Source organism: Nicotiana tabacum, chromosome 17 (genome assembly GCF_000715075.1).
Source record: "Nicotiana tabacum cultivar K326 chromosome 17, ASM71507v2, whole genome shotgun sequence".
In the NCBI taxonomy this organism is placed as follows: Eukaryota; Viridiplantae; Streptophyta; class Magnoliopsida; order Solanales; family Solanaceae; genus Nicotiana; species Nicotiana tabacum.
In genome coordinates this window covers 62,964,762-63,036,435 of record NC_134096.1, presented here as the reverse complement: position 1 = coordinate 63,036,435, position 71,674 = coordinate 62,964,762, and the positions used below count along the sequence as shown (strand labels likewise).

General features: G+C 36.2%; 6 protein-coding genes across 9 annotated transcripts; 2 read left to right on the top strand and 4 right to left on the bottom strand.

The window, feature by feature from the left end:
• The first annotated feature begins 11,186 nt into the window (after nt 1-11,186).
• LOC142171556 (uncharacterized) lies at nt 11,187-14,249 on the top strand. Of its 2 annotated transcripts, none has more exons than XM_075234385.1 (4): nt 11,187-11,339; nt 12,090-12,956; nt 13,050-13,196; nt 13,808-14,249. In XM_075234385.1, exons 1-4 carry the CDS (start codon nt 11,334-11,336, stop codon nt 14,117-14,119), a joined length of 1,332 nt encoding a protein of 443 aa, XP_075090486.1. In that variant the 5' UTR covers nt 11,187-11,333; the 3' UTR covers nt 14,120-14,249. The 2 variants fall into 2 exon arrangements, with proteins under 2 accessions (XP_075090486.1, XP_075090487.1); XM_075234386.1 differs by lacking the exon at nt 11,187-11,339 and adding an exon at nt 11,346-11,472.
• A 2,573-nt stretch (nt 14,250-16,822) lies between these two features.
• LOC107793529 (uncharacterized) lies at nt 16,823-19,191 on the top strand. Its single transcript, XM_075234387.1, has 2 exons — nt 16,823-16,990; nt 17,713-19,191. The coding sequence occupies exon 2, from the start codon at nt 17,740-17,742 to the stop codon at nt 18,838-18,840; it is 1,101 nt and encodes a 366-aa protein (XP_075090488.1). The 5' UTR covers nt 16,823-16,990; nt 17,713-17,739; the 3' UTR covers nt 18,841-19,191.
• A 1,177-nt stretch (nt 19,192-20,368) lies between these two features.
• On the bottom strand, nt 20,369-27,074 carry LOC107793533 (putative galacturonosyltransferase 13). Of its 2 annotated transcripts, none has more exons than XM_016615911.2 (7): nt 26,665-27,074; nt 26,332-26,578; nt 24,514-24,569; nt 24,197-24,352; nt 23,341-23,931; nt 22,002-22,304; nt 20,369-21,340 (listed from the first exon to the last, which is right to left on the bottom strand). In XM_016615911.2, the coding sequence occupies exons 2-7, from the start codon at nt 26,552-26,554 to the stop codon at nt 21,059-21,061; spliced, it is 1,611 nt and encodes a 536-aa protein (XP_016471397.2). In that variant the 5' UTR covers nt 26,555-26,578; nt 26,665-27,074; the 3' UTR covers nt 20,369-21,058. The 2 variants fall into 2 exon arrangements, with proteins under 2 accessions (XP_016471397.2, XP_016471396.2); XM_016615910.2 differs by having other exon boundaries at nt 24,197-24,355; nt 26,665-27,065.
• A 2,827-nt stretch (nt 27,075-29,901) lies between these two features.
• LOC107793534 (uncharacterized) lies at nt 29,902-33,345 on the bottom strand. Its single transcript, XM_016615912.2, has 2 exons — nt 32,891-33,345; nt 29,902-30,919 (listed from the first exon to the last, which is right to left on the bottom strand). Exons 1-2 carry the CDS (start codon nt 33,182-33,184, stop codon nt 30,065-30,067), a joined length of 1,149 nt encoding a protein of 382 aa, XP_016471398.2. The 5' UTR covers nt 33,185-33,345; the 3' UTR covers nt 29,902-30,064.
• A 4,240-nt stretch (nt 33,346-37,585) lies between these two features.
• LOC107793535 (UDP-glucose 6-dehydrogenase 3) lies at nt 37,586-40,645 on the bottom strand. 2 transcript variants are annotated; one of them, NM_001325565.1, is given in 4 exon segments: nt 37,591-37,677; nt 37,680-37,875; nt 37,877-39,323; nt 40,410-40,481. In NM_001325565.1, coding segments are annotated over 3 exon segments (1,635 nt in total). In that variant the 5' UTR covers nt 39,308-39,323; nt 40,410-40,481; the 3' UTR covers nt 37,591-37,669.
• Nucleotides 40,646-42,109: 1,464 nt separating this feature from the next.
• LOC142171895 (uncharacterized) lies at nt 42,110-44,579 on the bottom strand. The gene is made up of 5 exons (XM_075235612.1): nt 44,362-44,579; nt 43,398-44,125; nt 43,145-43,300; nt 42,314-42,969; nt 42,110-42,271 (listed from the first exon to the last, which is right to left on the bottom strand). The coding sequence occupies exons 1-5, from the start codon at nt 44,577-44,579 to the stop codon at nt 42,110-42,112; spliced, it is 1,920 nt and encodes a 639-aa protein (XP_075091713.1).
• Nucleotides 44,580-71,674: the final 27,095 nt, after the last annotated feature.

Genomic DNA, 71,674 nt, shown 5'->3' with positions numbered 1-71,674 from the left:
GAGTGCTGAACGTTTTTGCACCCCCTAGCTTCAGCGGGAGTGATTAAATAGGTGTAACATAATACATGTATGCATGGGTAAACTTGTAAATAGCACTGGAAGTAGTTAGTGGATAATTACACATTAGTTGTCAGTTGTACAACTAGAGTTAGTTAGGAGGTTAGATTATTGTTATTACAATTGTGTATAAATAGGAACCTTTATCATTGTAATAATGTACATTCATTCATAATCCAATAAAAGAATTCTCTCTCTAGAAGGTTCTCCCGTCTTCATCTCGTTTCTTCTTAGAGCAAACAGTTAGGGTTCTTCATTGTCAATTACCCCTAAAATCAACATGTATTAGCTTATCCTAAGTATAAAATATCTAACCGTACTATGGAAGGAATTATAATTATTACTTTACTCAAATAAAAGGATAATCCATATAAGTAAGGTAATTTTTTTTAATGGTTTTGAATTACCAAATGTTATGTTGGTCATATCCCAACGAGCATAGGACATTGATGAAGAATTTGTATATAGTACTAGTAGCAATGACATTAAGCTAGCGATTATTGTTGAAGCTAACATGCATCACTTATGCTTCTATATTCTTTGATTTTATTTTGTTCAATAAAATTAGCAGGGTTGCTAAATTAAACAAAAATAGAAAAAAGAATGAAACTATGTACTCTATAAAATACAACGTGACTCAATTTTGGACAAAAGTAATTCCCAGGTCCCAAATAATGAAAAATAAAAGATGTACTTATTGCTCTACGTATTTAATTTATGTACACGCCTAACACTTTAATGTAATTTATTTACGTACCTTATTTAGTCACCAATTTATTTTACAATAAATAATTACCTTAATTTGCCCAACGGCCTAATAAATAACCTTTTCTTTGTGGTCTTGCCACTGCTAGTAAAACGATTGGGGTCTCATCTCTCAGCATGGATGAAATATTAGTCTCAAAGACGATTAACTACAAAAGCTTTATGAAGGTAAAATAATACAGTAAATTTCTTTTTCGTCTGGGCTTACTTTTTTCTTTCTTTCTGAAGTCCGATTATGCTATTTTATTGGAGTGTTGTGAATAATTTCAAAAAATTATTTATCGAACTATTATGAATGATTTCAGGATATTCTTGATGTTCTATGAGTACCTATTCATTTATGTTGAAAATACATGTTCTTTGAGTTACTCATTTAATTGTAACACCATTCTCATTTTCGAATTTTCCTTTAATTTTTGTTGTTTTAGTTTCCCACTCCCCCTTTGAGGTCCAAAAAATCCGTATTCATGCCTGAAGTCCTCCTGTGAGGACGAAAACACTCCCTACCAAAGGATACCGTGGGGGTGGGGGTGGAGAATTCATTAAATTTAAATAATATTAGAATGACCTAATTAATGAGTATATGTAATATGGCCATTATTTTGTCAAATGGAGTCCATATCTCATAAGCATAAGCATATTTGCAAAGTGTAGACTTTGTTGGCAATATTCTTTGGGACCCAAAAATATTGCATTGTGTGTTGGACATCATTTGCACAAGTTGTATCTCTTCTTTTACACCTAAGAGGTCAAGATTTTTTTGCCTATAAAAGGGAAGGCCATTAGTTCATTTTAGACACACCAACAAGACTTGTCTTCAATTCTTGTTTCTTCATTTCCTCCTTTATTAAGAGTGTTTTGTATGAGAATTAAGTGTTGTGAAGCACTTGTGTGAACCCTTTCTTTGGAGTGATCTTGTGAGGTTATTCTATTAGAGTATTTGAGATTAATTAGAGTGTTTACTCTAATTTTGTACTCTCTTTTGTACTCTTATTGTTATAGTAAATTGCTCCTCTCCGCTTGTGGACGTAGGTCACTTTGACCGAACTACGTTAAATTTGTGTCTTCTTTATATTCTTTAATTGCCGTTATTATCAACTTCCATTGTCTTTGTTATTGTCATTATACCATTGTTTGGCTATATTCCGCACTACCCGGGTTCCCGATCCTAACAAATTGGTATCAGAGCCAGATCTAACCGGGTTAGTTTCAATAGCCAAAATGACTCTAACAAAGACCTATGTTGAGAAATTTGACCGAAGTGCAAACTTCAGAATATGGCAATTAAAGATGGAAGCTATCCTAATTCAGGATGACTTAGACTTGGCGTTACAAGGAAATGAGAAGAAGCCGGATAAAATGACGGACGAGGAGTTTGCCATCATAGATAAAAAGGCAAAAGCAGGTATCATTTTAAATCTCTCAAATGAGGTTTTACGTGAAGTTTCTGTAGAAACCACAACTAAAGGCATGTGGGAAAAATTGAAAACCTTATATATGAAGAGGGCGGTAGAAAATAGACTTTACCTGAAGCAGAAGCTTTATACAATTCGTATGGGTGAAGGTACCTCTATTCTCTCTCATCTTGACACCTTTGATTCCATTCTTATGGATTTGAGTAAAATAGATGCTGAAATTAAAGATGAGGATCACGCTGTGTTACTGTTTTGTTCTCTACCCCCATATTTTAAGCATATAAGAGATACTATGCTTTATGCAAAGGATAATATCTCTTATAAGGATATTAAATCTATCTTAAAATCAAAAGAACAGATAGATAGTGATATTACTAGGGAAGCTAGTGGAACTCAAGCGGAAGTTGACTTGTTTGTTATGGGCAAATCCGACTCCAATTCTAGATACAATAATTTAGAGTGTCTCTATTGTCATAAGAAATGTCACAATATCTCTGAATGCTATAAGCAGAAAAATAAAGAAATGCATAAGGAAAGAAAAACTTAGCACAAAAATACTGACACCGCCGAAGCTAGTGTAGCAACTGATGAGATTAAGGGAACTATATTTTTAGCAACTGAAACTAGTTTCAGATTAGACAATGAGTGGATTTTAGATTCTGGTTGTTCATATCATATGTGTCATAGCAGGGACTTGTTTACTACATATGATTCAGTTGTAGGTGGAGTTGTCCAATTGGGTAACAATGTTACTTGTAACGTTATTGGCAAATGTATAATTTGGGTTAGAATGCACGATGATGTGGTGAGAACTCTCACCGATGTTAGATATGTTCCCGAGTTGAAGAAAAATCTCATCTCTCTAGGAACTTTAGAATCCCTTGGGTGCAAATTCACTCGTGAATGTGGAGTTCTGAAACTTTTTCAAGGTGCTCGTTTGATCATGAAAGCACACAGATCTGGTTCGTTGTATACTTTATTGGGATCCACTATTATAGGTCCTACTACAGTTTTGGTATCAGACAATTTGTCTGATTTTGATGGCATTAAATTTTGACATATGCCCATTGGGGCTTTTGCGGAGAAGGTGGAGCAAATTTACTATATCATCCAAAATTAGGCCAAGGTGGAGATTTGCAATATGACCATTATTTTGTCAAACGGAGCCCATCTCACATAAGAATAAGCATATTTGCAAAGTGTAGACTTTGTTGGCAATATTCTTTGGGACCCAAAAATATTGCATTGTGTGTTGGACATCATTTGCACAAGTTGTATCCCTTCTTTTACACCTAAGAGGTCAAGACTTTTTTGCCTATAAAAGGGAAGGCCATTAGTTCATTTTAGACACACCAACAAGACTTGTCTTCAATTCTTGTTTCTTCATTTCTTCCTTTATTAAGAGTGTTTTGTATGAGAGTTAAGTGTTGGGAAGCACTTGTGTGAACCCTTTCTTTGGAGTGATCTTGTGAGGTTATTCTCTTAGGGTATTTGGGATTAATTAGAGTGTTTACTCTAATTTTGTACTCTTCTTGTTACAGTAAATTGCTCATCTCCGCTTGTGGACGTAGGTCACTTTAACCGAACCACGTTAAATTTGTGTCTTCTTTATATTCTATAATTGCTGTTGTTTACCCGAAAAATCGGATAAATTTAAATTTATGTATAGTTCTAAGGGCAAGTAGATTCCTCTGATATGAAAATAACAATGCACGTATTTGTAGTGCAAAATAGAAGATGATGAACAAAGATATTAGGTGAGCTTTAGAAAGATAAACATAATGAATTCTTAATCCCAGTGAAAAAGTGTCTTCTATTACAAACTCTCCTGGATTTTATAGCCAAGGATTGCTACTTTATCTATAGCAACATGATGGAATAAATATTACTAGTGGAGGACCCATGATGGTGTGTCTCCTCCTTAATTTCAGCAGAGATTCTCTCCTTTGGTGCGGTTGTAACAGCTTTTATCTGTGAACTCGATACCGACTCGAGCTCGGTACCGGATCGGAACCTTGGCCTTGATTTCAAGCTAGGTGATCACTTTTGGGCATCGATGTTCGGGACCTGTATCGACCGATGTATCCTCAGTCGATTCGAATGCCCGAGCTCGACGCTCCCATCTCGAAATTCGCTCGGGGTCTCCATGAAGGTACCCCTCGATTGAAATGCTATCCTCGATCGATCTTCACGACCGAGGATCAGTTTTAACCATATACAGATAGCCCCCTCATTTCTCAGAAAGGAGATGACGAGGAACGATATGATTTCCCAGGTTCGACCGAATCGATAATGACGTTTCTACCGGCTTTGACTATGACGTGCGTGATAGTTGTCCCATTGATTTGGTTTTATCGAGGCATTTAATGCGCGTCAGTCAGTGGTCGGCCACCGCTAGATGAATAGCCATGCCTTATAAATGATTTTCACATACAATGTTTTTCACTTTTGTGCTTCCTCTTTTCCCAAATTCTCTTTGATTAGTTTCTCTTATTTCGTCGTTTTAGTGCCGCTTGTACCAGAGTTTCGGTGCCGTCCCCTCTTTCACCTTTCTTTGTGACTTTTTCTTCTCGTATTAATGGCGAAAATTTCAAAAATCATACCTCACAAGGAGAAAGCTTCTTCCTCACGGCCGTGTGATGATAAGGCGCCAACCGAGCCGTCCGTTCAAGATTATATTCCCGGCCCGTGTATTTTAAAAGCTGATTTTAAAGTGGAGAATCCTTCATCCGTTTCGGGTCGGTGTGAGCACGTATCGATGTATATGTGCTCTATAGCGGAGGTTAACCTCGAGGCCGTCAGGAAAGATTGCGGCTGGGGTTCTGAGGTTGTGATACAAATCCCCTCCTCCGATGAGAGCGTCACTACGTATGTGGAGGGATTTCTGAGTGTTTACACCTACCTTTTTATGTTGGGAGCTGTCGATCCCGTGATTTTTGATTTCTGCAGAAGATATGAGGTCACCCTCGGCCAAATTCATCCTTCCTTATGGCGTATAGTCATCTTATTGCGTTTATTCTCTATCAAAGCCGGAGGGTTGGATTTTTCTCTGAGCCACCTTATACGATTATATCGACCTCAGATTTATCGTGGACTTATTAGGCTATATCGTCGGGCATCGAAGGCTTTGATGTCGAGCATCGATGAAGATAAGGATTGAGGCTGGATGGGTCGATATGTTCGGGTGAGGACCCGTGATCTTATCCCAGAGGAAAAGATGTCGTTTCCTGAAAAATGGAACTTCGACCGTAAGTGATCCGTGTTTGCTTTTCGTGTCTTTTTCCGTCTTTGCTAATATTATTTTCTTATGTTCAGCTGCACCTTGAATGCCATAAGCTATGCCCGATCTCGAGGATTGGGTTCGAAAGTTAGCCTTGACTTCATCCTATGCCGAGCGCGCTTGGCGTGATTTGGCTAAAGGTAGATGGGAGGCCAAGAATCATGGTGAGGTTCGGTTCCTGTTTCCCTCGAGGTATATTCTGCGTTCATTTCGTTATTGATTTTTCTCTTGTATATAGGTGTAACTAGGGATGCCGTTCTGCGGCCTTCGAGCGTTGATGAAGGCAATAAGCGCCCAGTCCTGGAACTGGGGAAAGAAAAGAAACGAAGGGTTTCCTCTCGGCCGGAGGACCCTAAGCCCAAAACTCGAACGGTGAGGAGAAAAATCATTTCCCTTTCGATCGACTCGGTCCATCGACTGAGGGAGGAAGAAGAAGAAGAAGATAGCTCCTCAGCTTTGGTAGTCCGACCTGCGGAGGCAGTCGAGGTTATTAGAGCTACTGAGCCGATGATGGTCGTGCCCATCGTGGTTGGTTCCAAAGACCTAGGTCTCGATCGAAGTACTCTGAGTGATTTTCTCGGGGCAATGGCAATGGGTCATTCACCTTCCCTTCCGTCTTTTTATGAGGAGGCGTTGAAGGAGGCTCGAGAGCTGAAGACTCCCGATATTGGTGTTGGCTCAGGTGCAGCGGATCCTTTTAAGGATTGTTTTACCGGTGTTGATGAAAGTTCCGATATCGGTGATGCCTCTTTTTTGTTAGAGGAAGCTCAGCGTTTTATTACTCGAGTAATGATTCTTTTCCATACTTGGCGGTTCCGATATTGGTGATCCCCTTTTTTTTTTTGCTTTGTTGGTGTTGATGACATTTCCTAACTGTGCAGGCCATCGGTAGGTTTCGAGTTGATCTTAGCCAGTGTGAGGCTGAACTCCGGAAGGTCTTAGGTGAGAGGGATGACCTTTGACTTCTTTGTAGCAAGAAGGAGGAGGCTATCAAGGATCTTCAAGCGGATTTGGCAAAGGTCCGTGAAGAAAGGGTCGAGCTCGATCAACAAGTGAGCCTTGTTCTGTTAAAGTATGGATTCAACTCGACTGTGGAAGTTAACCATCCGTTGTCTTAGTTGCAGCAAAAGATCGAGAAGATCGGGCTACTTCGAGAGGAGGACGATCAAATCCGAGCCGATTGCAACCAGTGGAAGGAGACTATTGACCGCTTGGCAGCGGAGAAAGAAACCATCTTAACAAAGTTACTATTAGCCGACGTTCAGCTTCGAAACTTCAAGCAAAAGGTGTTGGCCCAGACTAAGAAAATCGATGAGCTTGAGATACGACTTGCTGAGGCTATGGCGGAGGTTGAGTCGTCGAAAGTTTTGGCGGATAAGTCTATCGTTGTATATCGAGCTGATGCTGAGGCCGCTCAGGTGGAGGCCCGGGAAGCGGCGAAGATTGCCGATGCTCGAGCTCATTGGGTTGCCGAACTTGTTAAGTGTAGATCTCGGAGGGAGACCCTCGAGGAGATTCATGCTCGAGGTTTCGATCTTACCGAAGAGGTAAGAAAGGCAAAAGAGCTTGAAGCGGAAGTTAAAGCCTTGGCTTCTGATGATGACGATGATAACGATGATGGTAGCAAAAGCGGGTCCGAGGGTGGGGAATACCTCGACCCAGAAGCTTAGAGTCTAATTCTCATTACCTGTAAATTAATTACGTAAGCAATTTTGTATATATATGACAAGGTTGATTTTGCTTGTTGAGTTGATGATGATTCGAATATTAACGTAAACTCTGAGTAAACGTAGCTTTTTCAATGTTTCAAATTCAATTGGGTCCTTGTTCGAACTTGGCAGCCCGTAGGCTCAACGGTCGACTGAGTATTTCAAATATGATATAGGAGTATCTCGTAGGCTTAATGTTCGATTTTTTTTTGAACTCGAGATTATGTGGTAGCCCGTAGATTTAATATTCGAGTGATTATTTCGAACTCGAGATAATGTGGAAGCCCGTAGGCTTAATATTCGAGTGATTATTTCGAACTCGAGATAATGTGGAAGCCCGTAGGCTTAATATTCGAGTGATTATTTCGAACTCGATGTTGAAGTAACCCGTAGGCTCAATGGCCAGCCGAGTATATCAAACATGATATAGGAGTAGCCCGTAGGCTTAATGTTCGAGTGTTTTTTTTTTCGAACTCAAGATTATGTGGTAGCTCGTAGACTTAATATTCGAGTGATTATTTCAAACTCGAGATAATGTGGAAGCCCGTAGGCTTAAGATTCGAGTGATTGTTAATTCTAGTTACATAATAAATCTCAAGCCATTGTACATATGTTTTGGGGCAATCAAATATGAGCGTGGTTTATTTTGACCATTTTGGCTCTTATAATTTTTTCTCTATTGTTGTGAGAAGACTTTGTTGCATCTGAACTCGATGTATTTGAGGGCCTGGTGCCCCCCAGTATTCGAGGCCGTTCGGGCTAAGGGTCGAAAGCCTCGGATACTATTTTGTCAGCGCAGCACGATCGATGGTTGCCTCATTAAAAACCTTGCCGCAAAAAACCTATTTGGGAAAAGGCCGGTCTAAGGAAAAAGGAGTGCAACACGTGCTTTTGAGTAAAAGGATGCTTCTGTTCTTTGTTCGAACTTCTGTACGGGACAAATAAATAAGGTCGGACCTTAGCAGTAGTACCGTTTTAGATGTGATACATTCCAACTGCTTGATAACTGTTTGCTGTTTATGATGCCGAGCTTGTACGATCCTTTCCCAAAGTGCTCGAGCACCTCGTACTGTCCTTCCCAATTTGGTCCTAGTTTTCCTTCATTTGGATTCCGAGTATTGATAGTGACTTTCCTTAACACCAAGTCTCCTGGCTTGAAGTGGCGAAGTTTAGTTCTTCGATTGTAATACCTTTCGATTCGTTGCTTTTGTGCGGCCAACTGGATGAGGGCAGCTTCTCGTCCTTCGTCCAATAATTCAAGGCTGGTGTTCATTGCCTTGTTATTTGATTCTTCCGTCATGAATCGAAACCTGGGGCTAGGTTCTCCGACTTCGACTGGTATCAATGTTTCGGAGCCATATACTAAGGAGAATGGGGTCGCCCTTGTACTGGATTTCGATGTTGTTCGGTACACCCAAAGGACTACGGGCAGGATTTCTCTCCATTTTCCCTTAGCGTCGTTCAATCTCTTTTTCAGATTTTGAAGAATAGTTTTGTTTGTTGATTCGGCTTGTCCGTTTCCACTAGGGTGGTATGGGGTTGCTAGTATCCTTCTTATTTTGTGATCTTCGAAGAATTTTGTGATTTTGCTGCCAATGAATTGCTTCCCATTATCACATACTATTTCGGATGGTATTCCGAATCGGCATATGATATGATCCCACAGAAAGTCGATAACCTTTTTTTCTCTTACTTTCTCGAACGCCTGTGCTTCAACCCATTTAGAAAAATAGTCAGTCACAAACAAAATAAATCTAGCTTTACCTGGGGTCGATGGCAGGGGGCCGACGATGTCCATTCCCCATTTCATGAATGGCCATGGTGATAAGACCGAGTGAAGTTGTTCTCCGAGCTGATGGATCATCAGAGCAAACCTTTGACATTTATCGCATTTACGAACAAATTCTTTTGTGTCTTTGCCCATATCGATCCAATAATACCTTGCTCTGATCACTTTTCGAACTAACATGTCGGCACCGGAGTGATTGCCACAAGTGCCCTCGTGTACTTCCCGGAGGATGTAATTGGTATCTCCCGGACCTATGCATACTGCCATCGGTCCATCGAATGTTCTTCTATATAACGTTCCGTCCGCAGTCAAGGTGAATCGAGCAGCTTTAGTTCTAAGGGTCCTGGACTCTTTGTGGTCTGAAGGGAGCTTTCCGTCTTTTAAGTATTCAATATACTTGTTTCTCCAATCCCAGGTTAAGCTAGTAGAATTTATTTCAGCGTGCCCTTCCTCGATTATAGATCTTGAAAGTTGAACGGCAGTTTTCCGAGTTCAAATCATTCACCTCGACCGATGATCCCAAATTAGCAAGTGCATCGACCTCGTTATTATGTTCTCGTGGAACATGTCGTAGACTCCATTGTTTGAAATGGTTCAAAGTGACGAGCAGTTTGTCCAAATACCTTTGCATTCTGCCTTCTCGGACTTCGAAGGTTTTGTTTACTTGACTCACCACTAGCAAAGAGTCGCAATTGGCCTCAACGACCTCCGCTCCCAGATTCCTAGCTAGCTCGAGACCTGCAATTATGGCTTCATACTCGGCCTCGTTGTTAGTTAACCTGATAGTTTTAATAGCTTGCCTAATAATGTTACCCCTGGGAGATTTTAAAACTATGCCTAGCCCGGATCCCTTTACGTTCGAAGCTCCATCCGTAAAGAGGATCCATGACCTCGTTGATAAATTTGATTTTAACAGTAGTTCTTTTTTGACTTCGGGTACAAGAGTCGGCGTGAAATCGGTCACGAAGTCTGCTAAAATTTGAGACTTGATGGTTGTTCGAGGTCGATATTCGATATCGTACCCGCTGAGTTCGATGGCCCATTTGGCCAATCGGCCCGATAGTTCGGGCCTATGCAAAATATTACGAAGTGGGCAGGTGGTTAATACGCTTATGGGGTGGCATTGAAAGTATGGTCGTAATTTCCTAGAGGCGCTAACCAGCGCAAGCGCTAATTTTTCCAAGTGCGGGTATCTAGTTTTCGCTTCCCCTAAAGTCCGACTTACATAGTACATCAAAACCAACAAAATTCACAAAAAAATCAAGATAATTAAAACAAACTTTCAAGGCTAAACCGACATAACATAAAATTTAAGGAAGAAATTTGGGACTTGAAAGGAAAAAAAAACTAAATAACAGAAAAGAGCATACCGTCTACTTCAAAAGAAACAAAAGAACATAGAGGACTTGACCATGTCCCTTTTTAATTCCACTAATTCAATACAAATAATGAGACTATAATAGTGTCTTTTCATTTGCTCTCTAGATTAGACAACTGACTTTCAAAATAAAATAAAGTACCCGAGAAACAATGAAAGGACATTGCTCCTTGTAATTCTCATTTATTCAACATAAATTGTAAGATTATAGAGTAATAATAGTAGCTTTTTCATTTACTATTTAAGGTACTTACTCTTAAAATGCACACTTCTTCAAAGACTACATTAATGATAGGTACAGAATAGACTATGTTGCATCAGTTTCCGTTATTTATCGTGAAATATATTTTAATTTGCCGTACAATAATATCAAAGCTTAATTACTTATTAAATGGAATATATTTGTTATCCTCTTTACTATATGCTCCGTATATAATCACACACACATTTCATAATAGTAGTTAATGCTCAAATTTATTGTACAATATTCATTTTTAGTGGGGTAACACTTATTAGAATGTATAGTTACATTTTTGTACAAAAAACATAACAAGAATAACATTTGAATGATGGGCAAAATGGTCTATCAATTTGTGATGGATATATTTGTCTTTTACCTTAGATTTGGTGGTTTCACACTTATAATATAGTATGATTCTTTATGGTTACCATAAAATTTAAATTTTAAAGAAAAATAAAAGATTTACTTATTGATCTACGTATTTAATTTATGTACACACCTAACACTTTAATGTAATTTATTTACTTACCTTATTTGGTCACAAATTTATATTACAATAAATAATTACCTTAAGTTAGCTTTAAGAATCTTTACACGACTAGGGTGAATAGATTGCCATAAATTTGTAGTCTTGTCACTGCTAGTAAAACGATTGGCGTCTCATTCTCTCTGTCAAAGACGATTAGCGCGAAAAGCTTTATGGAGGTAAAATAATATAGTAAATTTCCTTTTCGTCTGGGCTTACTTTTTTCTTTCTTTCTGAAGTCCGATTATGCTATTTTATTGGAGTGTTGTGAATAATTTCATGAATCCCTCCCCATAATTGAGGTGTCAGTAGGTATTCTAGATCTGTAAAACCCAGCAAATAATTTATCGAATTATTGTGAATGATTTCAGCAAATTCTTGATGTTCTATGATTACTTATTCATTTATGTTGAAAATACATGTTCATTGAGTTACTCTTTTAGTTGTAACACCATTCTACTCTGGGATTTTCGAATTTTCCTTTAGTTTTTGTTGTTTTAGTTTCTCACTTCCGCTTTGAGGTCCAAATAATCCGGAGTCATGCCGGAAGTCCCACTGTGAGGACTAACACGCTCCCTACCAAAGGATACCACTAGGAGGGGGGATGGGGGTAGGGATGGACAAAATCATTAAATTTTAAAAATATTAGAATGACCTAATTAATGAGTATAAGATTTTCTTTTACAAATTTGAAAAGATTTTTTATGGTAGCGGGAAAAGTTGTGTTTGGTTGGGGGTTGGGGGGAGACGGGAATATGGAGAAATTTTCCAGAACCACTTGAGTTGACTGTTTTTCGTGCATAAAACCAGATACTGCTTGCACTATCTAAATTAAGACATACTCTTAAATTAACAATACCAAAAGAGCAAGTCCAACAACTTAATTTTCAACTATGGTCCATGTTAATGTATTTTCTCAAATTTTGCAGCCTAAAAGGGAAGATAAGGATGGGATCAGTGAACTACCGAGTCGTATGCTTGGTCCCCACCTAGTATTTGATTGTGCTAGTATCTTGGGTGATGGTAAAAAACATAAGAGGTTCACTCTTTCTAATTTTGAGGATTTCGAGAACGAAAGGCGTGAATTTGTTAGGCGGGTAGATGAATTGATGCAACAAATGCAAGAAAGAATCATAAGTTCCTTGACAGTGAGTTTCTTCTTAGATAATAGATACTCATTTCGCATAAATGGATGGTTGAAAGTTGCACTTGCATCTGGGTTGACCAAACTTGAACTCTTGCTATATCACGAGCAGCATTTCTTGACAAACTTCGGTGTTCTAGAGCATAGTCGGTACTATTTTCCATATTGGCTCTTGTCGGAAAATAGTACATCATCAGTTCTGTTGAGCCATTTACATTTAGAAGAATGCGTTATCAGGGCTCCAGGCGACTTTAAGGGCTTCAGAAACTTGACAACTCTTATACTGAAACATGTGATTTTGGGTGACAGCTTTGTCTCGGAAGTTCTCCCTAGTTGTTTGCTACTTGAAAGGTTGTCCTTAATTTGGTGTAAGGTAACCTCAACCTTGTGCTTTGAACATCCGTCTCTGCGAATAATGCATCTGAAGGTTCTTCATTGTTTTGGTGGAGCAGCTATTAGAATTTCTTCCATGAATCTCACAACTTTTGAGTACGACGATTTAACAATAAATATTGCACATCTTTATGCTCCTCAGCTAAAAGAAATCTTTTTAATGGACCTTGGGAGACCTTTTCCACTTGCCCGTCTTTCTGGACTTCTTAACCTTGAAATCTTACGTCTACACATGAGTCTAGAAATGGACCTTTACCAGGTAACTAATTAAGTCTCATATTCCTTGGCCTTTTTTAACTATTAATTATGGCGTGAAAGTTTTGTTCCTTATTATATTCTTGTTCAACTTCAGATACAAAAGATGCCAAGAAATAATACTTGTTTCACAAGTCTTAAGCAGCTGGATTTGTTTGTGAGCTGCTCGGATGATGATTTTGATCTGTTATGGCTTTTATCTTTCTTGAAGACCTCACCCCTTCTTCAGAAGCTAGTCCTAACTGTAAGTCATCCTTTCGTGTGAAACTTTCTCAATTCTGAATCAATAAGAACTATGTGTAATGCTAAAGAGAGACGTATTCTGGAACTGTTACATATATACGAACATATATATTCTGTCCTGTATTTAATGTTTCATAAGATAAGTACCATTCCTAATTCAACTCCAATTAAGTTGCTGTTGGTCCTAGGATAGTAGGTATTCAATGGAATAGTTGAGGTGTGTGCAAGTTGGCTGGACACCGCCGTAGTTTTTTTTTTAAAAAAGTTTCTGTTGGTCCTAGGAATGGAATTTCTTTTAGGCTACTCCTCACCTTATATCATGTAAAGATTGCTGCCTCGGATATGGATTCAAATTTGTGGGTTTAGCTCTGTTGTTGAAAGCTTCTTTGTCAAGTTGTAGTAAAGTTTGTTATACAACCAATCAAGTTCTTTACTGTGTCTGAGAAAGTCGCAATCTTTGATCCATTTCAGCATCTTTTTCACTTGTGTTTGGGGCAGTGATCGACATTTCCAGTTAATGTCATGTCATGCTAAGAACAAGAACGTGGATGTGCCTTTAATCTCTGTATTAGTTACTCTACTTTTACCTCAAGTTATTGATTTTTGTTGCAGTTAACTTTTGGCAAATTCAATGAGAATCAAAAAGAGATCCGGAAAGTGGATGCTATCCACCATCACAATGAACTGAAGGTGTTAGAGATGCATGGATGTGTTGGTAATTGGTATGAAATTGAGTTTCAGTTGTTAATACTGAGTATTGCAAAGGGATTGGAGCGATTAATTATCAGTAATTCAACAAGCATATACGCTGGAGATGAACAATGGGTCGATCTTCCTAGGGAAGAGGAAGATTGTAATCAAGAGATGGTCCAGAAGCAACTCCAGGGTCACGTTCCTCAAGGTGTTGAGTTAGTGTTTCTCTAATCTAATCAGCCATCGTTTTCAAGTTAATGGTTTTAGTTTTACAAATATATATGAGTTAATGGAGGAATAGTACGTCATGGGTAATTTAGATTTCATTACTTGGATATGAGAATTCCTCAATAGTTAATTCTCCTTCTGTCCCGCTTTAATTGATATTTTTTTCCCTGTTTTTTATGATCCGCTATATTTGATTATTTCAAATATTAAGGAGTTAACATCTTTTTTTCAAAGTTATCATTGGAATAAAGAGCCTAGGAGTATTTGTTATATTTTCAATGAACAAATTAAGGTTAATATGGTTAATTTTATTATTAATTAATACTAAAAGATGAGTTCCTTCGTATGTGTATCGAAAATAGCCAAAAAATCAATTAAAGTAAACCGAATGGAGTAAAGAAACTATTGTTTTTTGTGCAGATATTATCTGTAATAGAGCTACGCCTAAATACACTTCAATTGCTATTGCAGTCTATCGCTGAACTACTATTGCTATTATTAATATACAAAAATGACAAAAATGTATATTTTTTATAGATATGCATTTTGTATGTTATATATAAAAATTATATAAATTTTATATATTTTTTCGGTTATCAAATTTAATTAGTTTTTTGCGCGATTGTCAGTTGGCCTTTTCTTATTATGAGTTGCCATGTTCTATGCCACGACTGAAATATAATTTATTGTAATGAGATGATGGAAGTGACATAAGTCATATAAATGTTCAAGTAATTTTAACATCTAAAGATGTTATATATTCATTAATACATTCGAAAATAATTGGTAAAGTGTTTCACTTTTAAAAGTTCTTAACATTAATATGTTGGTAGTAATTAAACTCAATTTCTTGGGTTGGTTAGATGAGAATAAAGGTAATAGGTTAAATAAATTTTATTATTAAAAATAAAATTTTAAAAGTTAAATATGTAGTTTTTATTTTCTAAGTCAAAAGGCAATTGTAGGTTAAATAGGATATTCTTATAAGTTGGGGAATCATTCAATGTATTAACTCTACCATGGAGGCCCTTAACATTTGGATAATCTTCATACTCGACTTTCATAGTACTGCACATACAACGATATTATAATAAAAAATAAACAAAATATGATAGCAAAAATAAATAATAAAGAAAAATTCTTATTTAAAATATAAAACAATATCCTCGATGCGGAGGATATTCAAATAAATTAACCAAAAGATTTATCTAAATATGCTAGTGCAAAATGCATATAAAGGAGAAAAGACAAAAAAAAAACATATTATAATAAACAATAAACTAAATATAATTGCAAAGATAACTAATAAAGAAAAATCCTAATTAAAGTATAAAACAGTATACTTGACGATGGAATATGTTAAAATTCAAAGAAGATAGTGGATCGAAAAAGAAGAAAATAACCATATCTGCAAATCTACGTTAACTCTAAGCGCTCAAGTTTGTGTGAAAGATACAGTATTTGCCATATCAGCTTCAGGTGCTTAATTGACACATTTTTTTTATTAAGATTAAGTATTCAGATAAAAAAATCTTGACAACTTTAGAAGGCTACATACGTATTTCAGGTTAGTAATTTTGTGTTGGGAGTTAGGGTAAACTAATCAGGATTCAATTTTCAAATCCACCTTACTTTGTGCTTAGCTTCGGCTCATTCTTCAACCTTTTATATTAATAATTTTACTTATTATAGAAATTGTTTTTTGGAAAATTCCCAGAGAAATTTTTAATTATATTATATTTCAGCTGATTTAATATAGTAATAACTTAACAATGGCATTCGATAGGGCTAATTCTTCAAATTCTGCTCCCTATTTTTAAGGGATCATTAATGGCTCTTTACTTATCATAATGTGACTTTTTTTAAAGGCTTTACCCCCAAAAGGAAGTCCTTTCAAAAATTCTCAATGGCCAGAGAAAAACCCAGGCCAAAGAGGGGTTTTGAAAATAGTGTATAATATGAAACTGAGGCACTTACACCTATGTAATATTCCTCTTGCTCTCCCCTCCCCCTAAATAGCAATCAATTTAGAAATAAATAAAAAGAATATTAACTCTTCTAGGCTTGAGTCACTATTTTATATGGTTTAAAAGTGTATTTCAAGTAAATGGTATTTTTTATATTCATAAATCTTCTGGTTTCACAATTTTTTGTCCAAATAAAGTCATTATATAAACAGCATTTCAACTTTCAAAACTTTTTTTTATTTTTCAACTTCAATTATTATACTTCATAACGCCAATTATATTTAATGCCAATTTTTTTTTCCGCATCATTTAATGCCTACTTTTAAGATGGTGTTATTTCATGTCAATTTTTGAATTGCAAACCTCCCACCATATCCTCTCCGTAGAGTTCTAGACAGACTCTGCTAATAAAGATATGTGATGACCTGATTTTCAGTTATTTCCCCAAACCCAAATTCAGATTGTTTATACATTGACCAGATATTTAACTCTTTCTTTTCCAGTTTGAGTACTCCACTCTTCACAATTTCTCACCTTTCACCTCATTTGAATCTCTCAGACTAAAGACGTTGCTTGCACGATCTCTGCTTATATTATTATTAAAACAGCAAAGAAAAGGTGGGATTTTTCTATCTTTCTGTTCTTTGTTTAAAGTTTTTTTCTTTTCTTGAGACACTGTTAAGAAACGGAAAAGAGGACCCGATTCCATGGGTTCTGATATGGGTTTGCTAAGAATATTGTTTGCTTTTTGTATGTGTTTTATATAGGAAATATTTTTTCCTTAAGCTTGTATCTATTTGTTTTTGTCACCTTCGTTCTACATTTGTTTTGTGTAATTCTATTCCCAAGTCCCCTCCCTTATTACCTTCTGATTGATAGGAATTCACGAGAGAGAAAAATACACCAGGTATGTACTTAATCTTTTTATTTTTCAACTTCTAATTTAGTTATTTCATCAGTGAAGAAGCAAACTTTTTTTTTGTTTTTAAAGTTTTGGATAACTTGTTGCATGTAATCATGTACTGGTTCTGCTTTAAAATACAAATTATTTAGCAGTCATGGAATGAAATGGGTCCAAAATAGGAGTACTTGTTATTATAAACATAGAATGATTGCTTGCTTTATTTTCATTTTGTAAGGGTAAGTTTATTCACAGTATAGTACCGAGAAGGTGCAAAGATGGGCGTAAAATATTTGTCTTACTGATTGTAACCGGTGGATTTAGTATGGTGAAATAGATCTGTTAGCTGGCACAATACGAAAAATATTGTCATGTTTACCACTAGTAATAATAGCGAATTATTGACATATAAAAGGAATGTCCAGTTTACCTTCAACAAATCAGTGCATAGAATCCTCTAACTATTGATGACTCAGAATTATTCCAAATTTTTTGTAACATTCTGAGAATGCATACTAGAAACCTTGAATCTCAAAAGAGCATTTGGTGGTGTGATCTCGTCCTGTTTTTCGACTTTCTCTGCCTGTTTTACAAAAATAATGAAAAGATGCTTTTGGGAGTTTGAAACTCAAAGGATTACTATGAACGGAACTCACTTCATCTGCACTTTAATTATTGCTGCATTTTCATGTCCTTTTTACTACTAATCTATATTCTCATGCTTACAGGGTTTTGGAATTTTTTCGTTGTGCCTGATGATCGAGGATAAGACCAATTTACCAGTGAGCTCAGTACTTCCTGTTAGAAAAGGCTCAGCTGGAAGAAAACCAGATAATATCAGCAGAGGGAAACCAAGAGTTTCGACTAACGAGCACAGAGTTCTTCCCTGCTATCGCAACCCTTTTATGCATTCATCTAATAATGGAAGTATTTCGACTGGAACTGTAGAGAAAGGTCAAGATATTCTCCCTCATTATCTGAGGGCTTCAGCTGGTTCTTGCCACGACTTGTGTAAATATGGAAGGAAACATTCTTTTGAAGAAGAGTCAAAGTATCCTCTATCAAAAAGAACTAACAAACCACCTGCCGATGAGCCAATAAAACTTACAATGGTGAAACGACCATCTTTGTCTAGGACTCTAGAAAGCGTTGTTGCAAGAAGCAGAAGAAACAGTGATGTTAGTCTTAGAAAAGAAAAGGTGGTACCAAAAGCATCTGCAATTAAGTCTTTGAAGTCCAAAGCTGATTCATCGGCTCCTTTGAAAAACCAAAACAAGATACAGAAAGATGGAACCGATAAATTGAATGCTGAAAAGGTATCATCTAAGAAAACCATGCACTTGGAAACTGAGAAAAATCTTTTAGAGCCTGAACAGGATGGTAACATCATGTTGTCACTTCAACAACCATCAATTTCATTTCCCGAATCATACTCTCCTTTGTTATCTAATGATGAAGAAAAAGAAGAGGAGATTGACTGCTCGGAAGATGTGTACACATCTTGTGAAGCGTTAAACAAAGCTGAAGTAGAAACTGTAGATCAGAAAAAGATCTTTAGCAAGGGCAATGCAGGTGTTTCCAAAAGTAATGATCCTTCAGTTGTGAAACTGAAGTTCAAGAGGGGGAAGGTAATTGATGGCAAAGAAAGTTGTAGCAATCCTAACTCAGGAAAAGTTGTTTTGAGACATCAAGATTTGCAGGAGAAGAAAGATGCTCAGTTGCTCAATGATGTGATTGAAGAGACGACAAGCAAGCTCGTCGAAAGCAAGAAGAGCAAGGTTAAAGCTTTGGTTGGTGCTTTTGAAACTGTAATTTCCCTACAAGAGAATAAGCCTTCTGCACTCATAGTTTCTTGATTAACAAACATAATTTCCTTAAACCCTGTAAATAATGATACATATAGAACTAATTTCAATGGTAATGGATGATAATGAGCTTTTCTAACAGGGCTGGGCACTGTTTCTCCAACTACTGTTTCTGACTAAGTTGTTATCCATTTCTTAACGGGTATTTCGATATTTTCTTCAAGACTGAATAAAATCCAATGTCTCAGGATGTTCTAGGAAAAGAAAATTGAAGCAAGAGTACCATATGTCTTCTAAATATGTGGTGTTTGAATGTAATATATATCTTCTGAGGTTGGATACTCAGTATAACAAAGTAACACGTATTGACTATGTAAGTCATTTTATCAAGGATCTGTCCATTTTATTTGGAATAGAAGTGCATTGAAGATGACACAGCATGTCAAAAAAATACTTGAAAGCAAATAATTGGAACACATTTGGGATCTCTTTTACTGTTTTTTGCTTGTTCTCTGCTTTCCGTGGCTGTCTACCTATATTAGATTGTCTCACATTGGTTGAGGAGAAGCTGGTGACTGCTTCTTACTTTTATGAATTAGCTTTTGGGTCTGAGTTTATACTTTGAACCCCTCTAAGGCACCTGTGCAATGTCACTGTTATGGAGACATATAATTCCTCCTCTCTTTTTTTGCAATCAAAATGAGCTAACAGTGCATACCTTTGGCTCTCTAGTTGTTTCAAGCTTCGCCTACAACCTTAAAAACGCTTTGGTCTAAAACGTGGAGTAATTTCTATGTGCTTAAGACACCTGAAATTCTTTCCTCACTCAAATAGTTAGGTTTGCATTTTATGTGTTTAAGACGTTTCGGTCAAAATCATACTAGTTTTACTATGTGCTGACACACCTAATACTCTTTAGTTTATAAATGTTTATTGATAATTCAATCAACACGACATGTGTTTTTACATGAACTGTTCATCTCAACTTTATCTCTAATCATGATAAACTATTATAATTTGGCATAGACATCGTCGGTAAGTTTTTTCATACACCAACACCCTCGCCCCCTCCAAGTGAAAAAGGTGACAAAGCCATCAATGTTTGTTATTCGATAACAAGTTTGCCTTGCCACGGACACCAGATTTCCTAGTTAGAAAATAAGGAAAATAATTGAACGAAAAATGAAAGAAAAGTAGTAATTAATCTCCCGAAAACAAAAGAAGCCAAAATCAATCATAAGTAACTTTTTATTCTAATCAATCAATCAACATTTCCTTATATTGTTTTAATCAACTGTAAAATACCTTCACGGCTATCATCACTGATAATTGATCAGGAGGAACTTGAGAATCAAAGGTTACATTGAGTAAATCCCACAATTTGATAAGTAAAACTAGCTCGAAAATTCATCATGTAGAAGAGAGCAAAAGGTACAGCACTGAAAAAGGTTGAAAAAAAAATACTATAACTACACCTCAATCTTAAACAAGTTAAGGTCAGTTATACGAATCTATCACTTTTACATTGAAATACAAAACATTGAAAAAATGAAGTCTCTAAAATAATCACATCCCCAGTGTATGCTAAAAACGTGGAACACATACGCAAAGGTCAGTGAGTGGAAACTTGGTAAAAAGAATTGTGTCTGATCCTGTCTAAATATTTCTCAATCATACAAAACGTACCAATATGTATTACCTACGTAGTTCCCCAACTAGGGACTTAAAATTTTCCTATAATCTACAGTCTAAAATGATCGACATGATTTAGTCAAGAAACACAAGGGAAATGTGGGGGGTGATGGCAACCAAATTGACAAGAGAAAAAATGAAATTAACTGAAAAGAATCATCTCAAACCTCTAACTGGGCCAAAGGGGCAGCCTTCAAACAGCGTCAACATCCTAGCTTTGCTTATCAGGATGTCCTAATTCATCACTGATAGTAATGGTGCGCATTTTATGCCACGCCCCAGTATAGACCTATGCTACATCCAGCTAAACGGAAATACAATGTACTTTGACCCATCAACAAACTAGGCGACGAATTTTTGTTTTACAGATGGGAAGAATGAATCTTATGTCCATGCTAGTGATGCAGGTTCTCTTCGTAGAAGTGCGCAGCACTCCAATACCTGAATATATCCAACCAATTCTGCGAAGTATCAGAATTTCCATCTCAATTGGACTTGAAGTTCCCCACAAATATTCAGCACAACCTGTGCCATTTAAATTTCTTGTGTGTGTTGTCCTTGCAGCACAACCAATTAACTACTCCAATATGTGGCAACTCCTAATAAAATCATTGGAGCAATTAACATACTTGGTCCAAAAAGGACGGAGATGCTCAAAGCCTATGTCTAGCCAAGGCTTGGATTGGCCATTGTAATGAATTACAGCAGCCTTCTTCACATTCTCAATGTTGGTCTTATTCTGATAGCCCAAGCCAAGCATGTGCCACGAGGGATCAATTGGATGAACATGACCCTTGAATGCAATCAAAGCAGGAGGCAGTGTTCCAAGTTTCCACATTGTCAAGTTTGACTTCAGATTCTACAATGACCAAAAAGTTTCAGAACGCCAATTAGTAGCACATTTATTTCTGCTTAATAGAAAATTAAGATAATGCCAAGGACTATTTATCACATGATTTCAAGTTGAATCGCAATATATAAGCAGTTCAGATTATTCAACTCTTCTCCGAATAGAAATAATTGATCAATCCTTCGACTATCAATAAGTGGCATGATACAACAAAATTTAGTGACCTAACATCAAATCTACACCAACCCCAGGGGGAATAGAAGGTAAAGCAAAGATTCCATGCCCCACTTTCTATACTTCGTCTATTTAAGAATGGAAATAACAAAAGACAATGAAGACCTCTAGAACCTTTAAACTTCTTAATCACAATATTCGTGATGTCTCAAGCGGGACCAAGATCGTAAAGCTTATCTCATATAACAAGTGACAATGCTGAACTAGGACATACTTGTGTCTCCTAGATGAACATGCCAATAGAAAAGTTAAACGAGCCACAAAGTGGTCAAGGATTATGGAGATATAAGCAGGAATCCTAGAAGATTTGCAGATGTTGAAAGATTTAAAAGAAGGTAATCTCCAGCTCTTGAAAGATAACAAAAAATAATCTCATAGATTTCAGAAAACTCACATATTTAAAGATTAGGTTAAAGAATCATGGAGATCTGAGTACCTCTTTAAGCCATGTATGATAAGTATCTCTTATACTTGTCTTTCTCCATGCACGCAAGTCAAAGATATTCATCCCATAAGCCCATGCACACTCGTCGGGGTTCAAATTCTTTGCTATCAGATGATGAGAAAAATTGAAGTAATTTCTGAATCGCTTGGACATCACCCACTTATCTTCACCTTTACAGGTCTCAACAGCTCCATTCACCTTTCCATTCAGGTCAATTTCCCACAAGGGAGATAGGTCACGTTGAATTACGACATCATCATCCAAGAAAACCACCTTGTCAAGATTTGGGAAGAGCTGCAAAATACAACACAAAAATCTCAAACTTGTACTGGAAAGAGAGTGTTCATATCCAGACAATGCAAAAGTTGGAATACAAAAACATGTGAAAGAATAAAGAGCAGAAAAATGGCAAAATGTAAATTTTAAATCCAACCAAAAGCAAGAAGGAGAAAATAGAAGAAAATATTTCTGCATAAAGTGGGATTCTTGCTGAAATGAGAGAACACGGGGCTAACACATTTGTAGTCTTTATGGGACATCTTCAAAATGGCAGAACAAGAAGAATAAAATGAGGAATGAAGAACTGCTAATATACACACTTCACACTCCAAATTAAGTATTTTAACACCTATTAATGCACAGTAGGGGGTGCAATGGTTTGTTCATTTGGACTAGAAGCTGATATAAGCTTGAAAATTGTGAGCAGATATGTTCCAAGCAGTGGTACATAAGACTCGGCCATTCCATTCTATTGGCATATAAATGGAAAATGATTGTGGAGCTCAAAAATCCGTGCTCTTTAGCAATATGCAAACATACCATTCAGGTAAGGAGTACAAAATTATGTAGCCTCTCTGCTCACATGTACATACTGAAAGTTGATTATGTGTACATACTGCTTGTGTATAAATACCACAGCCTACAGAAAGTCTCAACACTTGACTAAATCTAGGTTGAGATTAATAAAGCAAATTCCATAGCAGGCATCTTGCTTAAGCAATAATTTTGCATAATTGGACCGATCATTTGACTCTATATTTATCCTGGCATTTTGTTCCTGAGGGGTAAGGTAAGCCTTTTAGACTTGACAGATTTCCTTCATTTTTTATTTTTTTTTGCGTGTATTGAAAACCACACTCCCCTCCAAACCCCTACCCAGGAGCTCAACATGGCCCTTCCCCACTTTTACTCCGTTAGTGACTTGAACACCCAACCTTGTGCTTACTAGGTTATCCCTCTCTTAACAAGCCTTTTTGACCTGACCATTTCATCCTTCCACAATACAATTTAGAGCATAGAAGGAAATTTATGCCATATGACGAAGTGTTACCTCTGGCAAATATATGCGGAGATGATTTAGCAAGGATATGTATTTCGGACTTCTAGCCTGCAATTTTGAGGCAAAAGATCGCGGAGTAATATCACTGAGATTGGCACCTGCAACATGATTTCCATGGTAGTATTTCCGAATCCCATAATGGCTCTCAACTACTTCAAGCACTGGAACGTTTTCTCTTGTCAACCAGTCAAACTGATGAACACCTTTAACTTCCACAATAGCAGGAGAGACAGGATTCAGAGCAAACCATGAATGCATGCCTGCATATGTTTTCTTATCAGTGATGACGTGGAAAACAATTTTTTCAGGCTTTAGAGATGACTGCACGCCAGAATTGACGACAACTGACGCAGCTAGGATGTTATCAGTTGACAGTACAAAATGGTGCAATGAGTTGTCAGAAAGCAAAGGGAGTAGTTCTGGTGAAGGCAACTGTTTGCGTGCATGAGCATTGGTCGAGTATTCATCAGTCAACCGCAGTGAAAGACAGTGAATGCCTTTTGGAACTGCACTTGCAGCAAAGTGTTTATTCATCAACTCTGCAAATTTTGATTCTCTGATCTCCCTTTCAGATCTCTCCATCTGCAAAATAATGAATTCATTCAGATGAAAAGAAAAAAGTAAAGGAAAGTTTAACTAAGGGCTATACACAGATCATCCCAACGTATACACAGAATCCGAATGCATGCACAGGCATTAAAGAAGCACTACTATGTGGTAAATAATACATCAATCCCTGCCCAAAACAAAGTGGAAAGCACAACAATAAAGCCAAATGGAAATGCGAGTTAATATGTCTGAATAAATAGTACACAAAGAAAGAGAGAGGCCAATTACATGCACATACCATTCCCTTCAGCATCAAAGCAAATTCTTTTGCGCTGTACTTGTTGTTTTTTATTTCAGAAACCAGTTGACTATATGACTCTGGGAGCTTCAAGCCAGCTGGCACTTCCTCCGAGTTCACTTGATTGAGGATCTTAACAAAATCCTTAACAAGCTTCTGCTGGAACAGCAAAAATGATAAAGGCTTGGGTTAAGGAAAGGTATTCCACTTAAACTTATCACAAAAAGAAAAAGGTATTCAACTTAAACGCTCAACAGAAAATTGAAAAACTATAACATCAATCCAGCAACAAGAAATGTAGATAGAAGTTTATTTACCCCTGAACCATCAGATCGACCAAGGAGCTTTGGTCCCAATCGTCTGCCTAAACAATCTGAAGATCATGTGAAGGAAATGAAGTTATGGTCTGTCAGTATTTGACTATATTCTTGCTGAAAATCGTAAACAAAATGGAAAAGTAGGACCCTTAGCAGACAATATCTGGAACTGAATTGAGAAAGAAGCAGAAAATACAAGCATCACAGCTAGATTCTTATAACATTTATTTGGAACAGAGAAACAGCATTTAAAAATATCTCAAAGCAACTGAATGATGTGATATGAACATGTGAACTAAAGAAACTTGTGATTCAAAACAGCACAAACACATAGGAAACAAACAATATTTACTGAAAGCATATGTGTCACATGCAAATAATAGCAGTAAGCATATCTGAAACTGCACTAGATACCAGTAGTGCAAAATACATCATACAACCCTAAATCCCCCCCCCCTCTGCCACACAAAAAAGCGCACAATATTCACTACTTTAACTCATGTTGCTAATAAAAACATTAAGATAATTTCTAATTGAGACGGTAAGCATTTGTAGAATCAAATATAAACAAGTTGAAGATTGCAAAAACTTATTTGAAATTGTTTTAACATCCTTCTTTCCCTTTCTAAGGGGTATTTCTTTTTCTTTGAGAAGGTAACTTTTGTGTATATATAAAATAAACTACACAAAAACGGTGTCGGTGTGGTTACCCATATTTATAGAGTGGAATACAGGGAAAATTCCTAATCCTTTGTCTTCTCTCAAGGATTCTAAAACATCAAAAATAGACTCAAGATCTTCTAAGAACTCTTGCTTACACCAAAAATAGAAAGAACTAGACACTTCATTTTCAGCTCCGGTATATTACAGCGTTTATCTTCAAAGCACCTTTGATGTATCTCATTTCTAAGGGGTATTTCTTATCAAACTGAAATACTTGGATAGGTAATCAACACAACTTTAGTAAATTAGACGACAGCCAAAAAAACTAAGAAATAAAACAACTACTAAGGCATTACTGGTGAGAGGAAAATGATGAATGCCTATTGAACTGTAATAAAATCCAGGCTACCTAATAATCAACCAATGCCTCAAGTATACCTCAACCCAAACTAATTGAGATCAAGGATATGAATCATCTAGATATTGTGTTATATTCAAGCCATTTAATCCTATATTGATGAGTAATTTGGCTTTAAGGCAAATCATGGGTTCTCTAAATCCCAAACTTATTCCTATCCATACCTAATGTAGGTGCAACTGAACCCTAATCCCAACTAATTGGTATCTCCCATATGGATCCTTTGCTTTCATTATGTTCTGTTTTTAGCAACTTTTGCGTTGATTCGTAGAGATTATAGCTTTTCTCAGACAACTTCCCTTCTGGTACTTCAATCACCATAATGTCACGCTTAACTGGTGCATTAGGGCGTCAACACAAAAAAAATTACCCAATATTAATAAACTTAAGCTTTGTGCACCGACAGCGTAAATTCGATTAGGTCACATAGAAGGTAATTGCAGGTAACTTTATTTAACAAGCATTCATCGTACTGGTAAGTAACCTGATGTAAGAGGTTAAATTACAGTGATGGTGTAAGAATTCATTACACGATCATCGCATATAACTTGAATCCAATGATAATTTGGGAAAAAAGAAACATGAACATTTCCACCTCAATCAACAATTTCCAACAATGAAGAAACACATTATGATCTAAGGACCAATTGGACCGGCAATGAATATTACTAATGGAGAGTTAAAAATATCTAACTAACATTACAATAAAGAAAAATGGAGGGGAAAAAGTGAAGTACCAATTGAGGAGCACTTGTTGACACCTTCAAGAGTAACAAGAGCTGTAAGAATGAAGACAAAAGGCAACAAGAAAGCTAGGATTAATATGGTGCGAAAGAGCGTCCGATAAGAGAATTGGCGAGCTGCGACTTTGATCTTCATCAAATCACCACCACCTACACATCCTCCATTACTATTCGATATTGTTATACTTCTCATGCTAGGTGAGAAGTGCAGCTGCATTTTAATAGTCCTAAGAAAAATTACCTGAAAAACAAAAAACAAAGTGCACATTGAATTTAAACTGACTAATTGCATTTAATAGGTAAAAGGATATTAATAAAAGCACATACTCTATGAAAGGCACTAGGTCAGATCCACCAAAACAACAATTTTAAGACCAATGCATTGGGTGCTCACGCTTTCGCCCAAAACCCAAAAGCGAGCTGCACCTTTTGTATAAATGGATTTAATGTCTAGAACTTTCTGTATCAGTTTCTATCTAAATACACACACAAATGACAAATGTGTGTGCAATGAATTGAACGGAAGTTTTTATCTATGAATGTGTGGATTAATCAAAAGAGAATGAATTGAGTATTTGAATCGGGTGAATAAAAACCCGAGCAAAATCCGAGGTGAGAATGTTTTCTGCCGCATATGCTAATTTAACTCCCTGAGATCAGAAGAAGGAATATAAGAGAGAGTTTAAAGAAGGGGGGGAGAGTAATTGCCTATTTTTGTGTTATTCTGTGTTTTTTCTAATTTTGATCGATAATTCCTTCTCTATTTTAGGAAGAAAAAAGAAAGAGAGAAAAGGTGTCAGAATAAATATAAAAATGGAAATTGTGTAATAACAGAAAATGAAATGGAATGTGTAATATTTTTCTAGTCAAAGCATGTGGGCATATGGAAGCTGCCAAGCTAAAATAAAAGAGCTGTCCTAAAGTCCTAAAATTATGGTAAAGACTGTTCAAGAATATCTTAAAATATCATTTCAAATTTAAAAATAGACGTAAACTTCGTACAGTTATAATCTTGTAGCACATTCTTTTTTATTTTTAAAATAAGTTCTACACTTACCTACTAAAAAGATTTGGTAGTTTAAATTTTCAAAGTGTGTTAAATATTTATCGATAAGTTTGTAATGCTCTGACTCAATTAACTTTATCTTGTTTGTTCCTCTGCCGCAAATATCGTTTTGTTTCAAATAAAGAAAAACATTATTAATATCCAAGGAAATAAATTCGTTTTCTATTTAATTTGATTTTATTTACATGTTTAGTGATGTCAATAATAAGTATATATATCTTTTAGAAGTAAAATATTAATTCAAACCGAAGCACAAGTGTTTTTATTGGTTAAAACGATATGACGATGATGAAACATGGTGATAAATATAATGTAAAAGTTATAGGTTCTAATATTCGTACTTCGAATAACGTCATTATGTGTAGAAGAAAAAATATAATATTTAATTTGTTTTGTAATCCATCTATTCATGTAGAAAGTAAAATCAAAGATGAACATCTCCTAAACTAAACATATTTTAAGATCAGTTCATCAGAAAATCTACTTTGATCTTTTATTTTTCTAATTGCGTTAATGATTGTCATCTCAAGAAGAATTAATCGTGTAAGGCACGATTCATTAGTCATTAATTAACAGTATTAGCAATTTCATTAACTTGCTGTCGGCAATCGGCCCGTCAATAATCATGCAAAGCGCTATTTTGCAGACATATTTAAGAGTTGAAAGTTGAAACTCAAAACCAAAGAGGTCCTTTTTTTCTTTAACTCTTTTTGGCTCGATGTGGATTTTAAGTCATTATTTTGAAGATTTTAACTTCTATCACAAACAATGTAAACTTTTTTATACAATATCATGTCATCAAAAATAGAAATACAGATTATTATCCATGAAAGTGAAAATAATAAGTAAAACAAGGCATGTTTCTATTAGGTCAAGTTTATGAATAGTGATAGTGTAAAAATTCTACTACCAATCACCGTATATAAGTTAAATCCAATTTTGAAATATATTGGTAACACAACTAATTAATTTTTAGTTTAACTAATATATATATAATTACAATAACAAATATCAAACTTAAAAAAGCAATTACAAGTAACTTTCTATGAAAATCATTAATTGATAATATGCAAAAGATGAGAAGTGAATTTGTCACGTCTCAAAGGAATATATCAATTGTGTAAAAACAATTACTACAGTGTAATTGCATATCGTTATATCTTCCGGGTGGAACAATTACCAAATTTCTCTTCCGGAAAAGACTTTGTGCATTATTTACTATTGACTTGGCAAATTCAGTGACCGACAGAAATTTTAACCTAAGGTGGTGAGTACTATTAGACTTTACTTTTTGTGAAATGTATGAGATAGGGATAGTCAAATGAGCTCTCAGAAAGATACATGACTTCCAGAAACTTTTTTGCTGCCTTAACCTCGTCCATTTGATCTCTTTCAAAATTTATTATAGCCAAATCTCTATAACAATTAACAATCATGTTTGTTTCTAAATTCTATAACATCTATGTTTATTCCGAATTTTTTTGGCTATTATAATAAAGTGTTGTTAAAAAGAACATATTTTATAACATAACATAACATGAAAAATTAGTTCCAAAGCAAATTTGACTACTACAGTGAAGTTTTGTTATAAAGAATTACTGATATAAAAAGGTCTAACTGTATCACAAACAACTACGAACTCCGTGGAAAGATACAAAACTACCAACTATGTACTATATCTGCCGTATAATCTGACCAAGGTAGGAAGCAAACTAGGTCATGAATGGAGACAGCTACGAAACGAGGAACTTGAACAAGGGAATTCAAAAAATATACAAGAAACTTTAAGGTTATATTAGAAACTTTCCTTATGTTAAGGGGGTCTAATGATTTATATATACTCAATAAGAGATTATTTTTGCTCTATTATTTGTTCAGTATAATTTTTTGATGCGAGGATTTCTTCAATCATGCAATGTAGTTCCTCCCTTTGAATGGAAAAAACGAAAAGTAGAATATGTAGGAAGATGAACGTTCCCACTGCTCAAACTGATATTGCTCCATTTCAGGATTATAAGTTCCAAGGTGACGGTCAGGGTACATGTGAAGCACAACAGTTCAAGTTTTTACCCAGTAAAGATCTATCTTATATTCGAAATTAACTTTTACATAATTTGTGGCTATGTTATAGGTTACTTGCCTTATTATCATGTTACTAATTCTACTTATAATTGGTAGTTATCTTTAATTATCGGTTACACCCAATCAACTAAGCAAAATCACTATGTTGTGGGATTTCATTGGGTTTGTTGTTGTCGTTGTTGCTATGCAATCGTACCTGATGCAGGTGCTGACCGCTATGTGAACTGCTGGGAAGGCTTTGGAGGTTTGGAACACTTAGATTACATCAATAGTCTTGTTTATCCACACAAAAATCACTTCTCTATGAACTGATAGCTGGAAAAAACTTGGTCTTCATGTTCTGGCTTAATCAGCTCCAATTTCAAAAATAGTGTCCACTTATTTTGAGTTTTTTATAAACCTGACACGATCCCTTGTGGTTTCAGGAAATCCATTGGCTTAAAGGCAAGGAATTATTGTCAAACATATTACACATGATGTCATTTACAGTGACTAGCTAGTTATAATATCCATAAGAAACCTGAACAAGGAAACATGAATGAACGCCATCTCCTCTAAATTTCCTTCAAAATTCCCATTCTAATTTACAGGAACTACTCCAGCTCCAGATGCTTGCTTTTTCATGTTAGCTATATGCTTTTTACCAGCGAGATGAACTTTGAAAACAGTCTCACTGTTGCAAACCACGTTACACACAAGACAAACACGGACCTCATTTGTGGCTGCTCCTTCTTCCAAGACTTTTCGTCTCTTGGTCTCCAAATTCTCCACCATCTCAGCTGCCTTCTTCGCTGCATCTTGCCCATTTCCTAAATTCACCTTGTCAGGCTTCTCTTGTGGTCCAATAAATGTGTTAACTGACACCTCAGAAGGAGCAAGAGAGGCAGCAGCAGGGGTAAACTTCTCTTGCTTTGACATGTTAGCAATGTGCTTTTTACCAGCGAGATGAATGCTGAAAACGGTCTCACTGTTGCAAACCACATTGCAAGCGAGACAAGTGCGAACCTCGTTTGTGGCTGCTCCTCCTTCCAAAACTTTTCGTCTTTTGGTCTCCAAATTCTCCACCAGTTCAACTGTCTTCTTCCCTGCATCTTGTCCGTTCACTGATTTCACTTTGCCAGGAGTCTCTTGCAGTCCAACAAATGGGTTAACTGACACCTCAGAAGCAACAAAAGGGGCGAAGGCAGGAGTTGCGACAACACTGCCTCCTCTTAATTTGTCCAAACTTCTTGTGTGTCTTTTCCCTAATTTATGTTGGTCAAGAACAGTTTTGCTGTTAAATTCAAGTTTGCAAACCTCACACCATACAGGCTGTATCTTACTTTTCTTGTGGCCACTTTTCCAAGACCCACTACTCTGAGGCTGGATAAAAATGTTGGAATTTACATTTGCAGGAGTCGATTTCTTTCCACCATTTAGAGACAATGCAGCCACCTGTAGATAAAGTACTCAAGTGACAATCTTTTAAATAATGAGAGTACTTATAGACATTTCTAGAATACTGAAACTATTTAAACATATATGATATAAGACGAAGCAAGAAAATAAAGGAGACAGAACGCTGTGGATGAGAAAAATATTTACAGCAGGAAATGAACGACCTTCAAGTGAGATGTCAATCCCATGAAAGATTATCATCTAAGACAACCATATGGATGAAACACTTGGTCAGTCATTTTATAAGATCATTGCAGAACAGAAACAGATGAGGTAGATGTAATTAACGGGATCCAGCCTTGGCCCTTGAATGATGACAGGTGCATCACTTATCATCAAACATCTAAATTTAAGAGCACTAGTAAGCATCTAACCATGAACAACCAAACTATTATTGATAATTTCTGAAAAAGAAAACAAACTAGCAAAGGATCAACACCATCATGGACTGCCTCAATCAGGAAAACCGACCTTAAATATGTCAATTGATCCAAGATAAAATACTTCTATTGCCTTTGACATTATGGTCAATGAACCTCGGTCTCGACATGTATAAATCTAATCAAATTCCACAGCAAGTTCCCCTTTCCTTGTTTTCCCCCTTTCTAATCTCTGTTTAGTTGTATATATATAGAGAGAGAGTATTGGATGTAACACAGATGGCACCACCTTGGCGGTAAGAAAAATTCCTTAATTTACCATTTGATTTACTGCATGTGACAGAAATAGTTTTGTAACACTCACGATAGAAGTTAAATGTTTGGTGCAAATCAAACAAATATAAGAGCTTAACCGAGACTTATGGATGATTTATGACTTACTTGGGATAAAAGTTATATAAACTGAGACAGTTTGGATAGTTTTAAAGTAGCCTTTGTATCATCCGCCCTTCACTGTTTCACTTTCTTATTTTTTACTTATCATCCGAAATATTTTCTTTAAACCTTCTCGAATTTCCACCAAAATCAACTCTACAAAATAGGGACGTTTCTTCATCACAATACCTCTACCACCAGTACTCTTCTATAGGAATTAGAAGGTAAAGGGAGAAAGGACATATTTGGTAATTATTGAAAGAAACCAAAACCTTATACTCCCTCCATAATTAGAAGGAAACATGAGAAAGGAGACAGATGGTAACTGCCGAAGGACACCAAAATCATATACTCCCTCCATTCCAATATTTTTTTTATAACAGAGAAATCCCGAGCACTAGAGGTAGATCCAAAATTTGAAGTTTATAGGTTCCTGCAATGACCTCAGGTTAATATGCAATAATAGTTGGGTTTACAGACAAATATTTATAGATTTCTGTTAATTTTTTAATGCATATACAAGGTATGGACAGAAGCTACCGAGTTTCCATGAACCCATGCATTATACTCTAGATCCGCCAATGTCGAGGGCTTGTGGTGCACAGTTCGAAACTCAGTAGAAATGGACTCATCCCTCTATCTTTCTCCACTCAAGACTTTCATCTGTGGTAGGATTCGAACCCATGACATGCGCCTAACCCACTCATCATGTATTGCGCTCTTACCAATTTATATAACATACTTCCCACAAGGCTTCCACCAAATGTTTAGTAGCATATTATTTTACACAACGTTAAACAATAGACTAAATTCAAATTATACTATATTAGCAGCGGCTCCCACCAAAACGGCAAAAACTATGAGATAATGTCCACCAAGACTTAGGAAGACTAGAGGAATTCACTTATGATGGCTATACCAGATTGGAACCTTTGTTCCCAAGGTTGTTACTCCAACCGGTCCATTTAACTATTTATATCTTAAAACTTTCGTATTTTGCCCCATCCATACAATACATGAAACAACTAATACAATACATAAATCAAATTAGCATATCATGTAAATGGAACTGAGGAATTAAAATTCAATCCCATGATATTCAAGGATGCCCAATTGATAAAAGATAACTAACAACAGTAGTACTATGACTGACCTCATTAAGCCTGAATTGTTCATTTGCTACCAAATTTTGATAATATACCGTCGTTGCTTCCACAGAGTTAGCAACATTGGCGTGGCCATAACCAAAGACCAAAACCTGTTGCTGGGATTCATGTCCTGAACTAAGTGTATATGAGCTAGGGTTAGGGTTTAGAGGCACAGATTGATGGGCAGGTAAGGAGGTAGATTGGAGAATGGAAGCATAAGGGTTCGTCAGTGATGGAGGGTTAGGGTATAAAGTTGGGTTTGGTTGTATTCCCGTCCATCCATTGTAATTGTAGTCCATTGTAACTTTGTATTCAGCTCCAGGTGATGAGAGGAACAGAGAACTTCATCAATGGCGTTCCCAGTGTCCGGGTAAAAGGATCGGGCTTCAGTTCTGGCTTCGCTTTGGGTTACGGTAAATAGGATCTTTACATAAATAGCCAGTCATATTCGTTATTTACTTTTTCTAGCCATATGTATAATTTATACATTGATTATTTCTAATTCTACACATATAATACATAAATTATGTATATATTATACCTTCACCGATTATTTTTAGTATAAACAGTTGGGTGGGCGGCTATTTGGATTAATTTTGGAGATATTTTCACACGTATCCACTTTTTGGGCTACAGTTTAAAATATAACCAATTTTTGCAAGAAATTAAAAATTAGCTACAACTTAAAGGAGCAACAGACCTGCTTCTTCTACTTCGCTTCTTTTGCGTTTGCTCTACTTCTTTTTCTTTGCACAGAAAAGAAATAGAGTGTGCACGTACATGATTATGGAATACTGCTTCTTGTGGCGAATACAAATTTGTATGCATAGAATTAGGGATGGCAATGGGGCGGGGCGGAGTGGGTTTGAACCTATGCGAAGCAGTGCGAGTTTGGGCTTGTGCGGATGCGTTTGAACCTATACGGAGCAGTGCGGGTTTGGGCTTGTGCGGGGCGGGACGGGTTGATTGTTTTTAAAAAAAAGAGTTCTTGCGGGTGGGGGCGGTTGCGGGTTGATGCGGGTCTTGGTATGGGTTTGGCCAAGCTAGAAACATATATTGATAATGCAATCACGCAATAGATTCTGGCTTGACAGAAGAGCTTTGATGTTTATAACAGTCTAGTGTTGTACCATATAATGTCAATATCATTTGCACGCTTATGCTTAGTATCAACTATTTTTTTGGTAATTATTAATATCAGCTTCTCGACTCCTACTCCTCCTACTTCTTCACTTGCAAATTTCTGCACATTACCATTTTAGTAGTTGTTACCTCTCAATTCTCATCATTGATATTGATTAATTTTGAGTATCTTAAATTCGTCATTTTGGTCATCGGTGGTTTTGATTTATGTATTTTATCAATACAACTTGAATTATGAATTATCTTTTGACAAAAAATAAATTTAATAAAATAATTTACAGTTGCGTCAATCTTAAATCCTTAATTGACTCTGACCAAAAAAAATCTTAATTGACATGGAAATTCCAATCAAAAGATCAAAAAGAAATAAAATTGACTAGAAGAAGAAAATATTTTGCGGGGCGGGTTAAAATTTTACTGGCTAAGACAAAACCAGCACCGCACCGCTTACCATCTCTACATAGAATTTTCTTCAATTCGAACGTCAAGAATTTTCCTTGAAGTTCATGCAATTTTCCTTAAAGTTCAAGCAATTTGTTCAAAATTGATAGTTCAAACTTGAGGAAATTTTTCTAACGTTTAATTTGCAAGGACAGAGTTCGAAAAACAGTCACATTTTTAAGTTGTGACTATTTCTAAATATTTTGCAACAACAATAATAATAACAAACCCAGTATAATCTCATGAGTTGGGTCTGGAGAAGGTAGTGTGTACGCAGACATTACCCCTACCTTATGAAAATAGAGAGGTTATTTTCGGAAGACCATCGGCTCAAGGAACAGTAATAAAATCAACAAACAATAGCAACAACAAGGTAATGAAAACGAATAGCACACACAACATGTACTAATAATGAATCAGGAATAAGCAAATATAACAATAGGACTAGTTTTACCGACAAGCCTATGATAGACTCGCGACTATCTGTCAACCCTCAACCCTAACACTCGTCCTCCATGCCTTCCTGTCGAGGGTCATGTTCTCGGTAAGCTGAAGCAGTGACATGTCCTGCTTAATCATGTCTACTCAGTACTTCTTAGGCCTACCCCTACCCTTCCTCAGACCCACCATGGACAACCTCTCACACCTCCTAACGGGGCAATTATGTCTCACCTTCTCACATGTCTGGACCATCTCAGCCTCGATTTTCGCAACTTGTCCTCCATAGAGGTTGTAAGAAAAATAGTAGATAATATTGACCAAGAATAGAATTAACTTATCGAATAAATACTGTGTCGTGGCAAGTCACTTCCTTGAAAGCGATTTCGGTCTGACTGGGTGCAAATCGTTAAGACCGGTCGCTCCCCAAGGTTCCACAGTACTTCCAAACACGTGCACTCGTGGCTGAAAGTTTGGAGTTTACAAAAATGAATTGCCCAGGAAAAATAGGAAGAAGAATAGTCTTTTGAGAGGATGAGAGAATAATGTTTTTGGTTGGTGTTTTAGTCACAAATGATGATGTTTATATAGGCAAATCATTTACGTTTTCTTCCATCAGAAAATTGTAAGAGGCCAAATGTGAGTTAATGTTATGTAACATTTATTTTGGTTTAATGACAAAATTGTCATAAAGACAGCAACTTCAAACCTTCTAAAAAGTTGTATCTTTTCACAGACGAAGTCACAAAAGTTAAGAAATTGTCATATGAATGAATGTGAACCATTTATGAAGTAGTAACTTCATTCTCCCACTCTGCATATACATAAAATCTAGAAATATTACAACAAATTAATGGTGGAGAGGTATGACAATTAACCACACATTAATTGTAGATTAGAAGTGTTCTTTGTTCTTTGCATTATCAAATTAGAGTAACGCCTAATGAGGAATAATACCAACATGGGTCACTCCCATCATATCCCTAATAACTTCATTCCTAATCTTGTCTTTCCATGTATGTCCACACATCCATCTCAACATCCTCATTTCAACTACTTTCATCTTCTGGACATGGGTCTTCTTGACAGGCCAACACTAAGACCCATACAATATAATCGGCCTAACCACTACTCTGTAAAATTTGCCTTTAAGCTTTGGTGGCACATTTTTACCAAACAAAACCCTGAATGCAAGCCTCCATTTCATCCACCTGGCACTAATACGGTGAGTAGCATAGTATTGGCGCGAAAATACGAATAAATAACAAATAAAACACTGAAGAAGCAATCTATAGCACAAACAAGCACAAATATCGGTTAATTCTATACAATAGCCCTAAAGTGACTACCTTTATAATTTGTCCAATAAATAGACAAAAAAGCCCAAATCTCACCCCACAACAAAAATCTGGGATTGGTGTAAATTTTACTCTCTCTTGCTTTGCCATGAAGACCCTTTAGCGCTAACAGAATGGCGGCAATTAGAGAAGGGAAATGGGTCAAATTTGTCCTTGAACTCTACGAAATGGTCCAGATACCTTCATTAATAATTGAGTTCAAAGTTAACCTTGTCGTAACCAAATGGGCTAGATTTGCTCTTATTACTAACGTCATAAGTTTTCCCCCTCGTTGACCAATCTTATAAGAATAAGTGGTTAAAAATTGCCATTTAACTATGCCATATGGTTTAGATTTGGTGTAGTTCTAGCGCCGGGAACACCTCAATATTTAGAACTTCCAATGACTAGGTCTCTATCTCCCTAGCTCAAATTAACCACCGTCAAGCCTTAAATCAACTCAAATTGAACTCAAATAAAGAACAATTGCACCAAAATTAATTTTTCATCTTTGCTGGAACTCCATCAGACACAATTCCATCACCACCCCCTTCTTAGTTCACCAGAAATGATTTTAGGCTCATCCCTCTCTTTGTGTGAGAACTCAGAGACTGGCCAGAGATCTAATGGAAAGAAGCTCTTTGTTTCCAACATCCTTTGTCTATAAAGAGCAAAGCTTTGAATCAGTGCATTTCCTGGAATTATGTCTGAAGCCATAATGGAGTGGCGCACACATCATTACCAAGATTTATGATGATATTCGCGGCCTTTTCTTGAATTGTGCTTCTCTCAATTTCCTGGAATTCTGCAACTACAATGACCAGCAACTTTCTGCCATGAACCCTTCTTTCTTTGCTGCTGAATCCATAATCTTCTTTTCATGATTCACAACTGACATTTTTCGTACAAAAAAGTTAATGATGTTATTATAATCCTTTCTATACAAAAGACAATCAACATGTATTTTTCATTCTCAGATACCTTTTAGTGCGATACCAATCTTCCAGTCAAGAAAGTTCAATGTTTCTTGCTCTATACTTAGTTTTTGTGTGACAAAGACGACAACATACCCCTCTTTTTGGACATAAGCAAGTTTCTATTATGAAACTTTTCTTGATGATAAATTTATTTTGGCTTATGTAAATATTCTGGGAAGTACGACAATATAATTCCAATAATTATATAGTTTCTGATCTCTCTACATCATTAACTATTCGAGAGTCTGGAGACATTTGTTAAGTGAATGTGAATTATTATATATTTATGCACATCAATCCGGCTCAGATGAAATATGTCACACGAGAGGGACACCAAATTCATACCCATTCCACGAAAAAAACATAGTCTGGTGCAAAACTTAATACCTTTATGAATCGAACAAGCAAATCCTCTGACAAGACAAGTGATAGAAATGATATCATCAAATCGAATACAAAGAAACATTGAACAGCGTACTGGCAGATCTGGTAGTGACAATGATGGTCCCTCAGCCTACATGGGATAAAACAAAACAGAAACTGAACGTGGTAAAAAAAGAATATAGTAAGAATCCCAGCTGACTGCCTCATATAACTAATATCTTTGATATCCGAACAAAGCCACTCGAGCCAAGTTATGCAATTAAGCGACAGCAGGCATGTCCTTGAGCCAGGCATCCAGCGGCTTACCAATTGAGTAGACTATAAACCCGATCTCTCTAAGCTTCTCCAAGTCCACAACGTTCCTACCATCAAAAATAAAAGCGGGTTTTTGCATGTTGTCATATATCTTCTGATAATCAAGAGTCTTAAATTCATCCCACTCTGTAAGGATGCAGACAGCATGGGCATCCTTTGTTGCTGTGTAGGCATCCCAAACAACGCTGACTTGTTTCACGGTTGTTGGACTCATTGGCTGAAGGTGAAGAGGATGATCCCAATCGAACTTGTTCATTGAGAGGTCTCTCTGAATTTGGTCCTCATTCACCTGAGGGTCATATATGCTCAACTTAGCCTTGTCCCCCAACAGTCCCTTGCAAACATCAATTGCAGGGGTCTCTCGAGTATCACCAGTATCCTTCTTGAAAGCAAAACCTAGAACGGCAACTTTTTTGCCTGATACTGTGTTGAACATGGAGGCAACCACGCGGTTGACAAAACGAGTTTTCTGATAGTCATTGATCTTGATAACCTGTTTCCAGTATTCAGCCACCTCTGGAAGACCATTGCACTCACAAATGTAAACCAGATTCAGAATATCCTTCTGGAAGCAAGAGCCACCAAAACCAACACTAGCGTTAAGGAACTTGGGACCAATCCTCGAGTCCTTTCCAACAGCATATGCCACCTGCGAGACATTTGCTCCAGTAGCCTCACAAAGAGCCGACATGGCATTCACAGAAGAGATTCTTTGTGCCAAAAATGCATTGGCAGCCAATTTTGAGAGCTCAGCAGACCACAAATTGGTGGTGAGGATGCGGTCTTCAGGGACCCATTGGGCATACACATCCTTCAATGCTTGGATAGCCTTCTGACCACCTGGAGTTTCCCGACCTCCGATCAGGACCCTGTCAGGTTTGAAAAGGTCTTCGATTGCGGTCCCTTCTGCAAGAAACTCAGGGTTTGAGAGGATCTGGAAGTTAATGCCCTTGCTGTTGTGGGTCAAAATCTTTTCGATTGCCTCGGCAGTTTTAACTGGAACAGTTGATTTCTCAACAACTATCTTGTCAGATTTTGAAACATCTGCTATCATGCGAGCAGCACTCTCCCAATAAGTTAAATCTGCAGCCTTGCCTGCACCAAGACCCCTTGTCTTGGTAGGAGTGTTCACTGAAACAAAAACGATATCAGCCTCCCGCACATGTTTCTCGACATCTGTGCTGAAGAAGAGGTTCCTGCCTCGGCATTCCTTGACTACATCCTCGAGGCCTGGCTCATAGATGGGGAGCTGGTCGCTGTTCCAGGCAGTGATGCGAGGCACAGAAATATCGACAACAGCCACTTCAATAGAAGGGCACTTGAGTGCTATGACAGCCATGGTGGGGCCCCCAACATATCCAGCACCTATACAGCAAATCTTCACCATTTTCCTTCGTTCCAAACTGCAATAGACAAAAGTTCATGACTTTGAGTACTTATGAGGCTGGACTTCTCACAACATAAAGGTAAGTCCATAATGTAAGGAGCAATATGAAGAAAACTGAAATGCATTTATAGAGGAACAAAATGGATCCAAATAGTGCGTGCACTTGCTAGATTGACTAATTGTGTTTATATATCTCCCTTCACTGACCCTATTCAGCAAACACTTGTCCTACAGTGACATCCACGATAAAAAATGATTGCATAAGAATAGTAACAGCTAAATACCAACCACAAGATCCACATTCTTAACATCTAAATGTAATACTACCTAAAGTTGGATTAGGCTTTCATGTATTTCAGTACTGCAAATTATTACAAAATTTAGTCAAAGAAAGAGTACCCACAGAATGACATTAACTAAAACGCTAGTTGATTTCCTCCATTCTGTCCAAGCGTTGATGGACCCTTGGACAAAGTTACCTGATACTTGTTACCAGTGGGAGGTAGCAGGTGGAACTAGTCGAGGTACGCCAAGTTGGCCCGGACAACACAGTACACATATTGTCACTTTCTATTCATTGATAAGATATGCACCAATGAACTCGGAATTGGGAGGGAACGTGCGAATTTCATTAATTCAACACAGAAAACAATGGCATTCCATAAGTACTTACATCACCTAATCATGATCTTGGCCGGATCTAAAACGAAAACAGTCAGATTTAGAGTCTACCTCTTGCTCTGAGCTAAAATTCAACTGACATTAGCAAAGATCAATTCTTATTACAAATCCACTAATGAATGATCGAAGCAGACTCTAGATCTCTACAGATACCGAGGATTATAGATCAAAATTAAGAAGACTGACAATTAAGCACTGTCATTATCCACACGAAAAAGAAAAAAAAAAGCTTTGTTTTCTCAACAGATTGTTAAGAATACACAAAATTCACACTTCTCGATCTACGTAATAAATAAAGAAATCTTTACGACAAACTGAATCAAGAACAAATCAATGAAGCATAAGTATCATTACACATGATATGTGACTAAGTAAATGGTATGAAGGGAAGAGGGAAAGAGAGAAGACATAAATATAATACCTGAACTATTACAAGAAGAGGGAGATGGATCTGCAAAAGAGGAGAGCAACTTTGATAATTAAGGAAGGAAAGAGTAACAACTAACATGTGAGCTAAGAAGGCGGGGGGACATCCTTAAATAGTCTGTTTCCCCGGATCTTAGATCTAACCCAACGGCTGTAGTAACAGAGGCTGACGAGTCTTTTTCAAGGCAAATTGAGTAACAATAATTACTAGTAGTACTAAATAAATCATGTGTGTATATATAAATATTTCGTACCTAATTAAATAGCAAGAGGTTAGGAAATCATAGGGCCCAAATTTTGTGACATTTCAGTTTGAACTTTCTACCATTTGACTATCCCTTTTGGAATATGACATTATACAAATATCATGATTTCTTAAACAACTAATACCACTCCAGGTTTAGGTTTAGTTTTTATACACAACTGATATAAATATTTGTTGCTCTATTAAATTATTTGAAAGTAATTTAAGAAAAAAATATAAATAATTTGTTATAACTGATTACATGATATTAATGGTATAAAAATATCTTACACTATGTATATAACTTATATCAATATTTCACGATTTAATCACTTATATAGAGTGTTCAATGACTCGCATACATATTTGTCAAACACAGCAATATATCAACTATCATAGCAAGGTAAATTGTTGGTATTATTTTGTGTAACTTAATATCATATCTACCTTTTCGGATAAGAGAATACTCCATTTTATGAAAATATATTATTTCTTTTTGAAAAATATAGTATATTTTTTTTTAGCAAGGTATATTCAGTCTCTATAAAATATTTACCTCCTTTACTCGCATTTCTGAGCGGTGAGTTGTACATATTGAAGATATGGATACAATGCGTTCTTTCACCTCTCAAATTTTATCAATAATTATTACATATTGTTTATTTGTAAGTGTACGTCCAATTAGTACATGTACATCCATATCAAATAATTCTGTAACATAAACAACGACAACTCCTACTATTGCGCTTCGACAAGTTAATTAAGGAGCGGAAGGGGAATTTGTCAAAAATACTCTTGCAGTATAGTTGGAAAATTAGAATTTGTATAAAAACTAGTATGAGAATGATTTTCCTTTTTTGACAAAAAACTGAAAGTGATTGAGCAGCAAGTGGAAATGGCAGATTCCCACGCGGTTTGACGCTTCACGCACCACCGCCAAAGTTGACACGTGGCATGTGTTTTTGCCTTCCGAATTCAACGACGCATCTTAGCAATTCTTCAATTCGTATATGTTACTAGTAATAGTACCGGCACGATACACGGATAATATTAAAAAATATTAATTAAATTAAATTGTGATCAGGCTTTTTTGGACATATTAGATCGTATTGATTTAATAAATTTTAACTGCAAACTTATTTTTTAATATAATATACCCAATAATAAAATTTATATTAAATTAAAGGGACTTATATAGTGGTTGAATAACTTTTTTTTTTTGGTAACAACTATGAAATTACCATTGATAACAAATAAGCAACAAATTAGCAACACCTAAAGAGCACTCAATTCCACTGCCAATGTTTGCACGGAGAGTTAGTCTTACAATATCATCTAGTTACACCTAAGTACAAAGTAAAGTGCGCAGAAAATCTCTATTTCTTCTCGTTTTCCTAGATATCCTAAGCATGCCTATCCTCTCTTTAATCTCTTTTTTAATTTGTGCTAACTCAATCTCTGTTTGTACATTTACTCCCTCGAACATCTTTCAATTTCTGGCCTTTCAAGTATGATACACAACATTCCCCCAGATTGCCACTATCATTTCCTTCTTCAGACTTGTCCATTGTTGCCCCGTTATTCTTTTCAAAGTTTTGTTGAACCTCACCAAACTGTATATGGATACCAGCCCATTGTATGAGTGGTTATCTTACTGTTGTTGTCCAATTACACTCTCCAAATATGTGCTGGGATATCTCTGGGATTTGATCATCACATAGGCAACATTGCATATCCTCCACTTGAATTTGTAGCTTGAGCAGTCGATCTTTTGTAAACAATCTCTGTTGGTTAGCTAGCCATAGTATAAATCTATGCATTGGCATTACCATTCTACTCCATATCAGTTCAGCTGTATTTAATCTACTCTTTGGTTCAAGTAGTGCAATATAACTATTAGTGATTGAGTATTCCCCTCCTTCTGTAAGAATGTATTTCCCCTGATGATACCATGCATGCATTACCTCCTTCATACCATTTAGTTTTCTCCAATACCAGCTACTGCCTTGAGGTGCTTGATGTGACCATATATTAGTTTTCCCTTTCATATAAATTTCATGTACCCATTTTACCCAAAGGGAATCTTCATTTTTCACAAGCTGCCATAACAATTTGCCCACTGAAGCAGTGTTCCAGTTTCTGCATCTTTTAACGTTTAAGCCTCCTACTTTTTTAGGAAGACAAATCTTATCCCAAGCAACTAATGAAATCTTCATCTTGCCTTCTGTGAATCTCCATAAATACTCTCTGCATATCTTGTCCACTTCTTTTACGATACTCTGTGGTAAGATGAAAATTCCCCCCCCAAAAGCTATGTATGGAGAACAATACTGCATTCACAATTTGCAGTCTCCCTGCATATGAAAGTTGCCTTGAATATGAGAACTTTATCCTGTATGTTATCTTTTCAACCAACTGTCGGCAGTCTTGTTTGCTCCACTTCTTAGGAGACAAAGGCAAGCCTAAGTATCTGATAGGGAATGTACCTTCAGAGAACCCAGACATTTCTAGTATTTGTTCCTTCACATGGCTATCAATACCAGCCAGGAATATACTAGACTTCTCCATATTTGCTATCAGACCTGAAGCATTACTGAAGTGAGCTAATACTTTTATTACTCTAGAGATTGAACCTTGATCAGCTTTACAGAAGATCATCAGATCGTCAGCAAAGATCAAATGAGTTAACTTCAATTATTTGCACATTGGATGGAATCTGAAATCCGACAAGAAACTCACACATTTGAGCAATCTGGATAGATACTCCATTACCAGAACAAACAATAGAGGAGATATAGGGCCGCCCCTGCCTCAAACCTCTTTTTCCTTCAAAGTATCCATGATTTTCACCATTTACATTAACTGGGGACTTTGGTGAAGTGACATACATCATTACTAGCTGGATGAATTTGATAGGAAATCCAAATCCCTTGAGTACTTCTTCTAGAAATTCCCAGTTCACCATATCATATGCTTTCCTGAGGTTTATCTTCATGAGGCATCTAGGTGTGGTCCTCCTATTATAATGTCTCAATATGTCATGACAAATGAGCACATTATGCATCATAGATATCCCCTGAATAAAGGTTGATTGGTTGTCAGCTACAATATGTGTAATTACGTGCTTCAGTCTGCTATATATCAGTTTGGATATACACTTGTAGATAACATTACAACAAGAAATAGGTCTAAATTGATTAGCATATTCAAGTGCATCCACTTTTGGAATCAATGCAATGATGGTCGAGTTAATCTGTCTCAGTAATTTGCCATTTTGAAAGAAGTCCAGCACAACCTCACTAATATCCTGCCCAATGACTGGCCAAGAAGCTTTGAAGAAACCACTCCTATATCCATCTGGACCCGGGCTCTTGTTGCAATCAATTTGGAAGATTGCTTCTTTTACATCCTTTCTAGCAAATGGTTTCAGTAGGTCAACTTGTTGTTCCACATTGAGTATAGGCCCTCTATTTAGCATACTCATGAATGCATGTATTCTGGAACTAGTTGTGTGACCCAATAAGCCTTCATAGTACTCTACAAACAACTTTGCTATAGTATTTGGATTGTGCTCTCATTCTCCCTGTTCTTCAATTAGGTCACTGTCTGCTTGAGTGTCCTGTGCTTAATCACTGAGTGAAAGTAACTTGTGTTGTCATCACCAAGTTGAATCCATGTTGCCTTACTTTTTTGTTACAAGTACATCTCAGCTAGGTAGGATGAATTTCTTAACTTTTGATATAGTGCCTTTTCTCTGAGTTGAAGTTCAGAGTCCATAGGATTAACTTGTAGTAATTGTTGTACCTGCTGCAGTGCCATCCTATCTTCTTTGGCTTCATCCTCAATAGTATTGAAATGGTTTGTATTGAGAATCCTCAAGTTCTTCTTCAGTAGTTTTAAGTTCTTCACAATCTGAAACATTTTACAACCCTCGATTGGAATATTCCATCCTTGTTGGACCAGCTCCATAAAGTGAGGGTGCTTGGTCCAAATATTACAAAATTTAAATGCTTTCCTGGTTCGTTGTCTCCCCTCTACCAAACTAATCTTCTAAGGACAGTGGTCACTTATCCCTTCTGGCAAGATTTTGGCCTCACAGTTAGGCATTGAGTCAAGCCATTCACTATTTATGAATGCCCAGTCTATTTTGGAATAGATTCTCTCGTCACCATGCCGGTCATTCCATGTATACTTATTGCCTTTATGAGGAAATTCTATCAAGCCACGTTCCTCTACACATTGTTTGAAATCCACTATTTCAGCCCATGACACCTGATTACCCCCCAGCCTATCTTCCACAGTGAGAATTGAGTTAAAGTCTCCCAAGACCATCCATGGTAACATGCAGTCATTGTTTTGATATACTAGTTCTTGCCATAATGATCTCTTATCTTCTCTGGATTTGAATGCATACATTACTGATAGCTGAAACCTTAATTGTAATGGAATGTAGATGACTTCACAAGTAATCACATGAGCAGTGATTCTTATTGGAACTACAGTGTAGTAATCTGGCCTCCATGCAATCCATATTCTCCTATTATGATAGGCTAAAAAATTAGTTAGATGCCTCCAACCATTAAACAATCTGGTTGCAACTTGATCAAATTTTTCCTTCCTTACTTTATTTTCGAGCAAGCCTATCAGGCCTATTTCTTCATTATTACAGAGGATTTTAACCTCCTTCTGCTTATTGGAGCCATTCAGCCCCCTCACATTCCAAACAATGAAGTTAACTATCCTCAAGTGGAGGGGTAGGTCGACCTCCCACAGTTGTCTCCACTTCCTGCATTGCTACACTTTTACCAGGTGCATTCAAGACTTGGAATGAGTTCTTGTTCATTACTTGTTGGTTTTGCTTCTGGCCTGCCTTTCCTGTTTTCATTGGAGTGATCCATTCTGATGTACTTGTTGTTTGTGCCTTCGATTTCTCAGTTCCTTTTTCCTTCAGCTGCTGTGCATTTTGTACTAGTACTTCAACAGCATGGGAGTTTTGTTTTCCCATCTGTTCATGTTCCTCATTGTTTTGAGTCTTCTCTTGCTCCTTTTGGACAAGTTTAGGAGGGTTCTTCTACCTACAAATATCCTCTGCATGACCATATTTCTTACAGTAGCCACACAATGTTGGTTTCCAATCATAGAACACCTTTTGCTCTATCACAGTCCCTCTTTCATTCCTAAAGAAGACCACTTCTAGCAATGTTGCTCCCATGTCAACTTTCACTAGAAGTCTTGCAAAATTAATTCCAATTTTCTTCTCATTGTTGTGATCAGCCATTAGAGGCTTCCCCACGAGACTACCAATTTTACTTAGCCCCTTAGGACTCCAGAATTTGAAGTCAAGTCCAGGGAATTTCACCCAAATTGGAACTGAGAGGAGTTCTTCTCTGGTAAATTCCATCTCTAGAGACCATTCTTTGACAATAAAAGGCTTATTGTCAAAGTGATATATTCCCCCCTTGGATCACTTCATTCTACCCCATTTCATTGTCAAATCGTACCAGAATTATACCATTCTTTAGAATTAAAATCTTATTCAGTATGTGTTTAGTCCATAGTCTCTGTATATAACCTCTAATTACAGCAAATTGAGGGCGTGCTCCTAGCACATAGCAGACCACCGCTGACTTCCAGTACTTAATTTCTGAGGCAAAATCATCCAATTCAATAGCAGTAATTGAATTCTCACATTGGTTCGTTGGTGGAACGTATGCCAATTTGAATCCTGCATTTGAATTTTTTGAGATATCAAAGCTATCCCATATGGTAGTTTTTGCTTTCGATTGTTCTTCCTCCTCAACTTCATATGCCCATGACTTTCTCCGGCTGCTTCCTTCGTCAAACTGGACTGATGTACTCACAATTTCGCTCCATTGCTTCTGTGCTAAAAGCTTCTGAGCTCGGGATTCTTCAATTTCATGAGTTACTGTTTCATTGGATCTCGAATTAGGTTGAGCCTCAACTGTTTCAATTTGGGAGTCTAATGTTATTTTCTGACCTCGCGGAGCTTGCGAGGATGCTGCATGTGCCATTAATGCCTTATGTGAAGGTACGCGAGTTCTCTTTCCCATGGTCGGCGCACACTTGCTAAATTGCACCTAGAGAGAGGCGAGCCATCGCACAGTTGAATATCTTTTTTGTTCTATATTTTTCTTTATTATATTATCTAATGTTTAGTATTTTTACATTATTAATAAAAATTCTTATTAGAATATTACTTTGTTTAATATTTTTGTCTGCTCGCTTTATTTTTATAATACAACAGAAGATATATATTTTATTAATATTGAAATATTTTTTATTTTAAATTTTATTCTGTTGTTATCGATAATATTATATAAATTTTAATGAATAAAATCTCTATTAAATTAAAGGGACTTATATAGTCATTGAATAACTTTTTTATTATGTATTTTTCTTTATTGTATTATCCAATATTTAATATAATTGCATTGCTAATGGAAATTTTTATTAGCATATTACTTTATTTAATATTTTTGTCTATTACTTTTATTTTTGTAATAAAATAGAAGATATATATTTTATTACTCTTGAAATATTTTTTTATTTTAAATTTTATTCTAATATTCTCTGAAATATTTTTTATTTGTTTTCTTTATTATACTTATCCGATATTTAGTATTTTTACATTGTTAATAGAAATTTTTATTAGCATATTACTTTGTTTAATATTTTTATCCATTACTTTCATTTTATAATATAATAGAAGATATATATTTTATTACTCTTGAAATATATTTTTATTTTAATTTTATTCTAATATTCTAAATAATATTTTCTAAAATATTTTGAAATGTTGTTTTTATACTTATCCAATATTTAGTATTTTCACATTGTTAATAGATTTTTTAATATTTTATTTTATTATTATCAATAATATTTTCTTAAGAAATAATTTTTTTATTTTTAAAAAGAAAAAAAATCTATTAAAACAACAAAGAAATTTTGAATTGGTAGTTGTTTTTGTAAGTTTAATATTTTATTTTAAAATAATTTAAAAACTCCAACTTGAAACTACTCTCCAATTTGAATGGACATATTTTTTTTTTTTTCATTTTTTATTATAAAATACTTTATTTTATTATTTTATAGATATTTAAATTCAAAAACAATAACCAATAACTAATTATTAATTAAATAACTAATTATTAATCACTTATTCCATGTGGCTTTTTTCTAGGTTGCCACTTGGCTTAAGGAGAGGGTCTTTTCCTCTCCATTTAATAATAGAAACTTTTATTAGCATATTACTTTATTTAAATTTTTGTATGCCACTTTCTTTTAATAATATAATAGAAGATATATATTTTATATTTTATTCTATTATTCTCAATAATAGTTTTTGAATAAATAAACTATTTAGTCATAAAAAGAAAAACAAATATTATTAAGAAAACCAAAGAAATTTTGAATTGGCATTTTTTTATTTTTTGTAATTTTAGTTTTGAAACTACTCTACAATTTGAATGGATTTTTTTTAATTTTCGTTTTTATTATAAAATATTTTATTTTACTACTTTATAGTTATTTAAATTCAAAAACAATAATCAATAACTAATTATTAACTACTTATGCCATGTGACGTTCATCTAGGCTACCACTTGGCTTAAGGAGAAATCTTTTTCCTCTCCTTTTAATAATAATAATATATATATATATATATATATATATATATATATATATATATATATATGTATGTATGTATGTATGTATGTATTTGTTTTCTGTAATTAATAATTTTTCAAAATTTTGTAAAGAGATTTAAAACAAAAACATCACTTTGACTAGGAGAATAGCACGCTTAATTAAATTTATGTTCACTATTATCATCAAAAGCTCTTGCTTGATTTTCCTCTACCTCTACGTTGAGTTAAATAGCGTCTTTACGAGATGATATATATCTTACTGCAGTTTTGCATAAAATTATAGTTTTTACTCTCCTAATTTTTTGTTGTTGTAATTATTAGGCAGTAATAGAACTTAAGTAATGACAAATATAAGAAATCTAATCGAGATCAGAAGAATGATTGAATTCGATATTTTAAATTCCCCGACGAAATAAAGAAAAATGTTGTTCGAATTTCACATAGCCGGTAAAGTCAGGACTTAGGAGAATTTTGCTTGAATTTATCATCGGCTCATAAAAGTAGTTACTTTATCTCTCAAATCCACGAGTAAATTTCATGGGTGGTCATTCAACTTTGTGTTCATTACCCAAAAATTATTTTTCTTTCTTTTGTTACGTAAAAGTCATTCAACTTTGTGTTCATTACTCAAAAGTCATTTTTCTTTCTTTTGTCACACAAAAATTATTTTATTATGCACTAGTTATCACAATAATTACTTTGACCAGATTTTACAAACCTTTCACCTGAAAAGTCAATTATGCCTTTGACATTATAAATCCTCCTATTTATGTAGTACCTTTTATATTATATACTATATAATATACTTTTACCCAAAGTTGAATGATTTTTACGTAACAAAAAAGAAAAATGACTTTTGCGTAATGACTTTTATAATATGGATATATTATAAAAATAATAAATAAAATAATTTAAAGTTATTTTAATTATAACTAAAATACCTAGGTAAAAATATAACTATATAGTATATAATATAGAAGATATTACATAAATGATAGGATTTATAATGTCAAGGGCATAATAGACTTTTCAGGTGAAAGGTCTGTAAAATCCGGTCAAAGTAATTATTGTGATAACTAGTGCATAGTAAAATAATTTTTGTGTGACAAAAGAAAGAAAAATAACTTTTGGATAATGAATACAAAAAGAAAGAAAAGTGACTTTTGGGTAATGAACGAGTACATTACTTAAATGGTCACTTAACTTTCCGAAATTATCTATCAAAGTCATCTTTCTTTCATTTGTAACAGCAAAGTCACTTAACTATGCATATAGCACTCAGAAGATCACTCAACCAGATTTATCCAACTTTTGATCGCTAAATACCTATTTTACCCTCCAAATTATCAACTTTTATCTTTTGTTTTTTTGCTTTTTTAATATTATGATTTTTTCTCTTTTTAATCAACATTATGGATTTACCTATAGAACAAAAATATTTTTTTAAAAATAAAAAATAAAAAAATTATTTTTCTAGCATTATAATGTTGAAATAATAATATAATTGAGCATAATATTCAAGAATATGTAATGTATATTACAAAAATACTTTTATTTTAAATAATTATTTTCTATAGTACGTGCATGGAGTAAATATTTTAAAACTTTATTTTCTTTCATTCTCAATTATGTAAATTAATTTTTGAGTTTTTTTTGTTAATATCAAAATTATTATTATGAACAAATTATTCTAATTAATTTTCTACTATGTTCAATATTTTATTATTCCAACACTATATATGCTTAAATACTATTTTTTTTTAATTATAAATAAAATTTATTTATTCTAAGGTAAGTCCATAATATAAATTAAAAAGAGAAAAACAAATTATATTAGAAAGCTAAAAAAATAAAAAAAGGAAGATAAAAATTGATAATTTAGAGGGTAAAATAGGTATTTGGCGATCAAAAATTTGAGAAATCTAGTTGGGTGAGCTTCTGAGTGCTATTGACATAGTTATGTGACTTTATTGTTATAAACGAAAGAAAAATGACTTTGGTAGATAATTTCGAATAGTTGAGTGACCATTTGAGTAATGAACTCGGTAATAAACACAAAGTTGAATGACCACCCATGAAATTTACTCCAAATCCACACATATACATTACTAATACATAGCAGCGTGCAGCTAAATATATTAATCAAAACTAAAACCATAATATTTCCCTCTTTAGTTAATTGGTGGATTAGTTATATTGCAAATCACCGTTTATCATATCTCTATGGCATTTACATATTCTTAGTTGCCGCATCAAATTTGTTTTTTGTTTTTTTTTTTGGTTAAATTTCAACTTCAAGTCTTATTTCTGAACACAAAAACTAATTAAGGGAGGCAAAAAATTAAAGAAATTTTATTTGGGTATTTCTTTAAAGTATATATATATATATATATCAACTAATTTTGTTCCCTATAGCAAAAGTCTCATCTAACCCTAAGCTTTCGATGTCAAGTTGCTTAGGTGCTGTTAGTTTGGTACGATAGTGTCTAGAACCAAAGATAACAGGAAGAAGAATCTTAGTTCAACTCGTTAGTATTTTTTTATTATTTGTTGTCGGTGGCCTTTCTCAATATTTTCTGAAACCTGCCCTCACCGAATAGTAGTACTCCGTATTAATTTATATTTTGCTCCCCATACAATAATAAAATTGATAATATTTCATAGACCAATAAGCCAAACGTTTAGTGAGTTTGGTGAGGTTCTATTTGATGTAGATCTAGAATTATAAACTGGTGAAGTGGAAATTTTCTACATGCTGCACTCTTGCTTGACAATAAGTACAAGTATAATATATGCATTTATTTTTTTTAAAATCAAATATACATCGATCGAGTTGAAAGCGTTTATGCACTTAAATTAGCTGCCAATAATATACAATGGGTTAGCCATAGGTGAGGTTTTAGCGGGGAAGGATTAATTAAGGTAGTAGTGATTAGGGGATCAGTTTCTTGAGCTGTGACTATCATTTGGCCTGCTGATTTCAATTGATAGTCAAATATAATAATTAGGGGAAAAGTAAGCTTCTAATCAAAGAATCAGGTAATAAGTCCGTTTTATTAAGAGCACAACTAGAAGAAAAAGCTTTGACCTTTGAGTGATATGCAAGTTACGACCACCTTAATCAACGAACAAAACAAAACTGCTACTCATTTTGTCGTGTACCAGAGAGCCCATTCTTCTTGTTGGGAAGTGAGAAGTGTAGGCAAAATTTCAAGAAACAGGATGCCATTTTTTCATAGAATAGCAAATTAACATGGCAAAACCAACAAAGTTTTACCCAGTTGGCTTTTTGCCTCAAGGTAAACTCAAGAGCACCCGTATTTGGAAGATCAACGGATGGGTTTGTACTAAGGAAAATATTTTCTAATTTTTTTTTATGTTTCGTTGGTTTAAATGTTTTGAAAATATTTTCCTTCAATTGGAGGAAAATATTTTCCATGTCAAAAGAAGGGAAAATATTTTCCTCCAATTCTTTTTCAACCATCTCCATCGTGACGTAGAAAAATATTTTTTTTCATTTCAACAAAATGAATACTTTCTTTTCATGATATAGAAAAAATATTTTCTTTCATTTCAACAAACTAAGTATTTTCTTTTCCTGATTTAGAAAAAAATATTTTCTTTCTTTTTAACAAAATGAGTACTTTCTTTTCATGATGTATAAAAAATATTTTCTTTCATTTCAACAAAACGAATACTTTCTTTTCATGAGGTAGAACAAATATTTTCTTTCATTTTAACAAAATAATTAATTTCTTTTCACGTTGTAGAAAAGATACTTTACTTTTCAACAAAAAAAATATTTTCTTCTTGGAAAATGTATAAGTAGCCCCAAACCTATGGCCGAAGTCCCAGTACACACATTTCCTTTTAGGGTGTCTTATTACCTTCCTGAACTATTTTAAAACATAATTGTTACGCCCTTGAAAGGCCGCAACCACAACATAATCATTGAAGCCACGAGCTAGGTGCATTTCATTAGGATTTTTTTTTATCTTTTCTTATTCTTTCCCTTGTTTTTTGTTTTATTATTCTATTTTTTTTCCTGTCTTTTTCTTTCCCTTCTCTTCCTCCAATTACGTACCTTCTTCCCAAAACATGACCACCCCCACTCCCACAAACTTCTTTCCAGATTTTCTTTTTTCTGTAATTTTTCTTTTTTATTTATCAAATCTAAATTTGTTATTTAGTTTGTGGTTATGCAACAAGAATATAACTATAAATGGTGGGATCTGATGTTAATATGATAGACCCGCTGATGAAATTTATGCAAAATTCGGTCGAAAAAAAAGGATTTCGATTGTCGAAAAATTTTCCGCCGAGGTACTTCTTTCAGATCCTGGTTATTTTTCTTGCAAATTTATGGACCGATAATAGAAAAAATTTCTACAACCCCGAATCCTTCATAGATTTGTTTAGTTCTCAAATCATTTAAAATGAATCTGCAATTACTGAGTTGTTTAAATAATTTTTGTCTTCTTGAAAAGTTAGTTACACTATCTTCAGCGTGGTGCTTCAATGGTTTTTCAGTGGCTTACTGTTGATTTTGAAATTGGGTGTAGGATGGCCTCTTGGTGGATTATGGCAGCAGGGGTTGCTATATACAGCTTGTGGCAGTGGCGGAGAAATTTGGGAGTTGCGACGCGATGGTTGCATCGGTCACGTTGCTAGTCGGGTAGAGGAAGAAAAGAAATTAAAAGAGATAGAAATAGAAAAGAAAGAAAAACTAAAAAGTTGTACTACATATATATTTAATAAAAGGCATATTAAAAATAAAAATATAGTACTATTTATTTTCGTTGCTCACTCTCTTAAACTCACTTTGCCACGTAAGCATGTAGGGATGTAATAATTTCATTTTAAAATAGTTTAGGGGAGTAATAGGACCCCCGAAAAAAATGTGCATTTGAAACTTCGGTCATAGGTTAGGGGTACTTATGTATTTTCCTTTTCTTTTTAGTTATCGAGCTTAAATTTCAACATTGTTCTTGTGTGGAAAAGTAAAGTAGCACGTTAGTTCCTTTGGGTTTGTGTGAAAATAGTTAAATTCTTGAAGAAAATAGAGTCTCGGAGGGGGAGGGGAGCGATGGAGTATAGGAAACATGAGGATTTTGGGGAAGGTGAGTTGAGGAGAGTAGCATAAAAAATTATTTTTTAAAAAATATTTTATACTCTCTAACCAAACACTAGAAAATATTTTTCAGAAAAAGTTTTTTCACTCACCAACCAAACAAAGGAAAATAAATGATAAAACCACTCATTTTTCATAAAAACATTTTTCAGGAAAAGATTTTTCACATTTTCCAAGAAAAGATTTTTCATGAAAAATATTTTCCTTCGTACCAAACACACCCCAAAAGTTGAATTTTTAAAGCTCAAGGAAATGTGCTTTTTAGAATAAATTATGCAACTTGCATATCAAGTGTTTTACTACTAGCATTACTAGAAATTCGGTCAAAATCGGCTGTGCAAAAAACCGACCGAAGTCGGTCAATTTTTTAAAATATATATTTTTTTTTACTAAATCGACCGACTTCAGTCGGTTGTTTTTGACGCAAAAATGCGGAAAACTATTTTAGTATCTCGCGAAATTTATTTTCGGTCGTTTTGTCATATAAAATAAATTAAGATTAATATTCAAAAAATCGACCGAAAATCGGTCGGTTATTTCAGTAAGTCATTTTAAAAAACCGACTGACTTCGGTCGATAATTTTGTATTTTTAATAAAACGACCGAAATCGATCGGTTATTTTAAAAGAAAGTCATAAACCAAAATGTACCAATAATCTAGTGGTAGAATAGTATCATGCCATAGTACAAACTCTAGTTCGAGCCCCAGACGGTGCATGTTTTAATTGCATAATTAAAAATACCGACAAACTTCGGTCGATTTTTTCGGCAGATTTTTATTTTTGGATTGTTTGTGAAAATTAATTTACCGACCGAAAGCCGTCGAAAATTGTGACCGACTTCAGTCGCTATTTTTTACCGATCAACTAAATTTCGACGGATTAAAGTCGGTCAGAAATCAGTCGATTTTTTCTGTTTTCCGACCGATTTCGGTCGATATTTCTGGACGATTTTAGACAGTTTTCTAGTAGTGACTTTTAAGTTAGTAATTAACTTCTAAGTCTTCCCTTTTTTTCTCGCGCAACTTACTAGTTTCGGCCATATTTTATCCCCTTTTTAAAGTTTTTACACACCATTTAGAGAAGATATTACGTACTTATTAACTTTAACTATAAAAGTATTTATGTGTAAACTACTTCATATTTCTTCCTTAGACGTTTTATTCATGACACCAAATGCATTTGAATAAATTAACTATGATTATGTGTCGTAGAACTCTTCTGCTCGTTAATTATAGTAGAAAAGTCTAACTTCTAAGCAAATGAGATCTTTTTAGAAACAAAACGAAATCAAGCAATCTGTAAAATTTAATGGAAGATAAAAGTAGAACTTTTAAGAGGAGATGCTTACAAAAGAAAGGACAAATTCACCAAATTATAATTTTTTATGCTAATGGTGAATAGACTAAACGTATTTTGAGAAGCAAAATAAACAATAGCCGTAAGCTAATATTGTACATATTACAATACAAATTTATTTATTCGTTTTAACTAAAGTTGGCTATTTACCAGAATTAACTATATTTTCTTTACAAATCATATACATGCTCCCTAAAAGGCTCCAAACCATAATTAGTGCATTTAATTAAGTAATTCAATTAATTTTTTTCCTTTTTTTCTCTACTTTCCTCTCTCTTCTTTGCCGCCTCCCTCTTTTTTTCTCTGCCATTTCTCCTCTCATTCCAACTTGTCCGCGCATTAGTAGACAATTACCATCATGCAATGATTTATTTTATTTGTTTTCTCATTCCCTTTTTGTCATTGCAATTTAAGAATATTGAACACCATTTTGACAAATCAAATTAGTCCTTACGTTTAACTTATATCATATGAAGCCAATTCTCCAATCAAAACTGTAATGATCCGACCTGTCATTTTGCTTGCTAGACCCCCATTCCTCTAATTAAGGCTTCCCATATTTGCTTTTACTATTTTATGACTTGCGGGAATAACTGGTTTAGGTTTGGAAGGGTTCGGGTTGAAATCAGATCACTTAGTTCCTTAATAGTGGCTTAAGGCGGCCAAGTTTGACTTGAGTCAACATCTTGAGTAAACGACCTCGTAACCAAGATTTAAAGGTTCCAATAGGTTCGTATGATAATTTTGGCCTTGAGAACGTATCCGGATGTTGATTTAGAGGTCCGTAGGTCGTTTCGGCTTAAATTGGCGAAAGTTAGAAAGTTCAAGATTTGAAAGGTTGAGAAGTTTGACCGAGAGTTTACTTTATTGATATCTGGGTCAAATTCCGATTCCGGAAGTTGGAATAGGTCCGTTATTCCATTTATGACTTGTACGCAAAATTTGGCGTCATTACAAGTTGATTTGATAGGAATCGGATGCGCATATGTGTTTTTAGAAGTTTTTGAGTTTCATGATTGAATTTATGCATTTTGGCGTTCGATTCGCGATTCTAGATATTATTTTGGTGTCGATCGCGCAAGCGAGTTCGTGCGATATTTTTAGACTTGTGTGGATATTTGATGTGGAACCCCGAGGGCTCGGGTGTGTTTCGAGCACGGTTCGGAGTGTTTGGAAGAACTTCAGTTCTGCTGGTTTTTGGCTAGTGCTTCAGGTCTCGCGAATGCGAGATTTGGTTCGTATTTGCGAACCTCGCATTTGCGATGAAGGCTGCACATTTGCAAGGTTGGGGTGGCACTGATGTGTTCTCATTTGCAAAGGATTTTATCGTATTTGCGATGTCACCGGGGCATGGCATTTTTCGCATTTGCCTCTTCTTCCGCTTTTGCGAGATGTTAAGCATCGCATTTGCAAGCCTTTGTGTCGCATTTGCAACTAAGGCAGAGTTGGTCAGGCTTCGCTTTTGCGACGTCTTTGTCGCATTTGCGACCATCGCATTACAGATACTGCAAATGCGACATCTGCGACTGGTGCAAGGGCTTTTATTACGGGACTTAACTTCTTTCCCCTCATTTCCTACTTGATTTTAGGCGATTTTGAGAGCATTTTTGTGGGGGATTTCATCAACATCAAGAAGTAAGTGATCCCTATCAATTCTTTAGCTAAATACATGGATTATGAGTAGATTAAACATAAGATTAAAGGAAAATTATGGGATTTTTGGTAGAACCTAGGGGTTTTGTAAAAATAAGATTTGACCACAAAATCTATTATGTAATTGGAATTAAATTATATATTTGAGTTCGTGAGGTCATGAGTAACATTTATATTCAGAAATTTTCGGAATCCAGGCACGTGGGCCCGAGGGTGAATCTTTCAAATGTGATTGGATAATTACTCTAATAGCTAAAATATGATCTTTTAAGCATATATTTATTAGTTTATACGACTTTTGGTTAGTTTCGGAGTCCTTAGCGTCGTTTGAGGAGTTTTAGTGAGGTTGAAGGGCCAGATTGAGTACTTGGAATCGAGGTAAGTCTCTTGCCTAACCTTGTAAGAGAGAACTTATCCCCTTAGGTGTATTATTGTTGTGTGCTACTTGTTGTGGGGAGCTACATGCGCACGAAGTGACGAGAGTCCGTACGTAGCTATATTTCATGATTTGTCCGGGTAGACTTAGACTCACATCATGCCTTAATTGTACTATTTATTTTTATCATGTGTATTATTTGTCTTGATTAGGACTGAGATTGAGGATTTAAATTTGAGATATCGACTTAGTCTCTTACTTTAGAAAAGTTGGGAAATACTTGATAAACTATGAATTCGTGTCTTCTCGTCTCGCAAGTGATCCCGCGAACGAGGTAAATTCTCTACTCTTATGGGATCGGGTCGTTTTCCTCGACAGTGATATCGTCTACTTTTATGGGATCGGGTCGTCGCCTCGGCAATGACATAAACTACTCTTATGGGATCGGGTCGTTCGCCTCGGCAGGTTGATAATACTATTCTTATGGGATCGTGTCGTTCTCATCGGCAGTACTAAGTACCACTATTCCTATGGGATCGGGTCGTTCGCCTTGGCAACTTCGTGCTTAATAATTATAACTAGAATTGGCTTGGTAATTATTGAGTTAGTACCTTCAAGGACGGATATGAAATGTTTATTGATTTGACATAGCCTTATGTGTGGACTTACTTGTCATGACCCGAAATTCCCACCTTCGGGACCGTGATGACGCCTAACATTTCACTTGCTAGGCAAACCAACTTTAGATTAATTTTAACCATTTTTAACAATTCATCTTAATTAAATAGTAAAGAAACCAACAACCAGAATAATATCTGAATTTTAAATGAACAAACCAAAATAATAACGATGTCTAAATATCATACCAAAATTGGAGTCACAAGTGCACGAGTTTCTAGAATAATACAAACAAGGGTTTGAATAAAAATAAAGTTGTCTGAAAGGAAGCACACAACTAAGATAATGTAGAAGGGGACTTCAGAGCTGTGAACGTTGTGCAACTATACCTCAAGTATCCTATGATAGCTGAATCCGAGCAAATCTATAGTACGTCACTGGGACCAACTCCGGTATCTGCACAAGAAGTAAAGAGTGTAGTATGAGTACAACTTACCCCATGTACTATGTAAGTGCCGAGCCTAATCTCGACGAAGTAGTAACGAGGCTAAGGCAGTCAACTTACATCAACCTGTACGCAATAATAATAATAATAATAATAATAATAACAAGAATAGAGGTAAGAAAGGTAAATCATATCAATAATTGAAGTCAATTCAGCAGTCATAACCCTTCAATTAATTTCCGTTGCGGCATGCAACTCGCTCCAACAATAAACTTAACATAAAATCCACTGCGGCGTGCAACCCGATCCAATAATATAATCTTTCGAATAAATTCCTTTGCGGCGTGCAACCCGCTCCAACAATATAAACTTAAATATAATCTGTTGCGGCGTGCAACCCACTCCAACAATATATTCTTTCAAATGATTTCCATTGCAGCGTGCAACCCATTCCCCCAATACAATTTAACAACACTCATGTAAAACTACTTCAATAAATTCAGCAATTATTACGTAAATATGTGGCAACAAAGCATACAATAATTATTATTTTTTAGGAGACAAGTAATGACATGTAGCAATTAATTGTAGAAATCAGGGAGAAATAGTCAATTTAATATTTAATATGCTAATTGTCAAGTAGCAATTAAGACACAAAAGTCAAATAAGCATGTAGCAATTATCGCATAAATTCAAAACATAATTTTGGGCAAGGAATATGAGAAAGATAATTAATACAATAATTTATTCATGATTTAAAATAATTTATGATTTTTAGATAAATATGCAAACAATAAATTTGACGACGTATAGACACTCGTCACCTCGCTTATGCGTAGTTACACATGAAATTTGCGTAACAATTAATTCAAGGGTTCTATTCTCTTAAGTCAAGGTTAACCACAATACTTACCCCGTTTTGAAATTTCAAGCGATCACTCGACCATAAATTTTCCTTTCGAATTAGTCTCCTATCAAATTATTGGCCAATAATTCAATTGCAGCTTTAGAAATTATTCACATTTCAAAAGAGACTTAATTTAAGTCATTTTTGGAAAAGTCAACGTGGGGCCAACTTTTTGGAACCCGATGAAATTTCACGGAATTCAGACATCCGTTCCGATACGAGTTCAACCATACTAAAATTATCGAATTCTGACATCGGATTGTCTTTCAAATCCTAATTTTTTGTTTTTGGAAAGTTTTATAAAAATTCCAATTTCTTACATCTAAATCCGAAATAAACGATGAATATAAATATGGATTTATGAAATATAATCACTTTCGGATATAGAACACTTACCCAAGTCGATGTCGTGAAAAACCCCTTTGGAATCGCTCAAATCCGAGACTCAAAACTCAAAACTCAAAAATAAACAAAAATGACTAACACCCGATTTTATGTATTCTGTCCAGTATTTTCGCATCTGCGGACAAATTTTCGCATCTGCGAGCTCGCATATGCGAAATAGTCTTGCCAGATGAGTGTCTGCATCTGCACTAATTGAGCAACGTTTGCGGCTGCGCAGAAGCGCATGAAGAGCCGTAGAAGCGGTCTCTTCGTATTTGCGGTCGCTGAGCCACAAAAGTGATGGGCACACCTGTGACCATTTGCTCGCAGAAGGGAGAAGGCTACTCAAGCTCCAAATTGCAGAAGCGACAAGGCTCTCCGCGGAAGAGGGGCCGCACCTGCGCTCCAAAAGTCGCAGGTGCGAAACACCAAAACGAGACCTGTGTTCTTGAACAAAAATGGTCTGAAACTCGTCTGACACTTATCCGAGCCTCTCGGGACCTCGTCTGAATATTCCAACAAGCCCCGTAACATAATTCGGACTTACTCAGGGTCTCAAATTACGTCAAATAACGTCGTAATTACAATTCACACATCGATTCAGACTTATGAGTTTCAAACTTTTCACTTTACAAAAGTAAACTCACACTGAAACGTATTAAATGAATCCAGAATGATTTCGAATTTGGCGCAAAAGTCATAAATGACATAACAAAGCTATTCCAACTCTCGGAATCTCAATTTGAGTCCGATATCGATAAAGTCAAATTCACAGTCAAACTTTGAAAATCTTTAACCTTTAGATTTCTAGTTTCAGTTAAATGGCGATAATTCGAGCTAGGGACCTCCGAATTCAATTTCGGGCATACACCCAAGTCCCAAATCACGATACAGACCTACTAGAATATTTTCTCAAAATATTGACCGAAGTCAACTCAAATGCGTTTTGAAGCTCCATTTCACATTTTAATCAATTTTTCAAATACAAATTTTTTGAAAAAAAATTGTGGGTTGTGCACGCAAGTCGAGAAATACTGAAAAGAGCTATTCGAGGTCTTAGAACACAGAAATGAATGTTTAAAATAAAAAATGACATATTGGGTCATCACATTCTCCACCTCTAAAACAAACGTTCGTTCTCGAACGGAATTAGAAAATTCCCTGAGCTGGTGAGATGGTATGGATATCTATTCTGCATGTCTGATTCGGACTCCCAGGTAGCTGCCTCAATCGACTGACCTCTCCATTGCACCCTAACTGAAGGATAACTCTTAGACCTCAAGTGTCGGACCTGCCGAGCTAGAATAGCTACCGGTTCCTCCTCGTAAGTCGAATCCTCGTCCAATTGGACTGAGCTAAAATCTAACACATGGGACGGATCACAATGATATTTTCGGAGCACAGACACATGGAACACCGGATGAGCTGCTGATAAACTAGGTGGTAGTTCAAGCATGTAGGCTACTTCACCCACCCGTTCAAGAATTTCAAAGGGCCCGATATACCTAGGGCTCAACTTGCCCTTCTTTCCGAATCTCATTACACCTTTCATAGGTGAAACCCTGAGCAATACTATTTCTCCTGCCAGGAATGCAACGTTACGAACTTTACGGTCGGCATAACTCTTTTGCCTAGACTGAGCTGTGCGAAGTCGATCCTGAATAACCTCGACCTTATCCAAGGCATCCTGTACCAAATCATTACCCAATAACCGAGCCTCTCCCAGTTCAAACTAGCCAACTGGCGAACGACATCGCCTCCCGTATAATTCTTCATATGGAGCCATCTGAATGCTCGGCTGGTAGCTGTTATTATAGGCAAACTCCGCAAGTGGAAAGAACGGATCCCAAGAACCTCCAAAGTCTATAACACAAGCGCGAAGCATATCCTCTAATATCTTAATAGTGCGCTCTTAATGTCCGTCTATCTGTGGATGAAGTATTGTACTTAACTCAACTCGCATGCCTAACTCACATTGTACATCCTTCAAAAAATGTGAGGTGGACTGTGTACCTCGATCAGAAATGATAGACATAGGCACACCGTGAAGGCGGATGATCTCGCAGATGTAAATCTTCGCTAACCACTCTGAAGAATAGGTAACAGCTACTGGAATGAAATGTGCTGATTTGGTCAACCTGTCCAATATGACCCATACTGCATCGGACTTTGTCTGAGTCCGTGGGAGCCCAACAACAAAATCCATAGTGATACGCTCCCACTTCCACTTAGGAATTTCTAACTTCTGAAGAAAACCACCAGGTCTCTGATGCTCGTACTTGACTTGCTGACAATTTAGACATCGTGCTACATATGCAACTATATCCTTTTTCATTCTCCTCCACCAATAATACTGCCACAAATCTTGATACATTTTGACGACACCCGGATGAATAGAATACCATGAATTGTGGGCCTCTTTAAGAATTAATTCATGAAGCCCATCCACATTAGGCACACAAATACGACCCTGCATCCACAGAACTCCATCTTCCCCCAGAATAAGCTTCTTTGCACCATCGTGCTACACTGTGTCCTTAAGGACAAGCGAATAAGGATCATCATATTTCCGCTCTATGATGCGCTCATATAAAGAAGACCGAGCGACTGTGCAAGTTAGAACCATACCGGGATCTAAAACATCTTACTTCACGAACTGATTGGCCAAAGTCTGAACATTGCAGCTAATGACCTCTTACCAACCGGAATATATGCAAGGTTGCCCATACTCACAACCTTTCTACTCAAAGCATCGACCACCACATTGGCCTTTCCAGGGTGATACAAAATGGTGATATCATAGTCTTTAAACATCTCCAACCATCTTGTTTGCCTCAAATTGAGGTCTTTGTTTGAACAGGTACTGTAGACTACGATGATCAGTGAATACCTCACACGAGACACCGTAAAGGTAATGCCTCCAAATCTTCAGCGCATGAACAATGGCTTCCAATTCTAGGTCATGAACATGGTAATTCTTTTCAAGAATCTTTAACTGCCGCGACGCATATGCAATCACTCTACCATCTTGCATTAATACTGCACCAAGCCTAATGTGAGATGCATCACAATATGTCATATAAGATCCTGAACCTGTGGGTAATACCAACACTGGTGTCATAGTCAGAGCAGTATTGAGCTTCTAAAAGCTCAACTCACACTCGTCTGACCATCTGAATGGGGCACCCTTCTAGGTCAATTTTGTCAGTGGGGATGCTATGGATGAAAAACCCTCCCCGAATTGGCGATAATAACCTGCCTAACCTAGGAAACTCCGGATCTCTGTAGCTGAAGTAGGTCTAGGCAAATTATGAACTGCCTCAATCTTCTTAGGATCCACTTTTATGCCTTCTATCGATACAACATGCCCCCAAAAGGCAACTGAGTCTAACCAAAATTCGCATTTTGAAAATTTGGCATATAACTGAATATTCTTCAAAGTCTAAAGCACAATCCGAAGATGTTGCTCATGCTCCTCTTGACAGCTGGAGTAAATCAAGATATCATCAATGAATACAACCATAAAAGAATCCAAAAAGAGCTTGAATACCCGGTACATCAAATCCATAAATGATGCTGGGCATTTGTTAGACCAAATGACATCACTAGGAATTCATAATGCCCATACCGAGTCCGAAAAGCTGTCTTAGGGACATCGGATGCCCTAATCTTCAACTTATGGTAACTAGACCTCAAATTGATCTTTGAAAACACCTTGGCACCCTAAAGCTGATCAAATAAGTCATCAATTCTTGGCAATTGATACTTGTTCTTGATAGTAGCCTTGTTCAACTGTCAATAATCTATACACATCTGCATTGAACCATCCTTCTTCTTTACAAATAACACTGGTGTACCCTAGGGCGAGACGCTAGGTCTAATGAATCCCTGGTCAAGCAAGTCGTGTAACTACTCCTTCAATTCCTTTAGCTCTGGCGGGGCCATACGGTATGGTGGAATAGAAATGGGCTGGGTGCCCGGAGCTAAATCAATATCTCTGTCGAATGGCATCCCAAACAAATCTGTAGGAAATACATCTAGAAACTCACGGATAATTGGGACTGAATCCATAGAAGGAACATCCGCACTAGGATCACGAATATAAGCTAAATAATCTAGACACCCCTTCTCGACCATACACTGAGCTTTCACATAAGAGATAACCTTGCTGATAGAATGGCCAGGAGTCCCTTTCCACTCTATTCGAGGTGACCTTGGCATGGCTAAGGTCACCGTCTTGGCGTTACAATCCAATATAGCATGATAGGGTGACAGCCAATCCATACCCAATATGACATCAAAATCTACCATATCGAGAAGTAGAAGATCCACGTTGGTCTCAAGTTTCCCAATAGTAATCAAACACGAGCGATATACATGATCTACAATGATAAAATCCCCCACCGGCGTGGACACATGCACAGAAGCACTCAAAGAATCACGAGGCACAATTAAATATGAAGTAAATAAGGAGGACACATAGGAATAAGTACATCCGGGATCAAATAGAACTGAAGCATCTCTATGGCAAACTGGAACAATACCTGTGATCTCGACATTGAATGACTCGGCCTCAGGCATGACTGGAAAAGCATAAAATCGGGGCTGAGCCCCAGCTGTATCTCTGGGACAAACCCTAATTGGCCAACCTCCACTCTAACAACCTGACCTCCACCTCTAACAACCTGACCCCTGCCCCTAGATGGCTGGGCGGGCGATGGAGCAACCGCTACCTATATGATGGCATGGGAATCCTGTTGAGATATGTTGCTCGACAACCTAGGGCAATATCTCCTAATGTGACCAATGTTCCCACACTCATACCACCCATCCTGCTGCTGTGGCTGCTAAAGCTGAAGTTGACCCGAACGGGCTGGATAACTGCTGTAGCGACTCTGGAGCAGTGGTGAACTAAATGTCGGCTTCCCAGAGTAAGGCATAATAGGATTATGACTCCCTGAAGCACTGTGAGATGCCTTAAGTGCTAAATTAAATGGACTGGGAGGATGACCCCTACCATAAGTACCCCTGCCTCCAGATGAGACGCCTCTAAAATTACTGGAATGACGGGGCCTCTTATCTGACACTGTCCCTGTCTCCTGAGCATAATTGTTGTCTGGAAGGAAATATCACTTCCTGTCTCCTAGGCCATCTGAAGCCTGATAGTATAATTGAGTCCATTAATGAATCTCCTCACTCTCTCTTTTTTAGTAGGAAGCAAGATGATGGCATGACGTTCTAAGTCTACAAATCAGGTCTCATACTGGGTAACTGTCATACTACCCTGCTGGAGACGCTCAAACTGCCTACGGTATTCCTCTCTCAGTGTAATAGGAACAAACTTCTCCAGAAAAAGTTGTGAGAATTGCTCCCAGGTAAGTATAGGTGAATCAGCTGGTCTAGTAAATACATAATCTCTTCAACACCTCTTGGCGGAACCAATCATCTAAAATACAGCAAAATCGACCCCGTTGCTTTCAACTATCCCCATGTTCCGCAACACCTCATGGAAGCGGTCAAGATATTTCTGTGGGTCCTTAGTATGGGTACCACTAAAGTGAACTGGAAAGAGTTTAGTAAACTTGTCCAATCTCAATAAGGCCTCAGAAGACATGGCGGGCTTATCACCGGTATGTGCCGCAATAACTGGCTGAACCACCCCAACTGGCGGGATTGTTGGAGCCTGATACTGGGGAGCTATCTGCTCCGGAGCGGGAGTAGTGGGAGTTTGTGCTCCTCCCCCAGCCTGTGAGACGACTGATGCCACTGGAAATGTACCATTATGGATCACACCCTCCATTAGGCTCACCAAACGGACTAGAGCGTCTTGAAATAGCTATGAATCCTTCCAGGACCTGAACTAGTCCAATAGGTACAGTCTGAGCTGGAACCTCCTCTTCAAAATCCACAACAGGTGTTGCTGCTCGAGCTCGAGGCTGGGCTCTGCCTCAGCCTCAGCCTCTAACGCGACCTCGACCTCAGCCTCTACCCCTGGTCATAGTTGTCACCGAGGGCTCTAACTCATGTCCAACGGTAGATATAGTACGTGTTCTCACCATCTACGAGAGAACAAGAATAGATTGGTTAAATCATCGATGATAGAATAAAAATTGCACGACAGAATAAGAAAGAAGTGATATTGTTCCTAAACTTCATAGGCTCTGGAAGATAAGTACAGACGTCTCTGTACCGATCCTTCAGACTCTAATAAGCTTTCTCGTGACTCGTGAGACCTAAGTAACCTAGTGCTCTGATACCAACTTTGTATCACCCCGAAATAATTTCGAAGTACTTAAGCACTATTAAGGACGTTGATGTATGCTAATTATATTATTTTGTGTGAAGACGAGGGATATTAATATGATGGATATCAATTGGATATGATAATAAGTGTACGAGGTATATTATAAGTGACGTGGGGTCTAAGGAGAGGCTTAAGTCTAAGCCAAGTTGGAAAATACATGATAGACTAAAGTTCCAAATGAGTACGCACAAGACCAAACTTTGGACGAGTATATCTACATATATATAAAGATTTATGTGATGAACAACCTATTAAATGAAAGATCTTCGAGTCTAGTTTCTAACGCTTCAAGCCATTCATTATTTGGACACTCCTACAATAGGTTATGACTAAATTACCAAAAGCTAGCAAAATGTGACGCGCCTGTGGGGATTTCCAGAACACTTCAAATTTTCGTTTCTAGGCTCCTTTTTCACTACCGTGCCGCACGCCGCCCCATGCGGAGTGGCTGTGCAAATTTTGAGGTTTTTACAACCCGACCCCATTTTAATAAATAGCCTTTTGGGCTTTATTTGGGATGATATTTTGTTGAGTCTAGAGAGAGGTGAGAGAATTTTAGAGAGAGAAGGAGAAAACCTAACCTCCCAATCATCCAATCTTGCGTCAATCTTCAAGAATCAAGGAAGTCAATCACTAGAATATCCTTTATTCGAGTAAGTCCTACTTCTAAGCTTTCATACAAGAGGTTATGAGTTCAAATATATTGTGTGGTTGGAAATAGGCCATGCATGTGACACAAAGTTGTAGTATGTGGGGTTAATGAACTATTTTGGATAGTTTCTTATTGAAATTAGTTGAGGGATGAAAGGATCTCCATTGTAGAGCCTTGTGGTCTATTTCGCATGTTAGGTGTTTGACAAAATTCCTAAGAGAGTTACATCATGGAAAACCTTCTAATTATTAACCGATTTTCACTATCTTCCTATAGATTGTTATTGCTAGAAGTTTTGGGAGTTGTAGTAACTTAAGAAAAGCTCGGACAATGTATGTTGGCTAAACTTTCTCCCTTAGAATCGAATTCCATAATGTTCCCGTAAGTTCAAGTATGGTTGGATCAAGATTTCTAATTTCTATATTCCGGGATATCTCCTATAAACTTGAGTATTTCGAATGAGCCTTAATTCGAAAGATATATGTTCAAAGTATGGTTTGCGTATTAAAATGTTATGACTTTGAGTCGTGTTTTAAATGAAAACTAGTATACCAATTGGGTGAGAAAAACTCGATGTGCTTAAGACTCTAATTTGCTTGATTAAAAATATCTTGTTGTTGATAATCTATAAAGATGCTTGAAAATAAAATAAGTTAATTGGGGATATAGAGTGTGGACAACGTGCCAAGATTTTAAGTTATGATTGTGGCTAGTAGTGCAAATGAAATGAGAGGATGCGATAAAGAATATGAAAGAGCCTCGACTCAATTGTTTAAAAATGATTTCGAAAATAGAATTGCATAAAAGCTTTTGTACTCAATTCACACTCATAATGGCTGATTTAACTAATGCTTTGCTTTATAAATATATCCAGTGTGATTCGAGTTCTTACATTCTCAGGTGTTGAAATTGTACATTATCATTTCTGGGGAAGAGTATTGCAAGAATAAATGGTGTATTGATTGTTTATGATTTTGATGTGTGTTTCTATTACTGGTTGGTATGCCCCATTCTTTAGAAAGAAACCTTTTGTGTTTAAAGTTCCCATTACAAATGGATTAGAAGTATATGATTTTTGAAATATTCTGTATGTTGATTTATGATGGTGGTCCTTGAAAATAAAAGAGGTGAAAGTGTGGAACATGAAATACGTCCACCATGCTAAGAATAAAGAATCTTGTGAATGGCCAAATGAGGCAAGGAAATATTGTTGTTGTGAGTGACTGGAAATACTAATGAAAATTTATATAATGTGAAAGAGGTTGAGGTGAGTACAATTGTATTTATGTTACCTTTGTGTGCAAATCAAATAATAAAAATATTTTTGGGAGTATCATTAGCAAAACTGAGGAAGGGTGGGTCATAAGGCCCACACCTGAAACTACATGTGCCGGTGTAGGGGTGGATTGTGATTATTCACCTTATTTGGGATTAAATTGAAATATTGGTGAAATTGTGATTATTCCCCTTAATTTGGATGAAACTAGTAATAGTTGTGAATTGGAAAAGTTAACCCACACGGCATATGTGGGAAGTCGGCCTAGCTGATTGGGTGGAGATCGGACGCCATGTTGCGCACATGGTGGTACTACTCTTGGTAACAACTTTCTTTCGCATCACATTTCAAACTATATTGTTCGTGGGGAGATGGCCTAGCCGATCGGGCGTGATCGGACTCCGTGCTAACAAAGACGGTGGTATATCGGTGCTAATGATCTCCCAACCAAAAATATATATTATTTTTGTATTTTGAAAATTGTTATGTTTCAATTGGTCATTTGGATATAGTTGATTGTGATTGGCTATTTCTACGGTTTTCCTTTTCTTATATGGTCATTCTATTTTGAAAGAGAACTTTTAGCTTTACATAATAGTACTGTTCGACTGTACTAACGTCCCTTTTATCGGGGGCGCTGCATCTTTAATAGATACAGATGGTTCTACAGTAAGAAACATTGATTAGTTATAGCACTACTCTCTTCAACTGACTTAGTGAGCCCCACTTTATTTCGGAGTCATGTATCTTTTGTTTCTCATGTACTTTGTGGTTGAGGTATAGCCGGGGCCTTGTTGCCGACTTTTTCATATTTCTCTTCTGTTGAAGCTCCGTAGACAGGTTGTGGGTGGTGTTTGATGTTGGGAATTGAATTAGAACTCTTGGTATTTGGCAACATGTTTTTCATTAAAACTATAAACTCGTACTATTTTGAAAATATTGAATGATGTTGTTAATGAGAATGAAATGGAAGTGGTTAATGAAATCTTTTCAGTATTTGATTAACGGAGTACATCTCCTCTTTATTCATGGATGAATTTGGGTAGAATGAAATCTCACAGGCTTGCTCAGTCGGGTTTACTCGGTTGAGCGTTGGTCATGCTCCCCGCGTTTGGGGCGTGACAAATTTGTAACGACCCGACACTCCCTCCTTCGGGACCGTGATGGTGCCTAACATTTCACTTGCTAGGCAAACCAGCGTTAGAATAATTTTAACCATTTTTAACAATTCATCTTAATTAAATAGTAAAGAAACAAACAACCGGAATAATATATGAATTTTAAATGGACAAACCAAAATAATAACGATGTCTAAATACCATCCAGAACTGGAGTCACAAGTGCACGAGCTTCTAAAATAATACAAATAAGGGTTTGAATAAAAATAAAGTTGTCTGAAAGGAAGCACACAACAGATAAAGTAGAATGGGACTTCAGAGTTGCGAACGCTGTGCAGTTATACCTCAAGTCTCATCTGATAGCTGAATCCGAGAAAAACTATAGTACGCCGCTAGGACCAACTCCGGTATCTGCACAAGAAGTAATGACAAGTAGCAATTAATTGTAGAAATCATGAAGAAATAAGCAATTTAATATTTAATATGCTAAATGTCAAGTAGTCATTAAGACACATAAGTCAAATAAGCATGTAGCAATTATCACATAAATTCAAGACATAATTTTGGGCAAGGAATATGAGAGACATAATTAATTCATGATTTAAAATAATTTATGATTTTCAGATAAATATGCAAACAATAAATTTGAGGACGTATAGGCACTCGTCACCTCGCCTATATGTCGTTACACATGAAATTCGCGTAACAATTAATTAAAGGGTTCTATTCCCTCAAGTCAAGGTTAACCTAGACACTTACCTCGTTTCGCAATTTCAAGTGATCACTCGACCACAGCTTTTCCTTCGAATTAGTCTCCTATCAAATTATTGGCCAACAATTCAATTGGAGCTTTAGGAATTATTCACATTTCAAAAGAGACTTAATTTAAGTCATTTTTGGAAAAGTCAACCAAAAGTTAACATGAGGCTCACTTTTAGGAACCCGATGAAAAATTATGGAATTCGAAAATCCGTTCCGATACGAGTTCAACCATACTAAAATTATCGAATTCCGACATCGGATTGTCTTTCAAATCCTAAATTTTCGTTTTTGGAAAGTTTAAAAAAAAATCCAATTTCTTCCATCTAAATCCGAAATAAACGATGAAAATAAATATGAATTTATAAAATATAATTACTTTCGGATATAGAACACTTACACAAGTAGATGTCATGAAAAACCCCTTTGGAATCGCCCAAATCGAGACGCAAAACTCAAAAATGAGCAAATTTACGCATTTTCGCATCTGCATTTTCTGTCCAACATTTTCGCATCTGCAGACAAATTTACGCATCTGCGAGCTGGCATTTGCGAGAAAAAATCTCGCATATGCGAAATGGGTCTGTCAGGCGGGTGTTCGTATCTAAGGAAATTGAGCAACGTTTGCGGCTGCGCAGAAGCGCATGAAGAGCCGCATAAGCGGTCTCTTCGCATTTGTGGTCGCTGAGCCGCAAAAGCGATGGCCGCACCTGCAATCATTTGCTCGAAAAAGCGAGAAGTCTGGCCAGTCTCCAAATTGCATAAGTGACGAGGCTCTCTGCAGAAGCGGGGCCGCACCTGCGCTCCAAAAGTTACAGGTGCGAAACACTAGAACTAGACCTGTGTTCTTGAACAAAAATGGTTCGAAACTCGTTTGAAACTTACCCGAGCCTCTAGTGACCTCGTCTGAATATTCCAACAAGTCCCGTAGCATAATACAGACTTACTCGGGGTCTCTAATCACTTCAAATAACGTCGAAATTAAAATTCACACCTCAATTCGGACTTATGAGTTTCAAACTTCTTACTTTACAAAACCCGTGCTGAAACGTATTAAATGAATCAGGAATGATTTCAAATTTGGCGCACAAGTCATAAATGACATAACAGAGCTATTCCAACTCTTAGAATCTCAATCTGAGTTTGATATCGATAAAGTCAAATTCACGGTCAAACTTTGGAAATCTTTAGCCTTTAGATTTCTAGTTTCCGTTAAATGGCGATAATTCGATCTAGGGATCTCCGAATTTGATCCTGGGCATACGCCAAAGTCCCAAATCATGATACGGACCAACTTGAACTATCAAAACACTGATTCGGGTCCGTTTTCTCAAAACGTTGATCGAAGTCAACTCAAATGAGTTTTGAAGCTCCATTTCTCATTTTAATCAATTTTTCACATAAATATTTTTCGGAAAAATTTACCGACTGCGCACGCAAGTCGAGTAATGCTGATAGATTCTATTCAAGGTCTCAGAACATAAAAATAAATGTTTTAAATTTTAAGATGACATATTGGGTCATCCCATTACTGTGGTTAGTTTAATTTGCTTCGCTGCTTCTTGTTGTACACTCGCCATGTCTACTTTATGTATTTATACTGTTATTTGACCTCTATTAAGTGTCAAGTTGACCCCTTGTCACTACTTCTTTGAGGTTAGACTGGATATTTACTGGGTACGCGTTGTCTTCCGTACTCACCCTACACTTCTACACTGATGTGCAGATACTAAAACAGGTACTACCAGTGGCCACGCGGGCTCGTAGCCGATCATATATGGAGACTTAGTGGTGAGCTTCTTGCCTTGCTACGATCCACGGCACTGGAGTCTTCCTCCACTTTATTTATCATTTTTGTCTATCACTTTTAAATAGTAGTTGTAGTAGTTTTGTATATTCTCTAGATTTCTCATGTACTTGAGGCGCCGGGTTTTGGGGATTTTTAGCACTTATATACTGTTGTACTCATCATTTCTATCACTACAGTGGATGTACTTATAATACTGGTATTTGGTTAAGAAAAGAGTAGTTACAGTTGCACGAAATCTTGTTTATTATATTTCTCTTAAAAGGAAAATAATTGTTTTAAATAGTAAAAATGGATAAATAAATAGTAGTTTCACTTGTGGGCTTGCCCAACGGAGGTGTTATGTGTCATCGCGACCTATTATGAGTTTTTGGTCGTGACAAATTGGTATCAGATCTTTAGGTTCACATAGGTGTAGGCCTAGTAGAGTCTTGCAGATCGGTGGGGAGACGTCTGTACTTATCTTCGACATGCTATAGGGTGTTAGGAAACTTTTCTTTCATCATCTGCTATCGTGCAGTTGATATTGTGCTAAGTATCTTTCTATTGATCTCTTACAGA

Bases quoted from the DNA above. Each gene is read 5' to 3' on its own strand.
- LOC142171556 (XM_075234385.1), top strand. The intron at 12,957-13,049 runs GTAACTAATTAA...GTTCAACTTCAG, and splicing joins TAGAAATGGACCTTTACCAG to ATACAAAAGATGCCAAGAAA. The intron at 13,197-13,807 runs GTAAGTCATCCT...TTTTTGTTGCAG, and splicing joins TTCAGAAGCTAGTCCTAACT to TTAACTTTTGGCAAATTCAA.
- LOC107793529 (XM_075234387.1), top strand. From the start codon at position 17,740: ATGATCGAGGATAAGACCAATTTACCAGTGAGCTCAGTACTTCCTGTT.
- LOC107793533 (XM_016615910.2), bottom strand. From the start codon at position 26,554: ATGCAGCTGCACTTCTCACCTAGCATGAGAAGTATAACAATATCGAAT. The intron at 24,570-26,331 runs GTACTTCACTTT...CATGATCTTCAG, and splicing joins CAACAAGTGCTCCTCAATTG to ATTGTTTAGGCAGACGATTG. The intron at 22,305-23,340 runs GTAACACTTCGT...TGTATTTTGCAG, and splicing joins TCCGCATATATTTGCCAGAG to CTCTTCCCAAATCTTGACAA.
- LOC107793534 (XM_016615912.2), bottom strand. From the start codon at position 33,184: ATGGACTACAATTACAATGGATGGACGGGAATACAACCAAACCCAACT. The intron at 30,920-32,890 runs GTCAGTCATAGT...CTTTATCTACAG, and splicing joins AACAATTCAGGCTTAATGAG to GTGGCTGCATTGTCTCTAAA.
- LOC107793535 (XM_016615913.2), bottom strand. From the start codon at position 39,307: ATGGTGAAGATTTGCTGTATAGGTGCTGGATATGTTGGGGGCCCCACC.
- LOC142171895 (XM_075235612.1), bottom strand. From the start codon at position 44,579: ATGTTTCAGATTGTGAAGAACTTAAAACTACTGAAGAAGAACTTGAGG. The intron at 44,126-44,361 runs GTACTTGTAACA...TATGCTAAATAG, and splicing joins TCATCCTACCTAGCTGAGAT to AGGGCCTATACTCAATGTGG. The intron at 42,970-43,144 runs GTACATTCCCTA...CTCCATACATAG, and splicing joins AATGTCTGGGTTCTCTGAAG to CTTTTGGGGGGGGAATTTTC.